This window comes from Sesamum indicum, linkage group LG1 (genome assembly GCF_026168435.1).
Source record: "Sesamum indicum cultivar Baizhima isolate 11 linkage group LG1, ASM2616843v1, whole genome shotgun sequence".
Classification (NCBI taxonomy): domain Eukaryota; kingdom Viridiplantae; phylum Streptophyta; class Magnoliopsida; order Lamiales; family Pedaliaceae; genus Sesamum; species Sesamum indicum.
This window is the reverse complement of record NC_142657.1, coordinates 5,058,965-5,131,053: the sequence shown is the minus strand read 5'-3', so window position 1 is coordinate 5,131,053 and position 72,089 is coordinate 5,058,965. Positions and strand designations below refer to the sequence as shown.

General features: G+C 36.2%; 2 protein-coding genes across 2 annotated transcripts; both read right to left on the bottom strand.

Moving 5' to 3' along the window:
* Positions 1 to 23,363: 23,363 nt before the first annotated feature.
* On the bottom strand, positions 23,364 to 26,380 carry LOC105157168 (expansin-A18). The gene is made up of 3 exons (XM_011073486.3): positions 26,150 to 26,380; positions 24,653 to 24,968; positions 23,364 to 23,814 (listed from the first exon to the last, which is right to left on the bottom strand). The coding sequence occupies exons 1-3, from the start codon at positions 26,316 to 26,318 to the stop codon at positions 23,502 to 23,504; spliced, it is 798 nt and encodes a 265-aa protein (XP_011071788.2). The 5' UTR covers positions 26,319 to 26,380; the 3' UTR covers positions 23,364 to 23,501.
* A 23,974-nt stretch (positions 26,381 to 50,354) lies between these two features.
* Positions 50,355 to 54,723, bottom strand: LOC105156796 (PGR5-like protein 1A, chloroplastic). Its single transcript, XM_011073013.3, has 11 exons — positions 54,375 to 54,723; positions 53,623 to 53,738; positions 53,312 to 53,408; positions 53,098 to 53,198; positions 52,765 to 52,821; positions 52,318 to 52,394; positions 52,159 to 52,210; positions 51,764 to 51,874; positions 51,579 to 51,676; positions 51,373 to 51,448; positions 50,355 to 50,557 (listed from the first exon to the last, which is right to left on the bottom strand). Exons 1-10 carry the CDS (start codon positions 54,565 to 54,567, stop codon positions 51,379 to 51,381), a joined length of 972 nt encoding a protein of 323 aa, XP_011071315.1. The 5' UTR covers positions 54,568 to 54,723; the 3' UTR covers positions 50,355 to 50,557; positions 51,373 to 51,378.
* Between the last annotated feature and the right edge of the window lie 17,366 nt (positions 54,724 to 72,089).

Sequence of the window (72,089 nt, the reverse complement as noted above, 5' to 3'; positions counted from 1 at the left end):
AACTCCTCAAGAGATTATGGTAGATAACGTAAAACTTAAATGCCCTAAAGGATGGAAGGAAATACAAGTAACATTTGACATCACTAAGAAAGAAAAACTTTTCCCTTGTGATGACTTATATCATCTGTAGATATGAAGGCATGTTGAAAATAGCAGGCCATGAAATTTTAGTTGCAGGGGTTGCAGAACGAGAAAACATGAGTATGACTTTGGGGTTAAGTTTCCTCGAAGATCATAAACGATGGGGAAGAAAAGGTAATGGAATGGAATTCAGTCTTGATGGTGTTACCATAAGGATTGAATGAAAAGTCCCTTTTCTATATACAAATCTGTTAGTATTTTGTATAATCACTATAAGACAGAATATTTTGCATCTTATATTGATTTAGGATCAGATATTTGCATAGCAAAACCTGGAGTTTTCCCTAAGGAAGCAAGGAAAACCTTACCCGTTATTGCAGGAAGGGATTTTTCACAAAAAAAATCCTGATACTCAATAGGGGAATACGAAAAGCCAAGATCATGATCGGAGGAGCATTTGGATCACCCTGGTTTAGGGTAAAAACACCTCCTATTTACTTCCATGATACAGATGTCGATATCTTGCTAGATAACAATTTCATTCAAACATTTTCAAGATATATGTAGGATAATCAGAAGAATCTGTTAATCTTTACTACTAATTGTGTAGTGAGATACAAGTGTTGCGAAGAGAAAAGACATTTAACAGGATAATGCCTATTAATTTTCGCAGCAAACTGAAAGAATAGGTATGGCCCGTGAATGCGATGGAAGGGTGAAATAAAAATTTTAAAAAAATGGTTCAAAGGGGTGTTCCCTTTGAAATTCCAAGGCGTTCGGTGTTTATCAAAAGTATAATAATAACCATATAAACATGCTAGACATGTGGCTAGAGGATGAAACAAAAAGTACAGAAACATAGTATGAAATTTTACCTTTTGTTTCATTAGAAAACTGCAACGTGCGTTGTTCCCTTTATGTTCTTCCATTCCGTTCACTTGAGAATTCAAACTAGAAACCTGTAAGTTCTCCACACCACAAAATTAAAAGCTCAAGTTCTAACAAAAATAACCAAGAAGAAAAACAACTCCAAACACAACACTATTGTTTAGCGCTTTTGAATTATTTTTTGTGTTCTAATTTGAATCGAATTCAAAATAGAACCAAAAGGAGAATATTTTTTAGAGAAAATGGAGAGAAAAATCAGTGGCTTTTGTGGTGGTTATCATGGATATGTGTGTAGTTTTGTATATCACATATAATTGAATTCAAAATTCAATAACTACTAAGTTTGCCTCCAAGACAACCTATACAACCATATCCATATAACCTCCAACCATGATAAAATAACTCCTCCATCATGTTCATCATGGTGAGGACCCTCAAATAGGCTTCGACTTCAAATATACACCGGGCTCGATTTAATCAAATTAAATCAAGCCCAACCAAAGTCCATTGATTCATTTGATCCAATTAAATAAATCTAAGCCCAAATACTAATTAATGGATCCCATCAATTAATTAAACCAAATCCAATAAATTAATGAAATTAATTTGAAGGTGTTAAGCCAAAAAATTAATTAATCTAATTAATTAATTCTTGAGCCATCAATCAAATGAATTGCTAAATAAATGATCCAATTATTTATATATTCTCCTTGAATTAATTTAATCCAATTAAATTAATTCATTTCTTCTTGAATTAATTTCAAATTAATTCCACCAATTCCATAGTGATTTGTGTGTGACTCCTTAGGTTCACCCTTAGCTAGACTTGGGCTTGTGTCCAACACAATGATTAACTAAATCCAATCTAATTAATTTATTTCCAATTAACCATTAATTGGAAATTCCCATCACCGTAGGTGGCTGTCTAGCAACGGTCCATGGCACTAGAGACTAGGTGAACGTTGGCGTGAGCATTTAGGCTCCCGAGTACTATACGGGTACGGTCCTTCCATCATCCATCTCTGATCTAAGTCTAGGGCATGGAATTGGGCGTCGGTTCCATCCTGGACTAGTTACTATGCTCGATAACTCAATATGTGTTTGCTCTATTGATTGACGTAGGAAACCATTCCCTACTCAACCAATGGTTGTGGCCACAAACTCTAAGAGCACCAACTATCTCAAAGCGCATAGGAGACTCGACTATCATATACTGACAGGTGACGGATTCTATCTTCGAACCCATCATCCTCACTACATATTCTGATTGCACTGAACAGGACTTATAATGACCACATTCAAGATACGGTCATCTTTCATCAAATCCAAGATACAACCATCACATGCATGCAACTGCCATGGTTCCTCAAGTCCAAGGACTAATCCCGTACTATTTGAGCCAGGAAGATCTAGTCATACCGGCCAAGCCTCCAAGGCTTCCATATGACGACTTTCCGCGAGTCAGTTCAGTTGACTTGACAACCTTGTCAAGCACCCACTAACATTGCATAGAAATCCAACGTTTGTCGCCGATGAAACACAACACTCATCCAATGAATGCAATTTTGGTGCAAGTCTCAATAGGACTCTCAATGCCCAGTCTCGAGGTCCTTAACTTGGAACATTTCAAACATAACCTTCATAAGTTGGTTTCATGGCCGTTAGTCAATGCGCAACCCAACTACATAGGTGTACAATTTGGTTTGTGGGCTTTGTTGTGATGTTAAGCCTATAACTATAATCTGTGAGCAGGACAAATACAATTGTTGCATAATGAATACTCACTTTATTCATAAATAATGTTACAATTACACCAAAATTGTCTGAGAGGATTACGTATAGGCCAATCCAATTGGCTTTTTGGTTATCTATTCTAACACAAACATGGTAATTTTGATGCCAAATTAACTCATCCAAAAATGCAGGATAAGAGAAATTTTGGTAGGGTTCTTGTCTTTCAAACAACAGGGACTCATTGATAGCGATAGCTTCTATAAGGAATCCGAGGAGGAAATTAGAAACCTTAAGATCGCTAGATATCAGCGAGGAAAGCGGGCTTTCTCTTGAGAATGTCAAAAGGCTCATCCAGAGGAACTTCAACGAAAACCCTCTGGCATGGTGGTATAGGAACAAGATCGAAGTTACTCTAAAGCTCAAGGAAGAATCTAAGTACAAGAACATTTGATACAAACCTATCGAGATGAACAAGGAAGAAAAGAAAGATGTGCAGATGATTATCAAAGAGCATATCAGTTCTGGACTCATCGAACCTGGAATCTCTACCTACAACAGCCTTGGTATTCTAGTAAGAAACCATGGTGAGATTAAGAGAGGTAAACTCAGGTTAGTATTAACTAACAAAGCATTAATAAGATATTAGAGTTTGATGGTTATTACATTCCTAGTAGAGAACACTTAATTCATTTCATTAAAAGAGCAAAAGTATTTTCTAAATTCGATTGTAAATATGGTTTTTATCAGATTAAGATGGAGAGTGTATCAAAAAATTTACTGTATTTTCCACACCACGGGGACAATATATCTGGAATGTACTTCCAATGGGTTTAGCTAATGCACCCCAGATATTCCAAAGAAAGATGGATAATCTTTTTAAAGATTATTTTGAATTCATGTTTGTCTATATTGACGACATATTGATTGTATCTAAAAATATGAAAGAACATATCAAACATCTTGAAATATTTTCTGATGCATGCCATAAAGAAGGTTTAGTACTTTCTGAGAAGAAAGCTGCTATTGTTGTCAATAAAATCGTTTCTGAAATTCTTATTGACGAAATAGGAATTGAGTTACAAGATCATATTGTGGAGAAAATCCTCAATTTTCCAAACGTGCTCAAGGACAAGAAGCATTTGCAGAGCTTCTTGGGAGTTGTTAAATTTGTAGGTATCTTCATTAAGGATCTTACATGATACAGGAAATATTTCCGACCACTTTTTAAAGAAATAGAAAGTTCAAAGTGGAAATAGGAAGAAATCCACACAAAAAGGATTCGTGAGCTGAAACAGGTATGAAGTAACCTGCCAAAGCTTGCTATAACACAAGACGGGGATGAATTGGTATTCTACACAAATGAAAATGATTATAGATAGGCAGCAGTGCTCGTGAAGAAGGCAACTATAGTGGAAGAACATTGTAGATATACAGGAGGGTTGTTCTCAGAACAACAAGCCAAAGTTTGGCACATCAATGAGAAAGAATTCTTGCGGTTTGAAAGGCTTTTAAGAAATGGCATTATTTTTTACTTGCTAAAGAATTTACTTTAAAGGTCGATAATACCAATGTTAGAGATTTATTAAAAAATACATTAGAATCAAAGATAGAGAAAGCTCGTATTATTAGATGACAAGCTGAATGCCAATATTTGTTATAATATTTTCGTTATAAAATCTCATGAAAATTTTCTTGCAGATTTCCTGACGAGAGATGGAGGCATCTAAAGCAAACTCAGTCATGTTGAGACTCAGGCACCTTCGGGAAAACCTCGAGGAGCTTGACAGGAAGTTTGGACAGCTAGCGGTGAATGCCCAAATTGCCGGACAAATTCAAAGAGCTGATCTTGACATAGTCCAGGTCGCAATAAGGAGTTCCTTATTAGCATCCACCTCGCATGGAACGACTTATGAGAACTAATTTGGAAGGCGTCAACTTCGAGGATGACTCAAGAGTTGACGGAGCATAACCCAAAACATGCCTTTAGAGTGCAGGGCTCTAGACCTGTAGCGTCAGATTCAAGTAAAGATTGCACAAGGCCATCACCAGACTCTGCTGAAACGACAACAATTGAGTCACAGGAAGCGCAAGCTCCTGTAGATTCAAGTCAACCCAGCACCTCCGGGATTAAGGAGGGAGAGATTGGCTTTAGGCCAATGACAGATACCTCTAAGGCTAATACTAACGAATTGATATCTTCTTCTTCTTGGTAGGAATATCAGCGCAAGTGGGAAAAATTAATTTCCCTTAAAGGAGTGAACCCAGGCAAGACATTATCGAAGCATCCGAAAAATATAACAGGATTTGGATGTTAGAAGGGTCGAAACCAGAAGATGTCTGAGAATGGTATGATTTTGGAGCTCTTGCTTTAATTCATACTATGTCACCAAGTTTTTCAAAGATTTCTAAACTGCTGGAGTGGATAAGTGGGGCAGTCTTTGATTCATGGCAAAATAACTCCTGCTTAAAGAGAGGTGTTGTTCTGGAGATAAAATTTTTATCAGTTGCTCCAGAAACAGTAGGAAAAAGGTCTCATCCAGCATTTCATTTCATGAAGTTGCAGAGCCAGATATGGTAGCTTCCAATAAAATTAAAACTGCCTCAGGAAAAGCTGCCCTGGTATTAGCCATCAAGGAAGATAAGATCCCTACCAAAAAAGCTTGAGGATTATGGGTCTGTCTGATTGAGATGGACAAAGTTAAGTATCCACTCAAAATTTTCTCCAACAAAGTGAATGGATCATTCTTATTACATTCCATAATAGGAAAAAGCATTAAGTTCGCAAAGAGCTTATTTAAAAAGAAAAGAATGTTAATTTGGGAGAATAAGCTGCCGACGATCGAAGTTACAAGGATGAAGACGTGCAACATGTTGCATGTTGGGCAATAGCATAATCATTTATGCCCTTGCTGTGAAAAATAGAAAAAGCCCCTGTTCGGGACAAAAATTCAGGTCACAAAAAATAAACCCGAACCAGACCAGGACAAGGGAAAAAGAAAAACTTTTACAAAAAGAAGTAAAAATTAAAAAATATAAAAAAAAGCAAGGATAAGACTGTCGACAGAAAACGACAAAGGCCAACAGTCAACAAAGTAGGAAAGCCAGCTGGAAATCACGTGACTGACAAGCCATTATGACCAACAGCTGGAAAGGACGAGGCAATGACGAACGCAGTGACGTAATTTGAAAGAGACAAGATGATAATGAATGCAATGACGTCATCACAAACAAGTTTGGAATCCAAATTTGAAGTCTGGTGATGCCTATAAATAAAGATGCGATGAAGCAGAAGGGGATCATCAGAAAACTTCTCCTACTCTTCAAAGCATTAGAAATCTGAGTCTTTTCAATCTCTTGTAGTATTTTAATTTTTCAGTTTATGGGGGTTTCTCCAAAGAGTCAAGTCCTCTAATATGAGAGGCTAAACAGTTGTCTCCTTCAATGTAGGAATAACAGCTATGTAATATTCTCTATATTTCTTCAATAAAAGTTAGGCTTCTGTTAACTTGTTTATCCAAATTCTATTAAGTCTCTGTATTGGAGTTCCTTTTACGCCCTAAGGTAGGAAATGAAATAGGGTTGTGTTGTTTGTTGCTGAACGAGCCAAGTGCCTGCGAACCATCTATTGCGGTAGTGTGGTTGGAGGAAGTCCGTAAAACTGAGGACTTGGAATATCTGGAAACAAAACGGTCAAAGCAAGATATGAATTTATGGAGTCTTAATTTATCTCGGAAGCATGTTGGGCCTATTTCTTAGCATAAAGGGTAGATTATCTAATAATGGCAAAAGGATTTGATTAAAGGACCAATACTGTTAAAATCTCGAAACTAGAGGACCATAAGTGTCGACCATGAGAAGCGTGGGACTAGAAGTGATAACGGCCTTATCAAAAAAGACAAAAAATGCAATTTTTCCTTTTATATATATAAATATATGTAGTAAATCTTGGCATAGATTATGAGAAGCCAATTGGATTGGTGGTTTGTGAACTATTCAAACAAGTTTTATTCAAGCAATATTGTCACAATAAATATGGTGAGTATTCATCTTTGGTTTATATGTCTGTTGTACTTACTAATTACGTTAAGCATCGCTTGAATGTCATAATAGATGCCCACAGACCAATTAGATAACCCATGTAGTAGGATTGAGCATTGGAAGGCGATTATGGAGCCAACTTCTGAGGGTTGGTCTCAAATGTTCCAAGTCGAAAACCTCAAGCTAGGGATTGAGAGTCCTATTAAGACTTGCACTGAGTATTGCATTCATTGAATAAGTATCGTGTTTCATCAATGACGAATGTTGGATGCCTATGCAATTTCAGTGGGTGAGTTTACTAGGTGGTCAACTGACTGAATGACTCGTGGGGATCGCTATATGGAAGCCTTGGGGACTTGGTTAGTATGATCTGAATTCCAGAATTCGATAGTACGGGAGTATAGTCCTCAAACTTAAGGAACTACGCCAGTCACGTGCACATGATGGTTGTATCTTAAATCTATGCAAGAGTTGATTGTGTCACAGACACGATCATTATAAACTTTGTCCAGTTTAGTCAGAATGTATAGCGAGAACGGTGAGTTTAAAAAATAAGATCCGTCCCTTGTCACTATGTGACAGCAGTATCTCCTATGCACTTAGTGACGCATCTATGCCGCAAAACATCTGTAGTTATAGTAGTTGATCGAATAAGAAATGATTTCCTATATCGAGCAATTAAGTGAAACGTGGTTGCAAGTATTAAAGCATAGATACTGAAAGAATCGGTATGGCTTGGGAATGCCATAGAAGCGTGAAATAAAAATTTAAAACCAGTTCAAAGGGGTGTTTCCTTTGAAATTTCCGGGCGTTTGGTATTTGTCAAAAAAATAATAATAACCATATAGACATGCTAGATATGTGGTTAGAGGATGAAACAAAAAGGTATAGAAATATAATATGAAACTTTCCCTTTTGTTTCTTTACAAAACTGCAACGTGCGTTGTTCCCTTTATGTTTTCCCGTTCCGTTCACTTGAGAATTCAAACTAAAATTTTTCTAAATTGTCCATACACAAAATGAAAAAGGTAAAGTTCATGTTCTATTGCTAGATAGAACAAAGAACAAGAAGAAAACAACTCCAAACACAATACTATTGTTTAGTGCTTCTGGAATGTTTTATATTCTAATTTGAATCAAATTTAAAATAGAACAAAAAGGAGAATATTTTTTAGAGAAAATGGAGAGAGTATTCGTGGCTTTTGTGGTGGTTATAATGGATATGTGTGTAGTTTTGTATATCACATACAATTGAATTCAAAATTCAATAACTACTAAGTTTGCCTCTAAGCAACCTATACAACCATATTCATATAACATCCAACCATGATGAAATAACTCATCAATCATGTTCATTATGGTGAGGAGTTTCAACTCCTTCTCAACTTGCTTCAACCACCCTCAAATGAGCTTGTACTTCAAATATGCACAGAACTCGATTTAATCAAATTTAATCAAGCCCAACCAAGTACAATGATTCATTTAATCCAATTAAATAAATTTAAGCCCAAATACTAATTAATTGATCCAATCAATTAATTAAGCCAAACCTAATAAATGTATCCAATTAATTTAAAGGTGTTAAGCCCAAAAATTAATTAATCTAATTAATTAATTCTTGAGCCATCCAACAAATAGATTGCTAAATAAATGATCCAATCATTTATATATATTCTCCCTGAATTAATTTAATTCATTTTTTCTTAAATTAATTTTAAATTAATTCCATCAATTCATAGTGATTTCTGTGTGACTCTTTAGGTTCACCCTCAGCTAGACTTGGGCTTATGTCCAACACAATGATTAATTAAATTAAATTTAATTAATTTATTTCCAATTAACCATTAATCAGAAATGTCCTTCACCGTGGGTGGCCGTCTAGTAACGGTCTATGGCACTAGAGACTAGGTGAATGTTGGCGTGAACATTTAGGGTCCCAAGTACCATACGGGTATGGTACTTCCATCATCCATCTCCTGATCTAAGTTTAGCGCATGAAATTGGGCGTCAGTTTCCATCCTGAACTAGATACTATGCTCGATAACTCGAGATGCGTTTGCTCTATTGATTGACGTAGGAAATCATTCCCTACTCAACCAATCGTTGTTGCCACAAACTCTAAGAGCACGGATTCTATCTTGGAACCCACCGTCTTCACAACATATTCCGATTGTACTAAACAAGACTTGTAATAACCACATCCAAGATACGGTCATCTTTCATCAAACCCAAGATACAACCATCACAGGCATGCAACTGCCATGGTTCCTCAAGTCCAAGGAATAATCCCATACTATCGGAGTCAGGAAGATCTAGTCATACCGACCAAGCCTCCAAGAATTTCATATGACGACTTACCACGAGTCAGTTCAGTCGGCTTGACAACCTTGTCAACCACCCACTAACATTTCATAGACGTCCAATGTCTATTGCTAATGAAACACGACACTCATTCAATGAATGCAATTTTAATGCAAGTCCCAATGGGACTCTTAATGCCCAGTCTCGAGGTCCTCGACTTGGATCATTTCAAACCTAACATTCAGAAGTTGGTTCATGGCCACCATCCAATATGCAACCCAACTACATAGGTTGTACAATTTGGTTTGTGGTCATTGTTGTGATATTAAGCCTATAAACATAATCATTGAGCAAAATAAATACAATTACGGGATAATGAATACTCACTTTATTTGTAAACAATGTTACAATTACACCAAGATTGTCAGAACAGAAAATGCCAATCCAATTGGATTTTTGATCACCTATTCTAATGGATACCTAGTCCGAGATGAGAATCGACACCAAATTCCATGCCCTAGACTAAGGCCGGCAGACGATAGATGGAAGAACTGTACCCATATAGAATTGGGAGCCTAAATGTTCAAACAAATATTCACTTAGTCTCTAGTGCTATGGACTATTGCTAGACGACCACCCATGGTAGTGGGCTTTTCTGGATCAATGGTTGTTCAAGAACGATTAATTATATTGGACTTAATTAATAGGTAGTGTTAGACACTAACTAAGTCTAGCTGAAAGGTGAATGTAAAGAGTCATACATAAATCACCATGGGAGGACAAGGAATTAATTTCGAAAGATGTAAATAATTGGATTATTTACACATGGGATGATCCATTGGATGGCTAGCCAAGATTAAATTACTTGAGTTAATTTAATTGGCTTGCTTCAATCAATAAATTGAATTTATTAATTAAAGAGAATTTATCTTAAAATTGGGTGTAATTTAGTTAGATTTTTATTAAATTATATTTAATTAAATTCATCGGACCTTAGATTTATTCTAATTAGATTAAAATAAAACTCAGTCCACCAAATTAAGGCTTACTAGAGTTGACTTCTATTAATGAAGGAGGGTTGGTCAAATTACACTTTTTAAAAGTGTAAATTTGACCATATTTAGAACTCTTTTTATATGGCATGATTTGATCATACTATATAGGAAGGGGGTTGCCTTATAGGTAGTGGAATGTTTCTAGACACATTTCCACCTTTCCATACAAAGCATATATATGTGTTATATCATCATTATTCATATGACAACACATAGTGAAAAGTATAGAAAACACACACTTCCCTCCAAGCATAGAATTTGGCCTTCTCTCTTTCTCTCCCTCTCAACCCTCTAATCCTCAAACTCTTTATGACCTAGGATCAAATGAAGAATTCTAGAGAATTTTTTGATGAAGAGAATATGCTAATTGATAGTATAGTTCTTTCGATTATTTATTCCAACCGATTTTGATTTTTTCTAGTAAAGAGATCAAAACCTTGTTGCCGTGGTGTGGTGTGGATCATCTCTAGATGACTCCTAAGTTGGAGTTTAGGGTGAACAAGGGGTCGAACATGCATCTTCGGTTGAACGAAAAACGACAGAGGTAATTCATTTAAATATTGTATCTCTTTTGTTCTTTGTCTATAACTTTGTATATTGGATCCATTGTTTTATTTTTAATCTAAATACTACATCAAATACCCAGAAACACCAAGGGTACACCCCTTGGTTGGTCGTAAAATAAATTTAATTATGCATGTTACCGCTTTATTTTTTCCACGCTTTTGCTCACGCGTTCCAAGGCAATCTGCTTTCCCTTCAAGTGGTATCATAAATCGATTCGATGTAGGGCTATAGATTGATATCTGTTCTTTATTTGATCAGCATGAAGAACATGTTTACTAGCTTTTAAAGCATGATTTTATTGCTTTATTTAGGTGATTATATGTTAGAATTAACTTGTTTAAATTTTGCAAATATTTTGGACATTAAGTGTATTTAGGAAAAGTGAATTTTCTGTAAAATACATGGATTTTATTTGAGTTTAATATACAGAACAAAAAAAAGGAGTTACTATAGCACATTGCCGGCTGGCACAGGCCAGCGCGTGCGCGAGCAAAAGTATGCACGCAGACTGGCCAGCCGATAGCTGTTTGTGCCTGCTGCGGGCTGATGGCCGAACGACTGGACCCTTTTTTTGCCTTTTTTTAGAAAATTGAATTTTTTGGATTCCTGCATATTTTATGAATAATTAATTCTGCTAATTTAATTTTTGATTAATTATTGAATTAAATTAAATTTTTTGTGAAATTAAATTGCTTAATTAATTTGTATATTTTGTGCATTGGATGCAGAGAGAGAGATGAAGTATATTTGTATGTTCAAATTTGTTAGTATTACACAAATGTAACTAGCATCTTATATTATTGTACTGCATCGCCTAATCCAACAGTTATATATAATAAATAGACAAAAGAATACGTTTGATGAAGGTTAGGATATTTTTAGTACACAAATATCGAGATATCACATCTGGTCCGTAATGAGCGAGATTCAAAATGGTGCAATCTTCAAGTAGACAATGTTATTTTAAATCAAACCGTCGGATATATTCAAACAGGTAGAATCTTATACGTGTTTAAGTTTGAAAGTAATCCGGCTCATAGATGATGAGATATCATAACCGGAACTAGAAATGTTCTATACATATTTTTGAACAGCTCTAAGTAACATTTGGAATGATCTAAATAATTTGTAAAGTGGAGTGCTTGGTGAATACAATTAGGAGTAGTTACTTACTAATATAATTAGGAATGATTTAGAATAATATAATCGCTCCAAGTTTTAAATTTCTCACCTATTTTTCAGAAGGCGCCATACTCAATTATGTTGAAGCTGGTCTTGGAACGGTGAAACTAAAATGCCTGTTGCAATATTTGAATTTTTCTCTTTTTTTACAGGAGGCGCCATATCTAATTTAATTGTGGAACGGGTATTGGAACGGTGGACTTCAAAAAAACTTATTGCAAGTTTCACAAAAATACCGTTCAGTTTTTATTTTTTTTTAATTGAAACCACTTGGGGGTGGAGGGAGCTTTTTGGAGTCCCCGATCCTTCTTTATTAAAAAAATGTGAGCAAATCTACAGTGGGGAGTGTTGACTCCCTATCATTTCTAACAAAGCTGTAAAATCAGGAGTACTACTCCCTTACAAATATTTGCCCAAAGCATAAACAAGAAGGACTACTCCCTTACATTAAATTGCAAAAGCATAAATTAGGAGTACTACTCCCTTACAAAAGTAATATTAGCTAAAGTGGTATACAAAGTTGGAGACGATAATCCAGTGTGTCAAAAAGTTTCTGCCACTACACTTGAATCATCGATTCCAGCTAGCATTTGTAGATCAGGCTATACAAGCAATCCAAAGATTGTCACCAAAAGTGATGCATCATCACCAGTTGTAATACAAAAATAGGGGAAAAGCTGACTGAATATTAGTCACATGAATCCTCAGCTTTCAAGTCAAAATGATGGAGCAAAACAAGTCAAAGTATGAGCAACAATGCAATATCAACGTGTGTACCAAATTGTGGCACAATCTAAGCATACTCAGAAGACAAAAAGAGATGAGAATGCACCATAGATAACAACCAAAAAATAGAAGCACACAATTAAGCTATAGAATAGGCAAATAACAATGCAGTAGCAAAAACAATAAAGCAGCCTACCCAGCATTCATGCGAAACTAAGGCAAGGTAACAAGTAAGCTACTCAATGGGGGTCAACAACAATTTTGAATCGAACGTGTGGGAGGCCACATGAGTCAAGGTTAACAATACCTTTCACTTTACCTGGGAGGTATTTCTTGGTAAGGATGCTAAGTTGTTGAGATGTACATGCTTGATTGGCTAGAAAGTCCGCCACTTTGTTTCCTTCTCTAAAGATGTGAGAGATTTTATATTCAATTTGCCTCAACAGGTTTTGAATGCTTTGAAGGGTGATCTGATGGTCCCATGCCCCTTGTCGTGGTGAGGAGATGAGCTTGATAATAACCATTGCATCCGTTTCGATCCAAATATTGTGAAATCCCTTTTCGATGCATATTTTCAGTCCTCTGTGTATAGCTCGAAGTTCAGCCTGGGTGTTAGAAGTAATGCCAAGAGGCTCTTGAAAGGCAAAGATAACTTGACCGAGATGATCTCTAAGGATTCCGCCCGCGGCGGAAATACCTGGGTTACCTTTAGACGCTCCATCTGTATTCAGTTTGTACCACCCTTCTTGAGGCTTTCTCCAATGGACAATAAAAGCTTTCTGCCATTTAGTCTTCGGCTGAAGAGGGATATTGATAGTGTTTACAGCGAAAAAATCCCCTTGCATGTGCTCCGATTTTAGCAACTCACTTTTAATGAGGTTGTGCAGGTACGCCAGTGTTTTGTGAATAATGGGGTTGACCTTGAATTCAACTCCCCTGTGCTTAGCATCATTCCGAAGCTTCCATATGTTCCAGAGAATCAAGATTGGGATAATATCTCTAATGTGTGGTTTATCATCTATTCTATTTTTCTAGGATTGGATGAGAATAGTGATGTCATTTGTTTGGGGGATATTAATTTGGAATTTAGCTGCGAAATAACCCCAAGCTTCCAACGATTTATTGTTATGTAAGAAGAGATGCGGTATGGTTTCTTCTGCTTCACAACAATAGCATTTGGAGGCCATTGTGATCCCCTTCTGCTTAAGCCTCTCATCGACAGGTACCCAGTTATGAATCAATCTCCAAATAAATACTGAGATGTTAGGGATAATCAGTTTGGACCAGAGAGTACGATAGAAGAGCTGAGGAGATTGATGGCTTCTAATTTCATTCCAAGCTGATTTAGTGGTAAACGTACCATTCTTGGACAGTTTCCAATGAAGACAGTCAGTTTGGCTGTCAGTAATAGGGACATTCATGATCAAATCGATTATGTGCTGTGGAACAGCTTGTTGGTGTTTGTTGGCGTCCCACGCAGAGTTGTTCCAAAACCAGTTAACAGGGACATGAAGATTGCAGTGAGTGCCCCAGATATTCGCTATTGTGCCTTCCGGTAGCCACCAGTCACGCCAGAAAGAGATAGTACCAGCCCCTAGGCTCCAGAAGATATTTGTTTGTGCTTCTGTTCGAATTTTTCCGAATCTTTTCCAGGTACTTGAATCAGTCATGAAGATTTTGGAGAGCGGTTGGAAAGTATCCTCCACAGTATTTACTTATGGAGAATTTAGACCATAGAGAATTGTTGAGTCTCAATCTCCACCACACTTTGTAAGAGAATGCTGTAGTCATCTCCCGAAGGTTCCTAGTTCCAAGTCCGCCTTCTTCGATAGGATAACAAATGTTTTGCCACTTTGTCCAGTGGATTTTTCTTTGTTCTGATATGCTACCCCAGAAATATTTAGCGAAAAGTTGTTCAAGTTTCTGTATGGTTCCCACCGGAGGGTTTAGAACTTGAAGGAGGTAGATCGGCATAGAAGAAAGCACGGTCTTGATGAGTTGAAGTCTACCCCCATAGGAGAGGCGGCAGTGTTCCCATCCCGCAATTTTGTTTTTGACTTTATCGATCAGATTTTCATAAAGAATTTTCTTCTTGTTTCCCTTGTATAGAGGGGCACCTAGGTATGTAATGGGAAGTGCCTTCCTAGAGAATCCGGTGATATGTTTGATTCAATGTGCCATGAGGTTAGCTTTTTTTCCAGGAATGAAGGCACTCTTAGCATGATTGATTTTTTGCCCGGAGGATTCCTCGAAGTTATGCAAGAATTGCATAAGCTTGGTCAAACTTTCTTCCTCACAATTCGTGAACAGGATGACATCATCTGCATATGAAAGATGTGATATCTTAACCTCACAATTAGTGTGATAGAACATACCCGGGTTCTCATTAAAGAGGAGATCGAGGCCTCTTGAGAGAGCTTCTGCTGCTAGAATAAAGAGAGCTGGGGAGAGTGGGTCCCCTTGTCTTAAACCTTGGGATGATTTGAAGAATCCTGTCGTTTCTCCATTGACAAGCACAGTAAACCAGCAGTTTTGGATGGCATGCTTGATAAGAGTGAGGAATCTATGAGGGAATCCTTTCTTCTGCAAGACTGTAAGGAGGAAATTCCAGTTAACTATGTCATACGCTTTAGACATGTCCAGTTTGATAACCAGGTTGCCTTTCTTATATCTAAGATCAAGCTGGTGAATCATCTCTTGAGCCAAAAGAATGTTGTCTCCAATAAGTCTTCCTGGAACGAAGCCGCTTTGAGAAGGGGAGATAAGGTCTGGAAGTGTGTTGTGAAGCTTGTTGTAAATGAGCTTGGATAGAATTTTATTGGTGATACTACACAAGGAGATGGGTTTAAAATCATTCCAGGTCTGAAGGGATTCGACTTTAGGGACAAGCATGATTGTTGTGGCTGTGAAGCTCTTGGGCATTGGGGTGCCATAAAAGAAGTCCTTGACTGCCTCAAAAATATCTATAGCAATGAAATCCCAGCAGGCTTGATAGAAAGCTGATGGAAAACCGTCCGGGCCTGCTACGCTGTCCTTATCTATGTTGAATACGGTATCTCTAATCTCTTCGTCTGTTGGTAGACTACCGATAATGCGAGTGCATTCTTCTGATACTTGGAGAAATTGAAATGGGAATTCTGGGGCATTGTTTCTAGCCGGATTACAAGAGAGTAGGTTTTTGAAATATGTAACTTCTGAATAGTAACTTCTTCATTCTCTTTCATGATTCTGTGGATTGTGGACTTTAGCCTTTTTTTCTTCACTAATGAATGGAAGTATTTTGTGTTCCTTTCCCCTGCCTCGAGCCACTTGCAGTTACTCTTTTGCTTCCAATATTCAGATTCTAATGTGAGTGCATGAACAAGAGCAGCATTACTTCTCTTGAGGTCGATGAGGTTGGCTTTGGAGGGGTCCATATCGAATCTTTTTTCTGCTTCAGTGGCATTTTGTTTTGCCTGTTCGACTGTTGTGAAGACGTTTTCAAAAGTATCCTTGTCCATAGATTGAATAAGCTCCTTAATTCTGTAGATTTTCTGTTGTAGCTTGTACATCCCGTATCCTTCTATTGGTAGGCACCATGATTGCTTAACTGTGTCTAAGAAGGTATGGTGTTTCAACCACATATTTTGAAATCTAAATGAAGAAGGCATTTCGTCCTCTACGTTAGCGGCATTGATGAGGAGTGGGTGATGATCTGATAGCCTTCTAGGAAGATGTAAAACTCTAGTGGTATTGAAACTTTCAGTCCACTCCTTGGAATAGAGAACCCTATCCAGTCGCCTCCAAAATTTATTGTTTGTCCAGGTAAATGGTTCCCCTTCAAAGCCAGCATCAATCAAGCCGGTGTTGTACATCATATCGTTAAAGTCGTCCATGGATCCAATTCTTCTCATATCTCCACCTTGGTTTTCATTCGGATGTAAGATAGCATTAAAGTCTCCTCCTACCAGCCATGGTACGTTCTGATGAGAAAGTCGTGTCAATTCATCCCAAAGAATTCTCCTCGGGGTTCTGTAACACTTGGCATAGATGAAAGTACAAAAGATGTCCTCTGGAGAGCTCCTGAGTTGACCTTAACATGCAAAAATTGTGTGTGATCCTGAATAATCTGGATGTCAACACCAAGCTTAGCAAAACACCAGATCTTATTGTTAGAGTTAGAAAACACAGAATGGAAGGCAAATTTGCGAGTAAAGTAAACGGCATCTAACTGTACAAAGGGTTCAAGCAGTATTAACATATCAGGTTTGTTTTCAAAAAGAAAATCTGAGAGAATTTTTTGTTTTTCCAGTTTACCTATACCTCTGACATTCCAAATGATGAGTTTAATCATTAAAATTGTAGAGAGGAGGAGGAGGCGGACCTTGTTTTGCGTCTTGTGAGTGGCTTAGGAGAGATGTTACCTTTGAATTTTTACCTTTACCTCCAGTTTTGGTGATTTTGCTAATATGGTGTTTCCTTCTACGGACTTGTTCCTTTTGTGCTTGTTTGAAGCTTTGGAGTCTGTAAAAATGACTTTTTGTTGTACTTCTTGCCCTTCTTGATTGTGGCCATCCATATCACTCCTGATCTCGAAGGTGTGGGTGATATTGATTGTTTCATTCCCTCGTTCCAATACATTAGCGTCAGCGGGATGTGTGACGTTCTGCATGCTTTCAAGTTTCTGCAAAGTGTCCTCCGTTTCTAGGTCCTCCAAGCTTTGGAATCGATTAAATATGGGAGTGTGCTCATCTTCTCCTTCACTATCTAAGGGAGTTGTCTGTACCTCGTAGAATGGCTGTTTTTTGGAATGCTCCATCCTGTTCCTTTGTCTGCTAGTTTCTCCATGAAGAATCTTTTTAGTTGATCCGGACGCCTGTGGTGTTAATTCCTTGGATTGGGGTTTTGGGATCTCAGTAATGTGTTCGTGTTGAGGTTATCAACTGATTTCATGCTGTTCACTTGAATTGTTGATAGCTTCCACATCATCGATGTTTATGGGATGCCTTTTGTTTTGGCTTGTTTTGTCAGCATCCCAATCTTTATCAAGTAGTTCAGCAATCAGAGGATCTTCATAAGTGAGGTCATTGGGGCTGGCCACCACAGTCTTACCCTCTAGGTTGTTCTCAGATGTGATAAGTGATTCAGGTACATGTACATGCGAAGTAGGAAATTCAACAGCATTAGCATTAATAGGAATATCATTAGAAGATAATTTCCTAGTTTTTTTGGTGTGTAGCTGATCACTATTTTGATTAATGTTCGAAGCTGCAGCAGAGTCATTAGCAATTAACACATTCTTTCCCTTTCTTTTGTTATTAATTATTTCTCTAAGATCCCTAATCTCCTCCGTTTGATTCGAAAATTTATCCGGGAGCATTGGTTCCAAATCAGCTCGACTTTTCTCATTATTAAGTTTAACGATGCAATTAGCAATGTCATGTCCAAGATGATTGCATGAGGAACAATAAGGTGGGCAGTTTTCATAGAGGATTTCTTGTCTATAGGTTTTTCCCTCAATATTCAGATAAACGACATGCACTTTAGGAGCTGTAAGATCTAGTTCGACACAAACACGAGCTAAGTCTGGCCTAGAGAGGTCCGCAGTTGGTTCATCCATTCTTAAAGGTTTACCAATTTTAGAAGCAAGGGTGAACAAAGCATTTTTTTCAAACAGATGGACAGGAAGTTCCGGTAATCTAATCCAAACCGGTGCAATAGCTGATTCAATTTTGGGACCAAAGTTAGGAGTCCATTTAAACACTCTCATATGAAAGCTATCAAATGTCCATTCACCTCTAAGCCAAATTCTAGCAAAATCTTCTTCATTAGCTACTCGAATCAAGACATGCTTAAGGTTAAGTCTATCTACAGTCACATTGCCTTTCAATCCAAGTCTAATAATTCTAATACGCAAAAAATTAAGATTCGGGAGGCTGTGGGAGAACTTACCGACCAACGTGAATTTCAACCTGGAAGCTAGATGAGCCGTTTCCTCAGAAGAATAGATAATACCTGGTTCGCCCTTGTAGCTAGAGTCGGATCCAATCGTGTGGATTTCATTATCTTGGAATGTTTTCTTTGCAGCTCGCGCTGGGTCGTGCTGAAAATGCGACGCCGATGGATTTTGAACAATCTTGGCGTAGGTGGTCCTAGGGGGTTGCTCTTTGACTGCAATTTGAGAAGAACTGGGGATGGAGAGTGTTGGAGCAGCAATTTGAGATTACGTCATATACAGCAATGAGCAAACAAGCTTCCAACAAGAGAGAGTTTCCGCCGAGACAGTTCAAAGCGGACCCATTTGGTGTATAGAGTGATGGGTATGAAACTGAAGGTAGAGAGAAGAGGTGGTGTTGGTTCGAAAAGTAGCAGAAAAGGTTGGAGACAAGTAATGGTTGTTCGAAGGTCAAACCGCCGGCGAAAGGAGGGTGGAAATTAGTGCAAGAGTGAGGAGATTTGAATGCTGGCCAAAGCAATCGTCACCGGTGCCGGGCGGCAGAGATCGGAGGTTGTAGGTTGAGCTAAGAGGGAAGGGAGGTGCTGCAGTCCATGGCGCGTGCGAGTGCGTGGGCCGCTGGCAAGGAACGCTGGCGGAGGAGGGGAGGTCGCCCGCCGCTAGCCTTGCCGGCGATAATGGCTGAGAACGACGATGCTGATGGGTGTGTGAAGTCGCACACAGTGGAGGTGAAACCTGCTGTCTCGCTCAAAGAAACTGAAAAAATCCCAAAAAAGAGGAGAAAAAGAGAGACCCAGATGGAATCGAGTCTCACGAAGACAGAGATGGATGTAGTTTCGCAGCTAATTCTACTCAGAAGCGAATTCACCAATGATTTCCAGCTTTTCCCGATAGTGGAAACCCTCTGCTTCTTTTCCCCACTTTCGTACCAGATCAACACTTATTTTGGAATAGTTTGGAATAGTTTGTGTAATTATATTATTTACATTCATAACCTTGCAAAACTATTTTATTTTTTAAAAATATATAATTATAGAATTTATAAACTTAAACTTTTCATTACAAATTGGAACGACAACTAAACACTAGACACTCAATCATGGTCATTTTCAGTCTCATGATCCTCAAATTTATCTTCTTCGTCTTCATCATTCGATTCATCATTTGCCGAGCGGGATGTATCTGCTCTCTATTAATGGGCCACAGAACGATCAACAATTAACTGTATACCATTTGGATCATGCAGGCTTTATGTTTGATTATCTGTAGCAACTTCTGGAATCGGTAAAGCTTTCTTTAGCTGATATGCAACTTCGGTCCATCAAGAGTCATCAATTATTCTTTGAGCCTTGCTTTTGCATACAGTCATCCAGTCAGTTTCTCTCTTTATGCTTGGGTACTCCGTGTAGTAGACTTGTATTGTTTGTTGCATCGGGACGAATGGTTCATCCTTTTAGTACGTCTTTTTGAAATTTATTTAATGAGGTAATAACGAGGGTGTATCTTCAAACCTCTTTTCGGATCGAAATGCCTCCATACCCAGTTTAACATTACGGGATTCTATTGCAAAATTGGAATATATTCGACTGAAATGCCTCCATGCCTCTACATCGGACATATGACATATGGATCCCTCATCCGTCTGATGGTTGGCATCCACATCATGTGCTCGGTGGTCACTTTCGAAGCATACAAGTCGAAGGTTAAGCACCAAGTACCTAAGAATGGCATATGGGTCTTCTTACGGCTAGCACTTCGCTTCCTGGTCGGTTTGTACCTAACTTCTCCACAAAACTTGAAGTAACCGTATCATTTTCGTCCTTCTAGTACAACACGTAGTCATTATTATATTCATCGATTTTCTTAACAGGTAAACCTAAGTCTCTTATCAATTTCTTCGTACTATAGTAACTGAGGGGCAGGGTGTGATCATGGAGCAATATATTATTAGCCAACTAGGACACCTGATCATAAGCTCGTTCGAAAAAATTATTCTCAGCCTTCATATTCACCAAACCAGCAACCGTTGCCAACTGAAATTGGGGGTAACCATTCCACAATTGCTGGTTGGCAGGATGCACCATATCCAAAAAACAATCTGACAATCCGCACATATAATCATTGGGCCCCCCGCGGTAATATGAACTCAGCCCGACATCAGTAGGAGAGGATTTTATACCATCATCAGGCACACCCTCGTGGTTATAAGAACCCAATCCATCTGTGCCGCATCACTTTAGCGCGTACTACCCTCCTTCTGAGCAGCTGGAGTTTGCTCCTCCTACATGGGGGGGGGGGGGTTGACGGCATCAAAGTACTCCTGCACCCTCTCTTCGCCAATTTACCTCATCCGGTGTTTTCAAAATTTTATTTTTACACTTCTAACGTGGACACTTAATCTTCTCATTGTTCATATAGGTTTGTTGATACTTCACCCATTCTAAAAATGTAGTGACACCATCCTCAGACTCTAGTATAGGACCTGCCCTCCTCGGTAGGTTCTCCTCATACTTTCATCTCCTTAATTATATTAATATGATAAGTCATACACATACATATACTTATGTATATGATTACAAACAGGCATTTTAATTGACAAAAGTAGAACAAATATAACCAATTAATAAGTACTGCATACATTTTAATTGACCAAAAAGAATTCAAATTATTACCTGATCAAAACAGTTTCATAGATCAACGAAAATTATAGAGAGATTGATGAAATTTACTATCAATTGTATAAAAATGCAAGAGAGAGTGTGAGAATAAATGAAATAGAATCAACATATATAAGAAAATTTGGAACAGGCATTAAAATGATATTTGAAACTCCACAAATAGTTGTTAGAATTTAGTCGTTAAACCATATTTAGGAACAGAATCTAGCACACGGTTTGAATGCAAAAATCCCCATTGTAATGTATTTGAAAATGGTCTTGTATACAACATTTTCTATCTATTAAACTCGTACCAAATTATAACTCACTTTGCAATGGTACTTAGAATACAAATTACATCGCACATATACCATACTTAAAAATGGGTATTGTAATACAAGCAATTCTAAGAACTAAAATCGTCTCAAATTGTACCTGATCCTTTTGGAACAATTTTTTCTGTTCTCCTTATTTCAACAACCATTAGACTCCAATTTGTAACGGTACTCATGTACCATTGGCGGGCCGTTCCAAAGGCTGAAAAAAAAGTGTTCCAAACTTTGTTATAATGTTTTACCATTTCGCTTTTGGCTCGGTAATAGAAATACAACTTGTAACACAATAATTAAAATGGTTATAATAACATACCAATTGTTCCAAAATTAAAGGATAGAATATAAGAGAAATATAACATCAGCGCCGTGGTTCCATTCCTCAATAGCTCCACTAACCATTCCTACTAAAAACAGGTTTTGGATCGGCCATTGTATTCAATCCAAATCTCGCGCTTTTTGTAATGTTAATTAAATATTTCGTGATTTATCTCATAACTTTCTTTTATGTTAAGGTAAATTAATAACATAATTTTTTATAGCATACTCAAAATTTGGAAGTTAAAAGTCAAGTTATTATGTTATTAATTGTTACAAAAATCATAATTTTGGCAGTCGGGTATAACATGGGGCACACACAATATACTTTTTAAAATTATCTCCATGCATAGCACGGAGCACACACTATTTAATATTCTGTTATATTTGTACTCCTATAATAAGTTATTTGTTAAGTTTTGTAAAATTCATCTTTTTTTCGTTTCAGAAACAATTTCTTAAAAGTAATGAGAGCATACTGTTATCTTAATGATTGAAGATTATGTTGTAAAGTAACATTATATAATAAAACGAGGTAATATTGATATGCAAATTTGCTATATAGGTAGTAGTATAAATTCATTATTTTATTAAAATAATTTATGTTACATCCGAAAATTAATTAGAAAAGTCAATCAAACTTAAAAATTAATCCAAATTTTAATTTTAATGGATTATATCTTTTGATTCTTATTTGGATGACTATAAATGTTTGTAAATTTTATTGATATTGATGCATTATAGTTTGGAGAAAAATTATTTCTGTATTATTGATCTCATTTTTTTAAAAAAAGTTCTGAACTAACTTCACATAATTTATAAATTTTATAAAATATAATTTTAGTTATAATTAAATTAGATCCGTACATAGCACGGAGCACACACTAGTATTTCTAAATAAAAACAAAAAACTAAAATATATAATAATAATTTTAACATGTATAATAGGGAAAATTATGCTCCTCTCCCATGAGGTTTGATGTAATCATACATAGACCTCCTATTATTTGAAAAATTACATCTAGCACCCTAAAATTTGCTTTCATATAACAAATTGGTCTCTTTATTAGTCAAAATTCACCAAATTTATTAATATAATAAATATATATATATATATATATTTACCCTTGATTGACTTAAGATTGGCTCACTGTAGGTTAAATAATTCTTCTTATAATCAAATTACCCTTATATGTCTTCATGTGTTAACGTATATGAGGAGGTATATTTCAACGTTATAAGGGTAGTTTAATTCGGAAAAAAATTTTTGACCTACAATAAATCAGTAATAAGTCAACCATGGGTAAATATCAATTTTTATTCAACTTTTATGTTAATATCACCAAATTCAATGAATTTTGGCTAAAGGGGAGACTTATTTGTTGGAGGAAAGCAAACCTCAAGGATGCTAAATGTAACTTTCCAAACCACAAGGGGTCTCCGTGTACCAAACCTCATAAAAGAGAGTGTAATTATCCCTATATATTAAACTGGAATTAATTGCAAGATATCCCATTTCTTTTAAGAAATTCACCAAACAAAAAAAAGATCGAGGTACAAAAACGTATATATCGAAGTGTGTGTCTTACATTACATGCAAGAAAACACATTGCATTAATTAGGACTAAATGATTTTCTCTTACAAGCTTATATGTATAATGATGATGATGATCAATACATATGATCATCAATGGAAGTTGACATTGGCAGTGTAAGTCATTCCCACTTGCCAATTAGCGGGCGCGACATTGTAGGCAATGATAGTCTCGTGGGAAGTGTACGATGTTATCTTGAAAGAGAGGGCCTGACCGCCGAGCGTAGCGAACGCCTGGTACGAAGCCCCCCAGTTGTGACTCATGCTTATCCACCCCGTTTTGCTCCCCTTCACCCACATGCTGGCGATGTCGCCACCGCCGGCCACGTTCATCGCGTAAACCAACAGCCAGTACCCGTTGCCCTGGAAGCTGAACCGGATGCCGCCTTGGCGCATGCATGGTACTCTATGTATACCAAAATGAGGGAGGATCAGAAGTTCTCATCTTTGGTTATGTTTTAGTTCTTAGTCTTTAAAGTCGATGGGAAATGTGAATTCTCAATTTTGAACAGATTTTCGTATGAAAAATAAAATATAATTTGATTAGTTGATTAAATTTATATTTGGTTTTATTACATTTCGCTATTCGAACTAAGATCATTTTTATACTTTTGCATCTATACTTTTTTTTGTGTCAATTTACCATCTCAACTTTATGAAACTTTGCACTTTGCCATTTATAACTATTTTTTCACCAAAGTTTAAATATCAAAATATAACAATGAGCATAGTTAGATGGCAAAATGTAATTTACCCTTTATATTTTATGCTGTTAAAGATGTCATATTAATATATATATATATATGTATATTATTTTAATGAAATCAAATCTTTTAATTTAATTGTATCATAAAATGCTAAAAAAAAAATCAAATTTTCATTTAATATTTTAAATATCAAGATCTTAATTATTAGGATAAATTATATTGACTTTCATTAAGGTGAGGTTTAAATGAACAAACATCCCCATCTTTTATAAAATTATAGATACACCTGCTTAGGGGGCGTTCGTGTATTTTGTACAAACTTTTGTCATTGTATAAGGAATGTACTTATAATTGCAACTACAAAATCTCATAAGTTAGATATAATTTTGCAAAAAAGAGGATGTCTGTATATTTAAACCTAAATCAAGGAATGTCAATGTAATTTCTCCTAATTAAGATAGCAAAAAATTAAACACATTTAATAATTTATTTTATTTTCTTGTCTTTTAACAAGGCAGAAATGGGGATATGAATTACCTGCGGAACATAACGGGTACAATGCCACCATTCCACTGCGCAATCTTCATGAAGGCGGGCTTAGCCATGTCGAAGTGGCTGCGCGGGGGATTGCACCAGCCGCCGTTGTTGGTGTCCTGCGACCAGTTGGGAGGGCAGAGATTGGTGGCCGTCACGGTGGCGATGGGAGACCCTTTGTAGCACCACTTTGAATTTATGCACCGGATCTGGAAGCACTGCCCACAACTGTAGCCATTGTTGAATAGCACTGTGCTCAAAGCCGCCGTGTCCGTCCCGTATCCGTTGGCAAACAAGTTCCCGTATCCGCATGCTCCACCTTTTTAATCAATATGTATATTTTTGAGATAGGATGATTTTAATTAAATGTTCATGACATTATAGTTGTTATATGCAATTTAAAGTGATATAATTAGCCCAACTTTACAGGTGTTTTTCCGAAATATTTTAGATGTATATTTTATTGGTTATTAAGTGATCAATATGAAAAAAAATATATATTATAAATTTAGGGATAGTTACATCCCCTCCCTTTAGATTTAATGTAATTACACATAAACTTGCTATGATTTGAAAAATCACATCTAACACCCCTGAGATTTGATTTTGTCTAACAAATAAGTCCTTACATTAGTCAAAATTCATAGATTTCCTGATATTAATAGAAAAATAAAAAAGAAAAATCTATATTAACCTCTAATTGTCATATTACTGACTTATGGCAGGTTAAATAAATTTTTTTTTATGATCAAATTACCCACATATATCTTCACACGTTAATACATATGAGAGGGTATATCTCCACCGTTATAAGGATAGTTTAGCCAAAAAAAAATTATTTGAGCTGCAATAAGTCTGTAATCAATCAATCGAGGGTAAATATAAATTTTTATTAGTTTTTTTTGTTAACATCAACAAATTCAGTGAATTTTGACTAACAGAGGGACTTATTTGTTAGACGAAAGCAAACCTCATGAATGCTAGATATAATTTTCCAAACCATAGGGATCGACGTGTAATTACACCAAACCTCAGTGAATGAAAATATAATTATCCCTAAATGTTATATTGGAAGAACACTGGAGAAATTGTACTTTTTGTTCCATGATTTAGGTTCTGTATACTTTTAGTTTCAATGCTTATATAATTCTAAGAAATAGTTCTATAACATGAAAAAAAATTCTTACTTTCAATTCTCCTACCAACTTCTATTAGGAAATTGACAACAAAAAGTATGTGGTTGTTTCCTTCCATTTTGAAAAGATAACGACACGTAACTTACATATGATTTTTCTGTCATTTTTCCAACTTAAATTAGCTTGAGAATTGAAAAATAACAAATCTCATAACTAATAGGATTGAATAGATATTGAATATAATTTTAGGGGATTGGACAAATATAATTTTCTCAATGAAAATCTATTAGGGTGTTGATAAAATGTAAAATATAGATAAAGAGTAGAAAGATAAACGTAAAATATAGTTTACAAGGTAACATACCCATAGTAGCAGAAGCCGTATCATCACCATAAAATGTGGCATAGGCATTTTGCCACGCAGTGGCACGAAAAGCCGGTGGGGCATATCCACCAGCCGCTGCTCTGGCGACGACCACCGCCAACACCAAGAAGAAGCTAAGGCAACATGAATGAAGCAAAGCTGCATCCATGATCGTCGACCTCTCGTTAGTTGCTAGCTACCTGGCTATTATTAGCTAACTAGGACTCGCTATGTGTGTGCAAATTGCAGTTCAAAAATTGACTTGGAAATGCGACATTTATATAGCTTTGATGAGTATGTGGAATAAGTAGTAATGTATCCTTCGTGACCTTCACGAACATGTTGCAATTCTAACAGGGTTGTCTTCTACCACGCATTTTAACACAAATCTTTGTTTAAGTCCTAAAATGTGTGGAAACGTGCGGGCAGGTATAGCTAAGTGTTTGGCCTTACTTTTTGATATAATCTAAGTAGTCATAGAGCTGGCAAAATGGGTGGTCGGATTGGGTCGGGTCGCACCCAAGAGTCGTAGAAATGGGTTCAATTGTTGATTGTATTAGATGGAATGGATTGGTTCAAGTTGGTGTATTAAAAAATATTACTTTTGCTTATATTTCTACTTTTTGTTTGTCAATAATATTCAATAAAAAAATAATAAATTTTATGTCGATTAGTATATTTCATATTTAATTTTTTAAAGTTATTCATAGAAAAATTGAATATTTAATTTAATAATGTTTCAACTAAGTAATGTAATTGTTGATTTGTACACAAGAATTAAACTCGCATGATTGAAAAAAAAAAGTATCATTTTATTAATTGCCCATATCCATTTAAGTTATATTTTTAATGATATAGGAATAATATAATTAGATAATATAGTAAATAAAATATAAAAATTCTAAAATATTAAATATGTGAAGTATTAATTTAATTATTTTTAAGTTATTCAAATTATTTGAAAACTCCAATATTAACTTTAAATATGTAATTTTCAAATAAATTAAAAACGATAAAGGTAAATAAGATTAGAGATATAATCATACTCCCCCTCTCCTGAGGGTTGGTATAATTACACATAAACCTCCAGTAGTTTGAAAAAATTCATTTAGTACCTTGATATTTGATTCTGTCTAATAAATAAGTTGCTATATTAGTTAAAATTCACCAAATTTATTGATATTAACAACAACTGAATAAAAATTTCATATTTACTCTTAATTGACATATTACTGATTTATTATAGGTGAAATAATTTTTTTTATAACCAAATTATCCTTATACATCTTTACACATTAATGTATGTGAGAAGATATATCTATACAATTTTAAGGGCAGTGTAGTTAAACTAAAATATTTGTGTCAGAACAGGTAACCAAAAAGCCAATTGGAATGGCCATTATGTAATCTGTTGTGATAATTTCGGTGTAATTGTAACATTATTTATGAATAGAGTGAGTATTCATTATTTGAAAATTGTATTTATTGTGCTAGCTAATTATGTTTATATGCTTAACATCACAACAAAGTCCACAAACCAAATTGTACAACTTATATAGTTGGGTTGCGCATTAGATGGTGGCCATGAAATCAACTTCTGATGGTTAGGATTGAAATGTTCGAAGTCGAGGACCTTGAGAATGGGCATCAAGAGTCCTATTGAGACTTGCACTAAAATACATTCATTAGATGGATGTTGTGTTTCATCGGCAACAGACGTTGGACATCTATGCTATTTTAATGGGTGGTTGATAAGGTTGTCAAACAGACTTAACTGGCTCGCGGAAAGTCGTCATATGGAAGCCTTGGAGGTTTGGTCAGTATGATTAGATCTTCCTGGCTCCGATTGCAAGAGATTAGTCCTTGAATTTGAGGAATCATGACAGATGTATGCATATGATAGTTATATCTTGAATTTGACGAAAGATGACCGTATCTTGGATGTGGTCATTACAAGTCTTGTTCGCAATCACAATATGTAGTAAGGACGGTAGGTTCGAAGATAAAATTCGTCACCTGTTAGTGTATGACAGTCGAGTCTCCTATGCGCCCTGAGATGGTTCCTACTTTTAGGGTTTGTGGCCACAGCGATTGGTTGAGTAGGGAATATTTCCTACGTCAATCAATAGAGCAAACGCATCTCAAGTTATTGAGCACAGTGACTAGTCCAAGATGGGAACCGACGCCCAATTCCATACCCTAGACTAAGATCGAAAGACGGATGATGGAAAGACCGTACTCGTATGGTACTCAGGAGCCTAAATGTTCACGTTAACATTCACCTAGTCTGTAGTGCCATGGACCGTTGCTATACAGCCACCCATGGTGACGGGAATTTATGATTAATAGTTAATTAAATATAAATGAATTAAATTAGATTTGATTAATCATTGTATTAGACACAAGCCCAAGTCTAGTTGAGGGTGAACCTAAAGAGTCACACAAATCACTATGAAATTGGTGGAATTAATTCGAAAAGAAACGAATTAATTTAATTAATTAAATTAATTCAGTGAGAATATATAAATTATTGGACCATTTATTTAATAATCCATTTGATGGGTGGCTCAAGAATTAATTAATCCAATTAATTTATTTTGGGCATAATTCCTTTAATAATTGGATTAAGTTATTAGATTTGACTTAATTAATTGATTGGATCAATTAATTAGTATTTGGGCTTAGGTTTATTTAAGTGGATTAAATGAACGCTTAGACTTAGTTTGGCTAAAATTGATTTAGTTAACTATTGTCCAATGGACTTTGTTTGGACTTGATTTAATTTGATTAAATCAAGCCCGGTGCATATTGAAGTCTAAGCCCTTATGAGGGAGGTTGGAGCAAGTTAAGAAGGAGTTGAAACTCCTCACCATGATTAACATGATGGAGGAGTTATTTCATTATGGTTGGAGGCTATATGCATGTGGTTGTTGTAGCACACCCTACTCGCTACATCTAATTATCACTATTTTATCCTTTCTTTAATTAAAACTCATTCTATAAGTAATTTTCTTTCAACTCGTAAAATAAATTATAATTTTATCAATATAATATATATCACAAAAGGTAATAGATACCTCCAAAAGTTTATATTAACCCTCACTAGATGACCTCATGTGCATAACCTAAAAAAATAATAGTACCACAACTTTAAACACCAACCCGATAAGAGACTAGAATATTTAACAACCTAATAGCCAAAACTCCGATTTCAGATGTCACGACTGACCCACCTAATAAAGACGATGGCATAGCTCAAAGTCCAATGTGATTAATCAGTTTGACCTATTCTCTAAAAAGTACGTGGCAAGGAATGAGCTGCCTACTCAATAAGTATACCTAATCAGTTTATATATATACACACAGGCAACGATTCACGTACATGCAGTCACATCGACTAACAGTCATTCGTCATATAGCAACATCAGATATAAGCAGTTATACATACTCACAACTGTAAATCAATCCACGACATAACATTTGATGTTATCGTTTATTAGCTAAGGGCCCTACTTACTCTAATTGGAGTACATCAATCAATGGTTTCACCGGCCATCATCATCTCATCGTCATATCATATACAACACAGGATACCCGTTGTATGTGATGTCTCCACACTCTTTTATTCCAGCTGTGTAGTAATATCAGCACAGGACATCACAACAAACATGATATCCCCACACGACCCCAATGTGTAGCTAACAGCACAAGATATTCCCCGCTGCCCGGAATAACCCGGTACCCTACGCGCCGTGGTACCTAGCTTAATTCATATATTTTTTCATATCATATTATCAATCACATCATCATCAATCATATTTTCATAAACCATTGACTATGTTCCAACTAGATAAGCATCATCTTTTATTTCAAGTTACAACGAAAATATTACTAGTTCATCATTATCTTCTCCATATTAATTACTTACTCAGTAATAGCTTCTCAATTCGATTTTATGCAACAATCCATTATACGATCACATAATCATACCACTCTCACATCCATTCATTACAAACACATATGACACATAGTAGAAATTCCACCGATATTAAAGTAATCCAACAAATAATCTACAACTACTTATACAAGAACCAATATATAAAATCCAGGTATATAAATATAAAGCCAAGTTCACGATCAAATATAAGAAACCAATATATATAATATACAATACCAAACATATCAATATATATAAATTCAATTAGCTATACTTACCTTAAATCCCAAAATATTTTGATTTCACGAGGGACTGCTCAACCCACTACTTTGTTGTCACGTCCCATAATAGAATATTATACGTATAATCAATATATTTATATAGAATATCATAAACTCTAAATAAAATATAATATAATGTTCGTACATTTTTCACCAATCTTTTAATATTCTATTTATATTAAAGTCCAAACTCCTGTTCCATTTTCTTTTAAATAACTACCTTTTTTAAACTTCTCAAACATATATTTAATTTATCAACCAATTCATAAGAATTCCTTTAATCAAACCCCTTATATATTTATAACTATCTTTTTCAATAACATCCTTAAATGAGATCATCATTAAAAATTCATCTTCCCTTCTTAATAACATAATATTTCTTAAATATAATTTTTCGAGACATTTCTATGAATTTTCTGTCAATTTATCGTTGCTATACAATTTAAGTAAATAATAATACATAGAATTACATATTTGGTTAATCATTCCGATGGAATTGTGTAAATTAACTATATTAATAATTAAATCTAACAAAATTTAATATTTTAATTAGCCAACTATATCATTTTTATATCAAATGTGATATTTACTTCGACACTAATTTAAATAGCCAAAATTATAAAATACTCTGGTTAAATAGTACATCGCTTGATATAAATAATATTTAATAAATGGACTAATTAAATAATATATTTATATAAATTATTATAATTTAAAATACAAATTTTTATACCTGTTCTTTCGTCGAGAGGAATGCAGTTTTCAAATGTTTATTGTTGTTGGTGTATATTTATATGTAAATGTGTGTGAAGGTTATGTATGTGCAATGAAAGAGAGGAGAGAGAAGTGAGGTGGGCCGCCACTCTCATCCACTCTCTCTCTCTCAACATTTTATTTATATATATATATATATATATGATAATATATGTTTATATATTATATTATTTTATATATTTAATTAAACTTTTCTCAAATATTCATTACGTCCTTCCTAATTTTCTTAATTAATATAATTTGCCCCCAAATATTATAACGAACTCCAATTTAATCCATTCAAGTTTTATTATATCCCAAATTCAATTTATAATTTATTTACTAATTAAATTTAAATTTCTAAGAATTACCAATTAGTCTCCCAATTATGTGAAAAATTCTACGGACATCACAGTTGTATAGGTTGCCTTGGAGACAAACTTAGAGCCCGTTTGGTTGTGTTTTTATTTTTATTTTTAGTTTCCAACAATTGAAAATGTGTAAAAATGCTTTATTGGTTTTTGTGAGAAAATTGAGAATATGTTTGGATTAGTTGTTTCCAAATATAGGTATATAGGTGTGAGAATGTTGAATATAGGTATATGTATTTTTGATATGACAGAAAGACAATTATGACAAGCCCATGTGACCTATATAAATTTAAAATTGAGAATTAAAATGGGAATGCATTCTCATTAAAAATGGCTTGACCAAATAAATTCCCACCTACCCAAATAGTGAAAAGTGGAAAAAATCTCATTGAAAACACAACCAAACAAGCTCTTAGTAATTATTAAATTTTGAATTCAATTGTATGTGATATACAAAACTACACACATATCCAATATAACCACCACCTAAGCCACATATTTGCTCTCATTTTTTTCTAAACAATATTCTCATTTTCGTTCTATATTGAATTAGATTCAAGTTAGAATATAAACAATCCAAAAGCACTAAACCATAGTATTGTGTTTGAAGTTGTTCTTCTTCTTGTTCTTTGTTGTATCTAGCAATAGAAAAAAAACTACATCTTTTCTATTTTGTGGTGTGAACAACTTAGAGGAGTTTGTATTTGAATTCTCAAGTGAACACAATGGGAGAACAAAAATGAAACAATGCACGTTGCAATTTTTCTAAAGAAACAAAAAGGTAAAGTTCATTATTTCTATACTTTTTGTTTCATCCTCTAGCCACATGTCTAGCATATTTATATGTTTATTATTATACTTTTGACAAACACCGAATGCCCGAGAATTTCAAAGGGAACACCCCTTTGATCGATTTTAAATTTGATATTTCATGCTTCCATCGCATTCCCGGACCATATCAATTCTTTCAGTGGTATCAGAGCCCGATTTGGTGTTGTGACTTTAGGATTAACATGTTATTGTGTGTTGAGAACATGTTTAATATATTTTTGGAAAGCATGTTTTATGACTTTGAAGTATGATTGTATGTTCAGAAAATATGTATTAATTTTGCTTTTAAATTATGGATATCTATGCATTTTTTGAAAATTGAATTTTCTGTAAATGCATGATTTTATTTCAGTTTTTTAATTGCATAAATTAAAAAAAATAAATAATGGAGCACTACAGCCGTTGCTGCCCTGTCGGCCGGTCACTGACCAGCAGGGCACGCGGGCAGGCATACATGCTGGCAGGGCGGCAACGTGCGGCATGCAGGTAGGGGAGCCCAACGCGCTCGCGCGCGGTCGGCAGTAGACGGTCGTCTATTGTTTCGAACGGTTGTGCCGTTTTTTTTTGAAAAATTGGATTTTTCTTAGTTGTGCAATTTCTCTAAAATTATTAATTTTGGCTAATTTTAATTGTAGTTAAATTATATTTTTCTAAAATTAAATTGTGTCATAAATTAATTTAGAAATAGTTTCTAAACAAAAAAAAAAATTGTACGTTAGATGTATGGTTGATATCCATTTTTAATTGCTTTATTAGTTTGTTATTTTCTGCATTTAGTTATGTTTTTAGTATTTAATATTGGAAATCTATTGTTAAATACATGGACCGTATTTATTTATTTAATATATTCATATTTGATAAAAATATGTTAATTATTATTTATTGGATAACAATGGGGATGATCACAAACCCATTGACCGAATGTATGGTTTATTTTTATGTTTGATGAGGCCTGCTGTGACACTCCAAAGATTATCATACATAATTTTAGGATTAATTGGCCAAATCCTTATGAAACTTAATTAATTAATAAATAAATTATAGGTCACAATTGGAATGTAATTTGAATGGATTAAATTGGAATTCGTTATAATATTTGGGGCAACTTATATTAATTGAGAAATTTAGGAAGGACGTATTAGATATTTTGAGAAAAGTCTAATTAAATAAATAAAAATAATAATATTATATATGTTAGTAAATAATATATATATAAAAGGTGGAGAGAGAGAGTTGAGAGTGGGAGGTGGGGCCACCAACCCAAACCGCCTCACTCTCTTTCCTTTTTCTTGCACAAATAATACACACATACACAACACACACAAAACACACACCAAATTATAAATTGCAATTCCTCTCTCGACGGAAGGAAACTGACGTACGAAAATTGCAATTTCAATTTATATTAATTTACATAATTATATTATTTAATTAGTTCGTTTATTAAATATTAATTATATTAAGTAATGTACTATTTAATCGTAATATTTTACGAATTTGACTATTTAAATTAGTATCGAATTGAATATCACATCGGATATATGTTAAAGTTAGAGCGCAAGGAAGCAGTAAGCTTGGACGAAGGAAGAATGGAAATTCATGGTGAGATATCTTTGATAAACCAGAAAAGATACAGAATTGAATTGATAAGCAGTTGTACAGAGTCTGTATATAAAAGTAAAGGATAACAGATTAAACTGCCCAGAACAAGAAAATAAAGAAGAAGAAAGAAAGAAGAAAGTAGCCAACGGATAAGTAAAAGCGCATTTGATGAAATGCGCTTTTATAAGTAAATACGAGACTAAAAAATACAAAAGGGCCACAGTTCATCATCTTCAATTCTTCAGCATATTGCAACCTTCCTCCATTACTCTACAACATTGGCCTTCTTCTAAGTCTTCAGAATGAAAGTTAACAGCCTCCCTGCAAATTGGACTTGCATCAAATGTGATCAAGCCCAATTTGGAGACCAGAAATAGGAATGAATTACTGGGAAGCGATTTGGTGAACAAGTCTGCAAGTTGCTGCTTTGAGCTAACATATGTAGGTAAAATAAGGCCTTCCTTGTACTTGTCTCTTACCACATGACAATCAATCTCAACGTGTTTTGTTCTCTCATGAAACACGGGATTTTCTATGATGTGAATAGCTGTTTTGTTATCACAGTAAAAGGCCACTGGAGTCTGAACATTGATTCCCAAATCCTTAAGCACATTATTAATCCAGGTAATTTCACATACGGTAGATGCCATACTTCTGTACTCTGCTTCTGCAGATGACCTGGATACTGTGTTTTGCTTTTTAGTCTTCCAGGATACAGGACTAGCTCCCAACATTATGCAATATCCAGTTGTAGATCTTCTTGTAAGTTGACATGATGCCCAATCTGCATCAGAGTAAGCTCTCAGTTTGAAGTCATTATTAACAGGGAAAAACAAACCTGAAGAATGAGTGCCTCTGAGATATCTGATCAGGCACATAGCTGCATTCCAGTGTTGTTTGCAAGGGTGCTGGATGTGTTGACTAAGCTGTTGTGTTGCATAGCTGATCTCAGGTCTTGTGAAACCAAGGTATAGAAGTCTTCCCACAAGCCTTCTATACCTTGAAGGATCCTGTAATGCTCCTTCAGATTTTGTCACAAACTTGAAGTTAGCAGGAAAAGGAGTAGATACAGTTTTTCCTGTTTCAAGGCCTATGTCTTTGATAATGTCTAAAACATACTTATTTTGTGTCACTACTATGCCTTGTTCAGATCTAGCTAACTCCAACCCCAAGAAATACTTAGCTTCACCTAAGTCCTTTATGGTGAACAACTCATTTAAATATAGCTTAACTTCTTGTATAGAGTTCATAGTGGCAGCAGTAACCAAGATATCATCAACATACACTAGTAAAGCTACAAAATCAATACCAATGCCCTTTGTAAAGAGACAATAATCATATTTGGATTGAATGAATCCTAAAGCCTTGATCTTTTCAGTGAATTCTTCATTCCACTCTCTTGAAGCTTGCTTTAAACCATAAAGAGACTTCTTAAGTCTACATACTTTTCCTTCAGGCACATGATACCCTTCAGGGGGTTGCATGTAAATGTCTTCATTCAAGTTTCCATGAAGGAATGCATTATTGACATCTAGGTGGTGTAATAACCAACCTTTTGCAGCTGCTATAGCTAAAAGAAGTCTTACTGTAACTGTTTTGGCTACAGGGGCAAAACAATCAGTTTAGTCAATTCCTTCAATTTGATTAAAACCCTTTGCTACTAACCTGGCTTTGTGTCTCTCAATGGATCCATCAGGTTTCAGTTTAATTTTGTATACCCATCTGCATCCTATGGGTAATTTTCCTTCAGGTAGTGAAGCAATTTCCCATTTATTGTTCTTTTCTAATGCATTGATCTCTTGCCTCATAGCAACTCTCCACTCTTCCTGTTTTTGTGCCTCACTGTATGTTTTAGGTTCTTGTATCAAATTTAGATTTTCAACAAAACAGCTGTAATTGGAGTTAATTTTAATGTCAGTAGGCAATGTCATTCCTGTAACTTTATTACAAACAAAATCATTCATCCACATTGGTTTGTTTGAAGGTCTGGTGGATCTTCTAAGTTGTATAGGGGAATCAGTAACAATATGTGGCTCACCATCCCTTTTAACATCAGTTTCTTGATCATTAAAAATCACTGCAGGTAGGGGGCAAGGTACACTGTCCTGTTCTTCCTTATGAAAAGGAAAATTCTGTTCATGAAAGATGATATCTCTTGTAACAAATACTTCATTAGTATTAAGATTCATAACTTTACATCCCTTTCTTCCTTGAGCATATCCTAGGAGAACACATTTAACAGCTCTTGGCTCAAATTTTCTTTTAAAAGGGTTGATATTAGTAGCAAAACAAAGACACCCAAAAATCCTAAGGTGTTTATAATTTGGTATTTTCTTATGCAGTAATTCATAGGGTGTCTTCCATTTCAGCATTTGAGCAGGCATCCTATTTATTAGATATGCTGCTGTTAATAGTGATTCAACCCAAAATTTTTCTGGTAATTTAGCAAAAAATAGAAGAGATCTAGCAACCTGTAACAGATGTTGGTGTTTCATTTCCATAATGCCATTCTGTTGTGGACTGTAGGTGCATGTTCTTTGGTGTATTATACCTCTATTTTCAAAAATGTTTTGGCATTCTTGATTAGTGAATTCAGTCTCATTGTTAGTCCTTATCCTTTTATCCTTTGAATGAAACTGAGTATCAACCGTTTTACAGAAATATTCAACTTTCTGTGGCGCTTGTGACTTGTGATGCATCATATATATCCATGTAGCCCTACTATAGTCATCAACTATAGTAAGCATATAGTTGCAGTTGCTAATGGAGTATTGCCTATATGGCCCTCAAACATCTACATGAATGAGATCAAATACCTTTTGAGATTGAGATTCACTAAGATGAAAGGGGAGCTAATGCTGTTTGGCCAAAGGAAAGGTTTGACAATCTTTAATGCATTGTATATTCTATTTACAACAAGGCAAATGTAACATAACATCTTGACTAGCATGTCCTAGTCTATTGTGCCAGAGTTTCCCATTATCTACAACCTGTCTTTCAGCCTTTTCTTTATTCTGAGATACTGCATAACTCTGGAGAATGCCTATGTGTTCAGTCTTTTCCTCAGTCTTGTGTCTTTGGTCAAGAAGGTATAGCTTTCCTCTTTGTCTACCTATTGCAATGACCTTCCTAGTCACAAGGTCCTGCACAAGACATTGCTCTTTAAGGAATATAACACTTAAATAGCCTGAAGCACACAGTTTACTAACAGATAAGAGGTTGTAGTTAAAAACAGGAACATACCAAACATCTTCAAGTATAATATGCTGAGATATGTCAATGTTACCAGCATGTTCAACTTCACAGGAGGAACCATTAGGTAATTTGATAAAACTCTTATTTTTCAATGGTTGTAAAGATTTAAAAAGACTTCGATTTATGCACATATGTGTTGAAGCACCACTATCTATAATCCAAGAGCAATTATCAATGTCATTGAAATTATTGAGGGAGAATGAATTACCTGCAAAATCTTCATAATCCACCAGGTTTGAAAGGTCTTGGCGTAGTTCTTGATTCTGAAGTGCTTTCTTGAGCTCTTTTCTGAAGATCTCAGATATGCTATTTTCATCAAGAACAGTATGACAACTCCTTTCTCCCTTTCCTTCTTGCATATTCAAGGCTCTGTTTATGGGTTGCTTGCCATTTTTCTTTCTCTGTTCGATTAGATCCTTATACCAATCTGCGAATCCCTTTAATTCGAAACAATTATCCTTGATATGACCATTTTTTTTGCAGTATTCACAGTACATTTGTCTCTTATCAGCAAAAGATTTTCTTTTCATGAATCCCTGTTTTCTTGAGTCTTGAGTTTGTACTGTCATAATTTCTTCTCTATCGAAACCATGGACTCCAGAATTAAGCTGTCTTTGATTTTCAATTCTAGCAATCATGGAATAGGCCTTACCAATAGAGGGTAAAGGATCCATCGAGAGTATCTGATTGCGCACATGATCATAGGCATCACTGAGACCTACCAAGAACTGTATCAACTGTGTTGAAATAATCTTTTCTGCTATTTTCTTTCCAGCTCCACAACTGCAAGAAGGTATTGGATCTAGAGCTGCAAGTTCATCCCCCAGCCTCTTTAAGTTGGTGTAGTAGACAGTTACTGAATTGTTGTTTTGTGAAATGGACCCTATTTCTCTCTGAATTTGATAGAGTAGGGGACCATTACTTTCTCCAAATCTAGACTCAAGTTCGAGCCATGGATCTCTTGCAGATGTAGTGTATAAAAATGCCTCGACAATATTTTTTGATATGGAATTCAGAATCCATGTAATCACCATACAATCTGTCTTTTGCCATTGCTCAATCTCAGCCTTATCCTGAGCAGGTTTTGGACAAGTACCATCAATGAAACCAATCTTTTGTCTATCCCCCAGTACAAATATCATAGATCTTGCCCAAGAAAGATAATTGCTGCCGTCTGAGGGGGCGGATACCAATCCTAAAGTTGAATTTTCTGCACTCTGAAGCTTCAACATATCTATTAGCTACTGTGTCTTTGAATCTTCCATCTTGACTGTTTCAGTCTTCTTGTCAGTCATGATGTCGTGAAGTTTTGGTGAAGAGACAAATATGTGGGATCTTTACCTCTCTGGTACCATGTTAAAGTTAGAGCGTAGGGAAGCAATAAGCTTGGACGAAGGAAGAATGGAAATTCATGGTGAGATATCTTTGATAAACCAGAAAAGATACAGAATTGAATTGATAAGCAGTTGTACAGAGTCTGTATATAAAAGTAAAGGATAACAGATTAAACTGCCAAGAACAAGAAAATAAAGAAGAAGAAAGAAAGAAGAAAGTAGCCAACGGATAAGTAAAAGTGCATTTGATGAAATGCGCTTTTATAAGTAAACACGAGACTAAAAAATACAAAAGGGCCACAGTTCATCATCTTCAATTCTTCAGCATACTGCAACCTTCCTCCATTAGTCTGCAACATTGGCCTTCTTCTAAGTCTTCAGATTGAAAGTTAACAAAAATGATATCGTTGGTTAATTAAATTATTAGATTTGTTATATTACTATAGTTAATTTATATAATTCCATCGGAATTATTAACCAAATACGCAATTCTACGTGTTGTGGTTTAATTAAATTATATAGTAACGAGGGATTGACGGAAAATTCATAAAAATATTTTAGAAATTATTTTTAAAAAAAATATTATGTTATTAAAGAGAAAAAATGAAGTTTTTAATAATAATCTAATTTAGGAATGTTATTTAAAACGATAGTTATAAACATATAAAGGGTTTGGTTAAATGAATCCCTACGAATTAAATGATAAACTATAAGTATTTTTATGAAGTCTAGAGTTTCTAGTTATTAAGAAGAACTAGAACGAACATTTATATTTCGATAGAAATGAAATATTAAAACATTATTAAAAATTGTGCGAATAATATTTAATATTCTATTTAAAAATTATGATATTCTCGATATAAGAAATGAAATATTAAAGGATCTTTAAAAATAGTGCGAATAATATGTAATACTCTATATAAAAGAAATTACGATATTTTTTATATATTAATCGTATGTGGTATAACTCATTATAGGATACGGGTATAAGGTGAAAGGACTGATAATTATCGATTGGATAGATAAAAGCATTGCAAGGTCGAGATAAGTAAATAATTAGTATTATCTATATATGTTTCCTTTATTTGTGGTATTACTGTTATATAAATTTGTGATTCATGTTGAAGCTGGTTTATCTGAAATACATAAGTGGTGAATAATTTAATTTGATTGAGGATATTGTGTACGTGAAATGAGAAAAATACGTTGAAATATTTTATTTGTTTTATGATGTATTGTGGGTTTCTGAAAATGATAATGTATCGATATATGGTTTTATGTTACTAGTTGCTTACAAGAATGGTGATATGTGGAAATGAGGAAGTGGTGGAAATTCAATATAATTGTGATGTGAATACCCCTTGATGTTGCTGAAAAGTCTGTAAGGCGAAATGAAACGAAAAGAGCTATGTTGCGATATGAGAAAGAAATAAAATAAAAAGAGTTTTGATGCGATATGAAAAAGATGTGATATGAAAAGGGCTATGATATGGAATAAAAGAGATATGATGCGAAATGAGATTGATGAGCCGGCTGTCAAGGGGATTCACTTGAACTTATATAACAGTGAGATTAAGTTGACGGGAAAAACAAGATATCACTTTCTGATAAGCAAATTAGGAAAAAAGGAGTTTTAGTTGATTGTTTGATTGCGAGTTAGCTGTGTGGTGTAATAAAGCTGATTATATTGGGATTAATGACTATATTCTATGTATTACTTATCTTGTTTGGGGCTATATTTGATATACATATGTAGATAGGGATGATTATTTGCTTATTAAGTGGCAAGCTCATTCCTCTGCTGATATTTTTTTTCAGGAATAGATTTTGAGATGTCTACTTGTCGAAGACTAGGTCCAAATGCTATATTCTGTTAGGTCGGGCCAGTACGCAGTTTTCTCCTCATTGTTGGTTAGAATACAAATCACATTTTGTTTGTATAAAGAGAACGTAAAAGCGTGGGGATTACTTGTGATGAATCACCTTCTAGTGTTTGATATGTATATATATATATACAATGTTGTGGGTTGATTATGCTTGTTATGACGTTAGGATTACGTGTGCATATCAATTAGATGATTATGTGCATATTTATATATATAGATACAGGGGTTACCTTAAGTATGACGCTTAGGGAAGATATAGCCCTAGTAGCGGTAGAGGGTGCTACACCTGTATGCATCTTTGTTTTAATTCCTTCTTTCGTTTTTAACCTTGGAATAATAATGCTTGCTTTCTCCATCCTTTTGTACTCCCCCCAACTTCTGATTGGGGTTTCCATTTTCAGTTGTAATGAGTGTAGTTAGGAATGTGAGGTTTTATTTATTTTAAATAAATGTATGCTTTCAAGGAGATGAAGACCTAGGCCTGTTAGACGGAGCTCACGACGGAAGAAGAACAAAGAGGAATGCCCATTAGAATTATAATGGGTTACTATTATGTAATAGTTAGGCCACACCCTAGATTGACCATAGACTCACTAGGGGCTCAGCGAGTCACTTAGGATTGGGCTTATGATCATCCAACAGGGGGGGTGCTAGGCTTGTTTTTGCATGTGGTAAATATTTTATTTTTTTAACGTATGATGTGTTTGGAATGCATTCATACTCAATCATTACAAGTTTGTCATGCCAAAATGTTATAATGATGAGGTCTCGGTCACAACAAATTTGAAATCTCACTTAGATGGTCCAAGTAAATATTAGGCCCAAAATGAAATTAAATCAAATGGTTTTATAATTCCAAGCCTTCTATCCACGATACTGTAGTGTGGATGCTACTTCTACCCTTTTGTGGTCTCACAAGTCGTGGCACATTTAGGATAGAAGAAAGCTACATTATTATTGTGAACAAATGGAATATGTTCCTATTTCCCTGTCTCACTAGTCGTGGGGGGCGACAGTTGAGATATTCATTTGTTTGATGGGTTGGGCCTAACACTGAGTAGTCGGATTCGCTTGGAATCCTCTAGGTCACATGAAGAGGCGAGGCAAAATATCTTGGGGATCTCATTGGATAAAAATGGTAATGGTTACCTCCCACAAAACTTTTTTTCTTGTGAATCGTAAAAGCGAGACATGGAGAATTGTGTTTGTGGATCTCAAGCCTAGTAGGAAATAGTTTTTCGGAGACCCCACTTGAGAGTGGTAGGCTTTTGAAGAAATATTGGCAGCGGTCAATGACTAAAGACCAAGTCTTAACTTGTTTTTAATGTTACAATCAATTTGCTAATTTCTGCTTTACACTTTGAATGTAGATGTCTAAGAATCCATTAACCATGATTTTGGCTTTGAAATCTAAGGATTGTCCTCGATTTTGGGAACCAGACTTACATTCTAGATAAGTCTCTTCCTAGGACCTTATCAGAGGGTTCCATATCTAAAGAACGTGTGACGTTTGAAAGGTGGCAAGAGAACAATCCGAAGGTCCGCAGCATCGTACTGGCGTCGATGACAAATGATATCTAGAAACAATACGATAGGCATGATGATGCCGCGTCATAATGCTTCGCATGAAAGATGTTTATGCGGTTCCGGATAGGCATATTAGATATGCCGCAACAGAAGCATTTTCCGGCACCAAGATGCCTCTGTGCAAGAGTATGGAATGAAGATGCTTTCCCTCATGGAAAAGCTCGAGGATCTTCAAGCTAGGCTATGTACATTGACGTGATCCTCCAGTCACTTTTTTCCTCTTACGACACGTTTGTCGTAAATTACAACATGAATAGGATTGAGAAGACCATACACGAGTTGATTAACATGTTGGTCTAATACGAGGCAACGACCAAAAACTCTGCACCGTCGGTGTTGGTTGGTGAGGCTTCAACCTCTAAAACGAAAGGCAAGGGGGCCAAATACTGGAAGAGGAAAAAGGGTAAGGAAAAAGCCGCTGTAAGCGCTTCAACGCTCCTGTTGCCCTGGTGGGAATGGGTAAAGGTAAAGAGAAGGTGGGTTCCAAGTAAATAAGGGCAAGTGATGTCTGTATGCATTGTCGGGAAAAGGGTCATTGGAAGGGAGCACCCCAAGCTCCTCTCCAGTACAGGTTTATTTGTTGTTAAGGTTAATATGATAATTAACTCTGCTTCTTCGGTATTGGATACCGGCTATGGAGCTCACATTTAAATGATTGCAGGTGTTGGAAAGAAACAGAAAGCTAAATAGAGACGAGGTGGTCCTGAAGCTTCGCGATGGAAAGGCTATTGTTGCTGAAGTTGTAGGGATAGTCCACTTAGTTATTAGTGATCAAGTTAGGATAGAATTGAAAGATTGCTATTATGTACCTAGCATGATTAAGAATATCATTTTCATTTCATTGTTGGACAATGTTGGTTTTGAGTTTATGATCAATAAAAATTATTTTTATTCAATGAAGAATGGTTCTTCACATCTACTAGGCAAACTCATAATGGTCTTTATATTCTCGAATAACATAATTTTGTCATGGCTGCTCAAAATAAACCTAAAATGGAAAATCAAGAAAACGGACAAATCTAGCATGTCAGGCAAGGTCACATCTCTCAAGATAGAATTAAAAGGTTGGTAGACTCAAAAAGTCTAGAGATAGATAATTTGGATCACCTGCCAGTCTATGAGTCTTGTCTGAAAGGGAATATGACCAAGAAGCCTTTTGCAGGATAAAGTACGCTTGCCAGTGGTATGTTGGATTTGATCCATTCAGACGTCTGTGGGCCACTGAATACACAAGCCAGAGGTGGATTTTCCTACTTCATAACCTTTATCGATGATCACTCACGGTATGGTTATGTTTACCTAATGAGGTACAAGTCTGAGGTCTTTGGAAGGTTTAAAGAGTTCAGACATGAAGTCGAAAACCAAATTGGTTGAAAAATTAAAACCCTCCGATCGGACCAAGATGGTGAGTATTTAAGTGGGGAATTACTAGATTACCGAAAAGAGAATGGAATTCTCTCTCAGTGGACTCCTCCTGGAACCACAACGTAATGGGGTCTCTAAAAGGAGGAATCGAACCTTGTTGGACATGGTTCGGTCCATGATGAGTTTTATCGAACTGCCCTTATCTTTCTGGGCATATGCTCTTGAGACGGCGGCCAAGTTATTGAACATGACGCCTTCTAAGACCGTGGCCCAAATGCCATATCAGATATGGCACGGCAAGCCTGCGTCCTACAAGAGACTAGTGGGGGACAAACTGGACTCTTGGTCTAGTTTGTGTAGGTTCATGGGTTATCCTAAGGAAACTATGGGGCATTATTTCTATGATCTCTCCAAACAAAAGGATTTTGTCTCCCAAAATGCAGTGTTCTTGAAAAAAGGTTTTTCACATATACCCAACTTGAGGAATTGCTCCTTGAGGAATCTAGTAGGGCAACACCTCAAATGGATGTAGTGACATCCTCTGTTCCTATAGTTCCCACTAAAGATATTCATGCCCTCCGAAGGTCGACCGGATTGTCCCAACAGCTTGAGAGGTATGGATTTCTGGGTTTGACAGGTCAATTGAATAATGATCCAAAGATCTGTGGAGAAGCAATGTCGGACATCGATTCAAAAAAATGAGTTGAGGCCATGAAATCCGAGATGGACTCTATAAGTTCAAATAAGGTTTAGACCTTGGTAAACCCACCCAAGGGTGTTAAACCTGTTGGGTGTAAATGGGTCTACAAGCGTAAGTTTTGAGCTGATAGGGAGATTTCTACCTTAAGACCAGGATTGTGGTGAAAGGGTATACTTAACGATCTGGGGTCGATTTTGAGGAAACCTATTCGCCCGTAACCATTGCCAAGTCCATTCGGATTATGCTTGCCAGAGCTACATGGTATGACCATGAAATATGGCAGATAGATGTGAAAATGGCTTTCCTTAATGATTTCGTTGAGGAAGACATCTATATGGATCAGCCGGAGGGTTTCACATCTGTTAGAGAAGAGCAGAAGATCTGTCATCTCCAAGGGTTCATCTATGGTCTCAAACAAGCTTTCCAGAGCTGGAATATCCATTTTGATGAGGGCATACGGGTTTATAATTTCATCAAGAATGACTTTGACCCTTGTGTATACAAGAAGGTCAGTGGGAGCTCAGTTGCGTTTCTAGTGCTTTACATGGACAACATCTTGCTCATTGGAAATGATGTCAAGATGTTAGGTGACACTAATGCATGGTTGTCCACACAATTCTCCATGAAGGATTTAGGTAAGGCTTCCTACATCCTAGGCATCAAGATTATCCGCGATAGATCTAAAAGGATGTTAGGAATGACTCAAACCTCGTACGTTGAGAAAGTTTTGAAGAGATTCAAGATGAAAAACTCCAAATGAGGATTCCTTCTTATGAGGCATGGGGTTAAGTTGTCCAAGAAGCAGTCTCCCAAGATTGATGAGGAACTTAGAAAAATATTTGACATATCCTATATTTCAGTCGCAGGTAGCATACAGTATGTTGTGCAGTGCACAAGGCCAAATGTCTTTTTTGCTTTGAGTGTAACAAGAATATATCAGGTATGTGCTGATGAGGCTCACTGGACTGCAATCAAGACCATACTTAAGTACCTGAGAAGGATTAAAGATATGTTCTTGATTTACGGTGGTGGAGAGTTAATTCTAAAAGGTTACAATGACGCTAGCTTCCAATCTAATGAGGATGATGCCAAGTCTCAATCAGGATTTGTATTCAGGCTAAATGGTGGTGTAGTGGCTTGAAAAAGTTCCAAGCAGGATGGCACAACAGATTCCACCACTAAAGCTGAGTATAAAGCGGCTTCTCAAGCAGCTAAGGAGGCGGTTTGGATGAAAAACTATATCCAAGATTTGGGTGTAGTGCTTATCATTGCCGAGCCGGTGGTTATCTTATGTGATAACAACGGGGCTATAGCGCAAGTGAAGGAACCGAGATCTCATCACAGATCTAGAAACATTCTTAGACGCTACCATTTGCTTAGAGAGATGGTGGGAAGAGGTGACGTTCGGATGGACTGAGTCACATCAGCAGAAAATATAACAGATCCATTAACCAATCCGGTGTCATAGATTGCTCATGCTCAGTATCTTGGAAAGATGGGTTTGAGGATAATGAGTGATTGACTTTAGTGTCAAGTGGGAGTTTGTTAGAATAGGTGACCAAAATGCCAATTGATGGCCGTTGTGTAACCTGTTCTAACAATTTTGGTGTAATAGTAAAATTGTTTATGAATAAAGTGAGTATTCATTATTCGACAATTTTATTTGTTGTGCTCACTGATTATGTTTATATGCTTAACATCAAAACAAAGCCCATAAACCAAATTGTACAACTTATGTAGTTGGGCTACGCATTATATGGTGACCATGAAACTAACTTTTGATGGTTAGGTTTGAAGCATTCCAAATCAAGGACCTCAAGAATGGGCATCGAGAGTCCTATTGAGACTTGCGCTAAAATTGCATTTTATTGGATGAGTGTCGTGTTTCATCGGCGACGGACATTGGACGTCTATGCAATTTTAGTGGGTGGTTGACAAGGTTGTCAAGCCGACTTAACTGACTCGCGGGAAGTCATCATATGAAAGTCTTGGAGGCTTTGTCGGTATGATTAGATCTTTCGGTTCCGATAGAATGGGATTAGTCCTTGGACTTGAGAACCATGGCAGTTGCATGCATATGATGGTTGTATCTTGGATTTGGTCATTACAAGTCTTGTTCAATGCAATCAGAATATGGAGTGAGGATGGTAGGTTTCAAGATAGAATCTGCCACCTGTCAGTATATGACAGTCGAGTCTCCTATGCGCTCTAAGATGGTTCATGCTCTTAGAGTCTGTGGCGACAGCGATTGATTGAGTAGGGATTGGTTTCCTACGTTAATCAATAGAGCAAACGCATCTCGAGTTATTGAGCATAATATCTAGTCCAAGATGGGAACTTACGCCCAATTTCATGCCCTAGACTTAGATCGAAGACGGATGATGGAAGGACCGTACCCGTATAAGACTCGAGAACCTAAATGTTCACGCCAACATTCACCTAGTCTCTAGTGTCATGGACCGTTAGCGACCCATAGTGACGGAAATTTTTTATTAATGGTTAATTAAAAATAAATTAATTAAATTGAATTTAATTAATCATTGTGTTGGACACAAGCCCAAGTCTAGTTGAGGGTGAACCTAAAGAGTAACACAAAAATTACTATGGAATTAATAGAATTAATTTAGAATTAATTTGAGAAGAAACAAATTAATTTAATTGGATTAAATTAATTCAGTGAGAAAATATAAATTATTGGACCATTTATTTAATAATCCATTTGATGGATGGCTCAAGAATGAATTATTTGGATTAATTAATTTTCGGGTTTAACACCTTTAAATTAATTGGATTAATTTATTAGGTTTGGCTTAATTAATTGATTGGAATTAATTAGTGTTTGGGCTTACATTTATTTAATTGGATTAAGTGAATCATTGGATTTAGTTGGGCTAAAATTAATTTAATTAATTATTATCTAATAGACTTTGTTTGGAGTTAATTTAATTTGATTAAATCAAACCCGATACATACTTGCAGTCGAAGCCCGGTGCATACTTGAACTCCAAGCCCATTTGAGGGAGGTTCGAGCAAGTTAAGAAGGAGTTGAAACTCCTCATCATGATGAACATGATGGAGGAGTTACTTCATCATGGTTGGAGGTTATATACATGTGATTGTATAGGGTGCCTTGGACGCAAACTTAGTAGTTGTTGAATTTTGAATTCAATTTTATGTGATATACAAAACTACACACATATCCAACATAACCACCACCTAAGCCACAAATTTGCTCTCAGTTTTCTCAAACAAATATTCTCCTTTTTGTTCTATGTTGAATTGGATTCAAGATTATAACATAAAACAATCCAAAAGCACTAAACCATAGTGTTGTAGTTGGAGTTATTTTTCTTCTTATTCTTTGTTCAATCTAGCAATAGAAAAGGAATTATATCTTTTCTATTTTGTGGTGTGGACAACTTAGAGGAATTCTAGTTTGAATTCTCAAGTGAACAAAATGGGAGAACATAAAGGGAACAATGCACGTTGTAGTTTTTCTAAAAAATAAAAAGATAAAGTTTCATCTTATGTTTCTATACTTTTTGTTTCATCATTTAGCCACATGTCTAGCATGTTTATATGTTTATTATTATTTTTTTGACAAACACCGACACCCGGGAATTTTAAAGGGAACATCCCTTTGAACCGGTTATAAATTTTTTATTTCGTGCTTCCATCGCATTCCCGGGCTATACCGATTCTTTCAGTTTGACCTGCAATAAGTCAATAAAAAGTTAATTGAGAGTAAATATTAATTTTCATTCGATTGTTTTTTATTAACATGAACAAATTCAGTGAATTTGGCCTAACAGAATAACTTATTTATTAGACGGAAGCAAGCCTCAAGAGTGCTAGATATAATTTTTCAAATCGTAGGAGGTCTACATGTAATTACAGCATACCTCATGAAAGCGGAATGTAATTATTCCTTAAGATAATAATACAAGGGTAAAATAGTAAAAATGAAGTTAGATTTATTTACAAAAAAGTCAAAGCAACTGGAAGCACCCCCAAGGTGCTTCGAGCTTTTAGCCTAAATGCTTTTCTTAGTAATTTGAGAAACAGTAGCTAGCATCCCAAATACCTCAAAAATGCATTTTTAGAGTCGGAGCTAAAAAGCATTTTTTTTTAAAGCTCTTGTAGACACTCTTTAAATGATATAAAAAATTACATTTAATTAACACTCGAAATACAAATTTGACCTACTAAATCATAGGCCAAGAGTGCACTATAATCGTGATGGAAATAGGCATCCTCAATTACCTTATAGTCAGGGGTGGGTGACGGATCGGGATTTTTAGGTTCAGGTTTTTCTGGTCGAATACCAAACAATTCAAATACAGTAAAACTCTATAAATTAATACTCTATAAATTAATAAACTCTCTAAAATAATAAAATCTTCCAGTCCCGACTTGGGCCTTTGTAAAAAATCATTAAATTCGATAAGATAATAAGATAATAATTTTTCAAAAAATTCCTTTATAAATATTAGGTCCCATTAAAACTCTAAATTAATAATTCATAAATATTATAATTATAAATATTATGGTAATTTGCTCAATTATGAAGTCTGTAATGCTTTACGCATTGGACCATTCATGGATGATTTTGCGATGCTTTTAGATGAGAAGATATGGTTGGGTGTTATGAATTATTTAATTTTCATATTGAGATTTATATAGTATATGTTTCATTCATCATAACCTAAATATATTAAATTGGCTATAATAGTTATTTAAGTGCAACGAATTAATGTAAATACGTATGTTTAGGTAATTTCAATTAATTGATACATGCATCTATAAATATAATAGTTAATTGTATAAAATGAATTGATATTATACATGAATATATTTAATTAATTACAAAAAATTGATTGATGCATGAATATAATTAACGAAATATATATGAATTCATTTATTTTCAGTACATATGTACTTTTTGTTGAATTTAAAAAGTCTCTCTTTTAATTAATAAAATATTAATTTATCGATAAATTAATATCTCTCTAAATTAATAAAATTTCATGGTTCCAATGTTATTAATTTATAGAGGGTTTACTGTAGTGTAAAAAGGAACCAATCCCGAACCCCATTAAATTGAGTATCCAACTAATCGGGTACTTGTCGGTTCGATTACCCAATTAGTCGAGTTTAGGTAATTTTTTTTAAAAAATAATTATTTATTTTTTCATTAAAAAATAAAGTCCAATCAAATATATTGAACAAAAAACACTACACTAAATTTGAAAGTAAAACATTTAAATGTCAAAACAAATATATATATACAATATGTATATATAAAGAACTCAAAAATAAATAGATAACTACCATATATATATAAATAAACAACTCAGAAATGTCAAAACACTATAATATATTTATTTATATATATAAAGAACCACAGCTTTTGGTCCACAAGTGCTCAAAAATCGACATTCCCACACCCACCATAAGGGGTCAACTCTCCCTCTTTGTTCTCCATTTCTCGTTTCTCACTTCTCCTTCTTTATTCTACATTCAAGTTTTCAATTCTCCATTTTTTATGTTCTCAGTTTTCTAAATTTGATTTCAATACAAAAGCAATATATATATATATATATATATATATATATTTAAGACTTAGTGTTACTCGGAAACAAGGTGGCCGAGATGGCGATGACGAGCGCCGCCGCTGACAATAAACGGCAAGAATGATGAAAGAAAATATTTTCTCTCTCTAGAGTAAAAAAAAGGGATGAAACTTGAAGTGAAATGTAAAAAAGAGGAGAGAAGAAAACTGTTAGGTTAATTCGGTAGCTGCCTAGACGGCAGAGTTGAGCTGAAGAGTACATAATTTACTTTTTTTTTTTTTTTTCTTTATCGGGTACCCAATCGGGTATTTAGGTAGCATTATCATACCTGATATGCGACCCCATATTGCTTAATTGGTTTTCGAATAAAAGCAAAACCTGACTAATTACCCAAAATGCCCGATTTGTTAGATCCGAATCCAATTGTGTCGGGTCGGGACACAAAAACCCGATCCAAATGCCATCCCTTCTTATAATACGCTAAATGGAGGTACCGACCTAATCATCAATTTTATTATAAATAAATAAATAAATCGCCATCTAACGACCACAAACGTGTCTTAATCAAACAAGTAGAATAATACGTAAATTGTTTCTTTTTCAAGTTATTTTTTAATGATTATACTTTTTCAAGTTAATAATTAATGATTATATTTCTTTATAATATCAATAATAATTCAATTAAGTAAGAACGATTAGTAATCAATTGACTTAAGCTGAACCACCTCTCTTCAGACAAACATGTAATAGATATATATACGTATCAACACAACTCATGATACAGTTCCCTCCAAGCATACAAACATTCATGCAGTGCCAACATCATCTCGGCACTGAAATTCTTTCCTTAAATCCTTACATCTACAGTAACTATACCTTCTTCATCCACATTCAATGGGTGCTGCCGTATGTCGAATTTTTTACCACAAAATCCTGCAGCCCGACAAGTCAAATAAAACAGATTACTTGATATGCATATATAAAGAATTTACAGCTTTAAGGTTGTTTCATGCATGGTTCATATACAGTCGATAATTTTGCAGATATCTGTTCTAGATTGTCTTAAAATCCTAACGTGTAGCGATGGTCATGACTGCTTGATATGGCATGGATGCAGCACCAACACGATCGATGGTCAGATACCGCAAGTGTTATGATTTTTTCATAAGTTAAAGGGTTAAATAAAATAAATAAAAATAAATCATAAAATTGATTGATAATATAGTATGCCCTCGTATAATGTCTGTAGATTATATTAACATACGTTGAAAATATAATAACTAGTACGAGAATCTTTCTCATTATAATGTCAAATATAAACTACAAAAAACTGAATTATTCCCTACATTTTATAAATGACTAAAGCTCACAAACCATGATAAATCATACTATCTACCATGATCAAACAAAACCAATGCAGAAACGTAACTTATGAAGTTAATCAATATTTATCATAAGTTTAACTATGACAAACATTTGCAATGGTTTTTAACAGATGTTTTGGCCTTGCAGGTAGAAACGAGTAGCCATTGTGCAGTTGCTTCTATATATCATTTGCCAATTATATACATTTGTATGTATATATGTCTGTGTATAATAAACGTGTACTCGATATGTATGTTCAAACCATGTTGTGTCCTAAAATATTTAAAAATTGCATGTCGCGCTGTCTGTTTTGTGTCCTGCTTCTGTCCTCGTGTCCATGTTCATGCATGACGAATGTAAATGCAGAGGTGAGAATATGGTACCTGAACTCATGCCTCGCTTCCTTCAGGCAATGTAATCAATCGGCTCTTAGAATCATACACCATCTGAGTCTCACAACTGAAAACAATGTTGTAATAGTAACAATTATGAAAACAATGTTCTAATAGTAACAATTATGAAAACAATGAAACAGTTGCTGAAATGCCAACAAAAGATTTCCGAAAATTCCTCTTACTACCAAACTTACTTTGAGCATTTTACTGTATTGACAGAACCCCCACTAGATACTGACAATATGGTGCCAAAGAACGAAGTGTTTTCCGTGCCACAGTTTGGACATGGGCCCTGAAACATTGAATTTCATCGACTCAACATAAAGATCATGTAATAGAAATTTTGTTTCCTGATCAAATTTTCGCGGGACAGCCTTACCACTAATATCAGAGAATCTTTAACGATGATGTTTGTAATCGTGAAAGATAACCACAGTATGAAGGGCAACGCTGCAAACCATGTGAAGATGAAACTGAATGGCTCTGGAAGCTGAAAAGACAATATATATGATTAGACTAGACTGCAAGCGCTAAACTTCAGATTTATCAGATAAACAAACTTCACTTTGATCACTCCAGTTCAGACAATGCAACTCGGCACACGAAATGTTAGAAAACGCCTTGCGGCTGCATTGGAGTGCAATACTTATGCTGGAGTGTGAGCGGGACTTCTATGAGTACCCAAAAGGTACTTGGGGAAATTGGATTATACGACGAAAAAAGTAGTAAAATATTATTATGATTAAAAACCCAGAAAATATATTTTTGAATTACCTCTAAGAGATAGGTGATCTCAAATCCAGTCAAATCATCGAGAAAGAAGAACCTAAAAGAGATAAGATGGAGTTTAATTTGTTAGCTAGAGTATAAATTGTCGTCTCACCTCAAAGAACATTAACGCTTCATGTAACTACTAAAAAGCACGTCACTTACAATCCTAACGCAACAACTGCAGCTGGAACATTCAGAAGAAACATCTTGAGGTAGTCGACAGAAAGGTCACTATAAACCTGCAATATAAAAATATAAATGAGCTCGAGATGGAGAACACGCAAATGCTAAATCAGTGTCATTATAATTGCACCAACTATGTGAAAAGGACATTAATAAAAATTTAAACTCAAATGCTTGAAAAAGAATTATTCGACTGAAGTTGTAAAAATTTACAAAGTTATATTTCTAAAGTGAAGACAAATGACAAGAACCACATGGTACAAAGAGCTTTTGATAAAGTCTACTTGTAGTAGGTAAGAAACATCCTTAATATGGCTTCTAAACAATGGTGTTAACTTCCCTGGGCTTGGAAGGGTTGGAGCAACATAGATTTTTTAGAAATAGTACTCAGGCATAAATATGTAAAAATAAGGTAAAGCCGCTAACCTTTCTAGTACGGAGACTGCATCGAGGACCCTCGACCACTATCTCGCTCCCATCAGCCTACAAGATGCTAAAGGTTGGAGATTAAAGAATGTGTAGAAGCCCGAAACATAAGACTACTATAATGTAATAAAATAAGTTTGTAAATACAGAGACAGTTTTGAAAGTAGCAAAGCCAAACTAAATGCACATAAGTGACAGCATGATGATAATTGGTTTTATGTTCTTAGTAACAACTGAGATCTGCTATAATTACTTTTATCTGTCTTAAGTATTATTTTTTTTCCTTAAAATGTTGATAGCAAATATCAGAACTACTTTAAACTATCAAAGTACCTTAAGTTTTTGTTTCAGTTCATCAAACTCTTCATCGGACAAAATTGGATTCCCAGATACATAAGCCATTGAAGCTTCCAGAAACCTCTGTTCATCAGCACCTGAGTTGCAATGAAGAAGTCAAAGGAAAAGCAAATTCATCACTTGATACCCAAGTTCTGGCCAAAATCTAGATATGTAAAATCATAAGTTAACAGATTGAGGCTTTTATTACTTAGCATAACAACGCTGCTTCCCTCCCACATTAGTTCTTCCTTGAGATTATCAAACTCTTCATTTGACATGATAGACTTTCCTTCATAATAGAATGCCTGTAAGATAAAGCAACAGTAACGAACATATTAGATTATATGAAACAACAGACAACAGTTATCCATTAAGAAAGTGAAGACGACCTGTTTTAAGATTGTACAGACAGGAGCTCCAGGATAAATAAAAATATATCATTTTGTAAAAAACAATAAGGTACCTGTCTTGTAATCAAAAGAAACAATCAAAGGGATAATGGAGACTCTGTGTTATAACCTGAAGTGCTTGAAGAAAGTCTTGTTCCATCTCCCCCAAAGACTTCTTCTGCTTTTTATCTAGGCTGCAATACGGCAAGACATTGCTGTCAACAACTTCATCTTCTTGTACCTGACCTGAATTGAACAAGGGCTTCAAAACAAAGCAGCAAACATAGAGATTCCTGAACATAACTTCATTTCTGAGTACTCAAATTAGATATCTTTCTGTACCCAGTTGGTACTCAGACAAGATACTTTATGCATACGTGCGGCTGTCAAACTGTTGATCCAATCATTTTTCACAGTGGGATTGGGGAACTGGATAAGTCTTAACTCAGGGAACTCGAAGAATTGAACTTCACAAGTTTAGTTGCCATTCGCCATGTCTGCTAACAAGTTCAAACGATTTCGTGGAACAATTAATTCTCATAGTACTCTGTTTATTTTCTTTCCTGCAGGCCCTATTGAACACTAATCAAAAGCTATATATGCTGGTGACTTGACACATAAACCCCAGGAAAATAAACATCAGAACATCTCTAAATTAAACTGGTCCTGTTCAGGCGCCGGAATGGCTATCGAATAATGCAATTTTCTCTAACTCAACTATGTTTGAGTCACCTATATCATACTTGTAATGAACTACAGTTACATATAATATAGAAATCCTACGAGAGAACAAAACAACCTCGGCTAAGTCACTAGAGCACCAATCAAAGCAGAGAAATCAATTTTGGATCATCATCATTTGTTTCAGACCCGAAACCTAACCTGGCTGATCAGTGGTGGCCTTAGGAGAAACAACCACCAGTCTGCGTCGAAACGACAACTTCCCAGCACCAAAGTGAGTTGAGAGAACTCCAGAAGCCGCAGATGGTAGGGAAGAGATAGAAATGAAGGGCTTTTTAAGCTGGGCTGTTAAGAAACTCGATCTTGCTAGCGTCAACCAAGCTTTGGTGGCCATTTCCGGCGCGGCGGCGGCGGCGGCGGAAGTGGAAGAAGAGTAGTGGAGTCTGGGATTCTGGAAAATGGGCGCATTTGAGAATCTGCACAGGCGGGGAATTTCATGGGTATGGTGGAAAGAACGGACAGCTCAAAGATAAGGCTAAGTGACGAATCTGTGGAGGGAAATTTGAGAAGGGTTCTTGAGTTTTGTCTTATTTCGAAGATAAAATCTTGTCAGTTAACGTTCGTTTTCTAATCCATCTTCCTCGGATGTTGCTAACTCGCCGTGTGGTACTCCTGGTTTGTGATTGTCCCTGTTGGTGATGCACGTGGTTTGACCGTTTGTTCATGTGTTGGTCACGTGGATCTTTGGCTCGAACCACAGGGGGACCACCAAATGTTTCAAGATAATATACTTTTTTATATATGCTAATTACTTTGAATAGTAGTATTCAACAAATCTATATATAATAAAATAGAATTATTGAAACTATCCACCTCAGCATTATATATATAAATGTGGATAGTTTTGTTGATTTTGCAATTAGAGGAGAAAGACAACAAGTATGCCATCAGAGAAGATGAGCCTTTCATTGCTGCAGGAAAAATGTATATTTCTGTTACAGAGGAATGAAGAAGACAATCCAGCTATATATACAATGCTTAGCCAACTAACTGCCACGTAACTAATTAACTAAAAGTAGGTAAAGACATGGACCAATAGAAATACATATAAATGACGCAGCTGACATGTCATGAATAAGCAACAAAAGATAAAGAAATCGTGCTTCCAAAATGCGAATTTCATCCAGCATCAAGAAGCTCAACACTGTCATTCTCAACGTCTGCTGCAAGACTCTGTTGCTGTTGCTGCTGTTGAAGATGTTGTACTCCAACAGCCCCCCCACAAGTGGGACGGGGATCGAACGAGACCAGTCCCAACTTGGAAATCAACAAAAGGAACACCTTTAAAGGCAGAGGCTTGGTAAAAGCATCAGCTAACTGCAGTGAACTAGGGACATAGGATGGGAAGATGAAGCCTTCCTTGTAGGCATCTCGCACCAAATGACAATCCAGCTCAATGTGTTTCGTACGCTCGTGAAACACGGGATTAGCCAATATATGAATCGCAGCCTTATTGTCGCAAAATACATCAATAGGAAGAGATAAAGAAATACCAAAATCAGAGAGGATATAAGACATCCAACGAAGTTCACAGACAGTTGAAGCTAAGCTACGATACTCCGATTCTGCAGTTGATCGAGATACCGTGGACTGTTTTTTTGTTTTCCAAGACACAAGGGCATCACCAAGGAAGATGCACTAGCCCGTGAGTGAACGTCTGGAGTCCAAACAAGACGCCCAATCAGCGTCACAAAATGCACGGAGAGCAAAGGAATTCTGTGCTGGAAAGTAGAGCCCCTTAGAAGGGCAACCCTTCAAATAACGAACCACATGTAAAGCCGCCTTCCAGTGTGAATCACAAGGTTGATTCAAGAATTGACTGAGCTGCTGTACGGAGTGAGAAATGTCAGGGCGAGTAAAGCCCAAGTACAATAACCTGCCAACAAGACGTCTATAAGAATCTGGGCGAGAGAGTGGTGCATCACCAGCAGCTGTTAACTTTAAACCGGGAGGGAACGGACTGGAAGCAGTCTTCGCCTGAAGCATTCCGGTGTCCTGAATTATATCCATCGTATACTTAGTTTGTGCAATGTAAAGACCGGAAGAACTACGAGCGATCTCGAGCCCAAGGAAATATCTGGCATCGCTTATATCCTTGATAGTAAACAACCGATGAAGATAAGCCTTAACCTGCATAATATCATCAAGAGAAGGACCGGTCAACAAGATGTCGTCAACGTATACCAAGAGAGCCATAGGACCTGAAGGAGACGACTTAATAAACAAGCAATGGTCATGCACTGACTGGACAAAACCAAAAGCAGTAAGCTTGATAGTGAATTCGACGTTCCACTGACGAGAAGCTTGCTTGAGGCCGTATAAGGAACGTTGTAATTTGCAAACCAAATTAGGCTCAACTGAGTAACCTTCAGGGGGCACCATATAAATCTCCTCTTCTAGATATCCATGGAGAAATGCGTTGTTTATGTCCAGTTGTTGGAGTGGCCAAGCACGTGCAGCAGCAATGGCAAGAAAAAGACGCACCGTAACAGTTTTTGCCACAGGGGAGAAGCTTTCTGTGTAGTCTACGCCCTCAATCTGGTTGAATCCTTTTGCCACCAAGCGCGCCTTGTACCTTTCCACCGATCCATCAGCGTGAAGCTTCGTCTTGAACACCCATTTACAGCCAATCGCGCGTTTTCCCGGTGGCAGAGGAGACAACCTCCAAGTATGATTAGCCTCCAAAGCTTGTATCTCCGTATGCATAGCATCCCTCCACTCTTTATGCTGAACAGCTTCTGAGAAAGATCGAGGCTCCTGCAAGACAGACAACGAGGCAACAAACGATATATATGCAGGAGTGTTAGGATGCAAAGAGGTTGGATGTTGAGCAGAACAAACGAAGTCCCTTAACCAAGCAGGACGTTGGGTGGTTCTAGTGGATCGCCTAAGAGGAAGTGATGACGAGTGAGGAGTGTCTAAGTGTGAGGAAGGTGGAGATGAAGAAGCTGGAACATCAGGCTCACTTAAGATAGGAATATTAGTGTCAGAAGAACATGGGACAAGAGGTAGAGGACACGCAGATGATGAAGAATCAGAGGCATCTGCAGAAAAAGGGAATATATGTTCGTGAAATTGAACATCCCTAGATACAATGACTCGATTATTGTCTAAGTCAAAGAGCTTATACCCCTTCTGTGTCATACTGTAACCCAACAAAACACATTTGACAGCCCTGGGTTGAAACTTTGTCTTATGAGGATCTAAGTTAGTGGCGTAACACAAACTCCCAAAGGCACGAAGATGTAGATAGGTAGCTGGGGTACCAGTGAGTTGTTCAAAAGGCGTTTTCCAGTTGAGAATTTTGGTTGGGGTTCTGTTAATCAGGTAAGTGGCAGTGAGTATGGAACCCCCCCAGAATTTAAGAGGCATGGAAGCTTGAAATAGCAGGGCCCTAGCAACATCTAAGAGTTGTCTATGTTTACGCTCAATTCTGCCATTTTGCTGTGGGGTGTAAGTGCACGAGGTTTGGTGGATTATGCCCAATTCATGGCATAGAAGTTGGCAATCTTTATTTAAAAACTCTGATCCGTTGTCTGTTCTTATCATCTTAATATTTCTGGAATATTGAGTCTTTATCATGGAAAAAAATGACTTAAGAATGGGAGTGACTTGAGACTTGTGCTGAAGGAGATAAGTCCACAAGGATCGTGTATGGTCATCTAAGATGGTTAATATGTAGCTGCAATTAGAGATGGTATATGTGGTGTAAGGACCCCAAATGTCAAGGTGTAGTAGATCAAAAGATTCTTTGGAATGCTTGTCACTGGAATGAAAAACAAGTCTGGTTTGTTTAGCTCTATGGCAGACATCACAGGGATCATTCGAATTAATAAAAAATGGAGAGATTTCTGGAATGTGTTTCATTACTGCTAAAGGTATGTGCCCCATTCTATGATGCCATGTTTGAATATTACATTGAGATTCTTTTGAATGAACAAAGGCATTACAGTGTATAGAAGTGGACAGAGGTTTGTGTGAGATAGATTGTCTAACTACATAGAGATTTCTGATTAGAGTTCCTTCAAGTAAGCATCTCCTATTGACTTGGTTCTGCAAGAAGCAAGATGTTTCAGTAAACTGGAAATTAAAGGAGTTGCTACGACACATTTGACTCACGGATAGCAAATTAACTGAGAAAGATGGGATGAACAAAACTTGAGTGAGAGTGATGTGCTCATTTAAAACCACAGTACCCACATATGTAGCAGATTTGTTGGATCCATCAGGTAAATGGATATATTTAGGATGCAAAGGTGTAGTGTATGAATGGAAGAGTTTAAGGTTTGCACATATATGGTTAGTAGCCCCGGTGTCTATAATCCAGCAATCTAAATCAATCTCAGAAGTTCCAGAAATGTTACCTGCAAATTCGACCTCTTCATGACAAACGAAATTGGAAAAATCCGTAATAGGATCAGTGGTCAAATTGCCCTTCTTCATCAGTTTGATCAAGCCTGCCATCAACTCTGTCATCTGTTTAGTAGTGCCATCGTCTGCAGACTCTGGCTTATCATTTATCGATGTAGTTGCTGCAACAAAAGGTCTGTTGTTTCCTCCCTTTTTCTTCTTATCATTCAAGTTTCTATACCAATCAGGCACACCAAATAACTGAAAACAAGTATCCTGTGAATGTCCAAGCTTGTGGCAATGTGAGCAGACCATATTTCGCTTGTCTACATAGGACTTCTTTCGATTCTGGAACCTCTCCCCTCCATCTTTCCTTCCTTCCTTTGTCTGAAGTTGATATGCCATGTGTCTAGGAACCTCTCCAGTTTCAGATTGAATTTGTCTCTGGTTTTCTACTGCGAACACCATGGAAAATGCACGTTCCAGGTCCGGCAAAGGATCATGCATCAAAAGTTGACTCTTTTCGTTGTCAAAACTCTCATGGAGCCCCATGAGAAATTGCATCAGCTGAACATTCTCATTTCTCTCTTCAATTGCCTTATTCACTCCGCAATTGCAGCCACCACAAGTACATTTCGGATTAGGAGATAGACACAGCAACTCATTCCAAATTTTCTTCAACTTAGTAATGTATGCGGTTAAAGACAAATCACGTTGAGATATAGAAGATATCTCTCTCTGGAGCTTATAGATCATCGGACCATTACTTCTCCCATACCTATTTTGTATCTCAAGCCAAAGCTCACGAGACGAGGAAACGTACATGAATGATTCAACAATATCTCTAGATATGGAATTCCATATCCAAGACGTCACCATCAAGTCTACTCGACGCCATTGTTCAAAGATTGTTGAATTTGCTACTGGCCTGGGAAAGGTGCCGTCGATAAATCCGAGCTTCATCTTTGTTCCCAGCGCCACATAGACAAAACGGCTCCAAGGTAAAAAATTGGTTCCATCCAAAGGAGATGACGACAGTGACAAACTCGAGTTTTCTGCAGGGTGTATATAAAGTGTATCTCGTTCCAATTGCTCTGCAGCAACTCCGCTGCTCGAGCTCAAGTCAGCCATAGCTCAATCGTCTGGCGTAGGCACAGTGATCAGAATCTGCTCCCAGAGACCTTCATACAGAAGGCTCTGATACCATGTTGATTTTGCAATTAGAGGAGAAAGACAACAAGTATGCCATCAGAGAAGATGAGCCTTTCATTGCTTCTCTGAGCCTTTCATTGCTGCAGGAAAAATGTATATTTCTGTTACAGAGGAATGAAGAAGACAATCCAGCTATATATACAATGCTTAGCCAACTAACTGCCACGTAACTAATTAACTAAAAGTAGGTAAAGACATGGACCAATAGAAATACATATAAATGACGCAGCTGACATGTCATGAATAAGCAACAAAAGATAAAGAAATCGTGCTTCCAAAATGCGAATTTCATCCAGCATCAAGAAGCTCAACATTGTCATTCTCAACGTCTGCTGCAAGACTCTGTTGCTGTTGCTGCTGTTGAAGATGTTGTACTCCAACAAGTTTCAATTGAATTTTATTCTGTCAAATAAAATTTAATAATTTAAAAAAAAAGTGTATTGGTATTCATTCAAAAGAATAAAATTAATATTATTTGCTTACTTAATTTTCTAAGTAAATTAAAATATATTTTATCCAATATATATGTATTTATCTTATAGATAATAGTCAATAGTTTACTCATGAAGGAATTGCATCTTTTTAAAAAAAATAATTAAAATATAACTAAAAGTACATTTCTTTTAAATATAAAAATTAGTAAATAATAAATTGAATTAAAATTAAATTAATTAATAAGTACAAAAATACAAAAGTATACTGAATGCTAAAATGAATTTAGATTAATATGATAATGATAGAAAATAAAAATAAAATATTAAAAGATATGGAAATAAGTTTGAATTTTATATTATATTCGTAACCAATTAATCTGAACAAATTTGTAAATCTTTTTGATAAAATTGGAAGAGACACGGGAATATTTTAAAAAAGTTAATAACTTAGTTATATTTTATTATCATATAGAGATAATATTTTATATGTAGCGATAATATTTGATAGTTAAGCGATAAAAGATAAGTGATTCAATTTAAGTGATATAGTATAAAAGATAAGTCACTATTATATATCAAATTTTAACTACTTTGTCATTTGAATTTGTTAAATATTTGGTTGGGTTAGTGGACGCGTGACCTGATATGCATTTATATTTGAGATAGAGTTTGAGTCTCCGAAACACATATTAAAGTTTGTAGTCTTCCAATTATGTATTGGGATATGAACTCCTCTTTGGAATAGGGTCGTGTACACCTATGAATAGGGTACATGGTTGTGATAAAAGACACAACACAGAAACACAAATGTGATGCAATGAGTTGATTACAATACTATCTCCAAATTCTCTCTCTCTACTTTTTGTCTTTATGTTCTTAATTGGAGCATCACCATAGATTTCTCGAATTTGAGGGGTATAAATGAGTGTGTTACTCTGGTGGTAATTCACTAAAGCTGAAAGGATTGAGTGGATTGGCCCAGGAACGCAGGAAAGAAAGTGGTAACATAAAACGCATATAATAATAAAAATTAAAGCGTAAAACAACGAGTCCAAGGGGTGTACTATTGGAGTTTCAAGGGGTTCGATGTAGAATAAATATGAAATAATTACATAAAAGGGGTTGAGGTAACAAAATAAAGAAACAGGAAAAAGGAATCAAGGGATGAAATTTTTATCTTTGTTAGAATCCAACTACTTTAAACGTTCACGTGATGCTCCAAATGCAGGAATCCTCTAATTCGTCCACACCACACCAGTACTAGAATTTCAATGCTTTCTTTGCTAGAAAAAAAAAAAGAGAAAAGAACTCACGAATTGGAGAGAGAGAGAGAGAGAGAGAGAGACTAGGGAAGGAAATTTTTTTTGTATTGTATTGTTTTGTAATAATATTATTTTCAATAATATCATAAACAATAATATACATATATATGCCTTGTATAGATGTACAAAAATGTGTCTAGGTACTTTTATCCGTCCACAAGATAAGTCTTCTTAATTCCAAATCAAGAAGATGACTAAATTTGTACTTTTTAAAATTGCAATTTGCTAGCGAATAATTTCCTTCCATAAAATTTTCCAATGTGCTCAATTAGGGATGTGTTGAATTTTATGACTAAAAATACAAGGCTCAATGAATTTTTATTTAAATCCAATTTCAATAAAACTCCACCAAATTCAGCCCAATATGTATTTAATCTAATTAAATACATAAGCTCATTGTCTTCATTAATTAAGAAGGTCCAACTTATTAGATAATAAGAACAATATAAATTTAATCTCATTAATTTATCCTTGGACCTTCCATCCAATAGATCTCTCATTTACAAGTAATCCAATTATTTACGAAATTAATTCTAAATTAATTCCTTGTCCTTTTGGTGATTTATGTGTGACTCTTTAAGTTCACCTTTCAGCTAGACATGAGCTTGTCTAACACTATTATTAATTAAATCAAATTTAATTAATAATTCTTGATTAACCCTTAATCAAGAAAGCCCGTCATTATAGGCCATCTAGCAACGGTCTATGGCACTAGAGACTAGGTGAATGTTTGTGTGAATTTTTAGGCTCTCGAGTCCATATAGGTATGGTCCTTCCTGAAAGCACTGCAAAAATGCGAGTCGATAGACCCGGGAACGCCAAGCGGAAGCGGTAATATAAATTATGTAAATTAAAATGAAAATGCAATAAAACCGCGATTCCAAGGGGTGTACCCTTAGAGTTCCCGGGCATTCGATGTAGTTAATAAAATAAACAATAATAAAATTAACGGGGCTAATGGTTGAATGACAAACTAGGGGTACAAAAATTGTAAATCAAAATTACCTCTTTGATTTATTTCGCACCTCATTCGTTTGATTCGTCACCCAAACTTCAATGTAGAAACCCTCTAAAGTTGCGTCCACACGACACTGGAATTGGGATCCCTCAATTCTCTTTGCTAGAAGAAATTAGGGAGAAAAAATGCATATCAAGTATGTATAGAAAAGGGGCGGCCAAATGGAGTGTATTAGTGGAGGAAATTAATTTTCTTGCTTTGTTATGTATTCATTAGTTATTCCAAATAACTAATATACATATATATACCTTGTATGTATGCATTAAAATATGTCCATGTTCATTTAACCATCCATAAGGCATTAACCATCTTAGGCCTCTTGGACGGAACTCACGACGGAAGAAGAACAAAGAGGAAGGGCCATTATAATGATAATGGGTTACTATTTTATAATAGTTAGACCACACCCTAGATTGACTATAAACTCACTGGGGGCTCAGTGGGTCGCTTAGGATTGGGCTTGTGATCATCCAAAAGGAGTGTGCTAGGCTTATTTTTTGCATGTGGTATGTGTTTTAATTTTTGACGTATGATATGTTTGGAGTGCATTTATACTCAATCATTGAAACTTTGTCATGCAAAATGTTATAATGATAAGGTCTCTGTCACAACTAACTTGAACTCTCACTTGGATGGTTCAAGTAAATATTAGGCCCAAAATAGAATTAAATCAAATGGTTTGATAATTCCAAGCCTTCTATCCACGATAATGTAGTGTGGATGCTATTTATACCCCTTTGTGGTCTCACGAGTCGTGGCACATTTGGGATAGAAGAAAGCTACAGTATTATTGTGAACAAATGGAATATGCTCATGTTTCCCTGTCTCATGAGTGATGGGGGCGATAGTTGAGATATCCATTTGGTTGATGGATTGGGCCTAACGCTAAGTAATGTGATTCGCTTGGAGTCTTCGGGATCACGTGAAAAGGCGAGGCAAAATATCTTGAGGATCTCATTGGCTGATAATGGTAATGGTTAGCTCCCACAAAACATTTTCCTAGTGAATCATAAAAGCGGGAAATGAAAAATTATGTTTGTGGATCCCAAGCCCACTAGGAAATGGTTTCCCGAAACCCCACTTGAGATTGGTGGGCTTTTGGAGAAATAATGGGAGCGGTTAATGACTAAAAACCAAGTCTTAACTTGTATTTAATGTTACAATCAATTTGCTAATTTCTGCTTTACGTTTTCAATGTAGATGTCTGAAAATCCATGAACCATGATTTTGGAGACAAACAAGTTTAATAGAATGAACTACAATGATTGACTTAGAAATCTAAGGATTGTCCTCGATTTTGAGAACCAGACTTTACATTCTGTATAAGTCTCTTCCTAGGACTTTGCCGGAGGGGTCTGCATCTGAAGAGCGTGTGACGTTTGAAAGGTGGCACGAGGACAACCAGAAGGTCCGCAACATCGTACTAGCATCGATGCCAAATGATATCCAGAAATAGTACAATAGGCTCGATGATGTTGCATCGATAATGCTCCGCATGAAAGAGGTTTATGCGGTTCTGGATAGGCATATTAGATTTGCCGCCACAAAAGTATTTTTCAGCACCAAGATGACTGAGGAATCCTCTGTGCAAGAGCATGGGATCAAGATGCTTTCCCTCGTGGAAAAGCTTGAGGATCTTCAAGCTGGGCTTGATAATGACACGTACATTGACATGATCCTCTAGTCATTTCCTCCCTCTTACGACCCATTTGTCGTAAACTACAACATGCATGGGCTTGAGAAGACCATAAACGAGTTGATTAACATGTTGGTCCAATACGAGGCAACGACCAAAAAGTTTGCCTCATCGGTGTTGGTCGGGGAGGCTTCGACCTCTAAAGTGAAAGGCAATGTGGGGATGGGCAAAGGTAAAGGGAAGGTGGGTTCCAAGTCAATAAGGGCAAATGATGACTGTATGCATTGCCGAAAAAAATACCAATGGAAGAGGGAGTGCCCCTTAACAAAATTCCTTCTTTTCACACCCCGCCCGCAATCGATCGACTTAAAATATAAACCCATCTCTGGCTCCACTGCTGATAACTTGACAACAGCCTGTCCTTCCGCTTTCTCTCGCTGCTCTTCCTCTGTCAGCTCTCTCATTGAGGTTAACATGTTAACTAACTCTACTTCTTGGATATTGGATACTGGCTGTGGAGCTCACATCTGTAATGATTTGCAGCTGCTGGAAAGAAGCAGAAAGCTAAGCAAAGACGAGGTGGTCCTGAAACTTGGCGATGGCAAGGCTGTTGCTGCTGAAGCTGTAGGGATAGTTCGCTTAGCTATTAGTGATCAAGTTATGATAGAATTGAAAGATTGCTATTATATACCTAGCATGATCAAGAATATCATTTTCATTTCATTGTTGGAAAATGTTGGTTTTCAATTTATGATCAATAAAACTTGTTTTTATTTGAAGAAGAATGGTTCTTCACATCTTCTAGGCAAACTTCATAATGGTCTTTATATTCTCCAACAGCATGATTTCGTCATGACTGCTCAAAACAAATGTAAAATAGAAAATCAAGAAAACCCACAGATCTGGTATGCAAGGCTAGGTCACATCTCCCAAGATAGGATTAAAAGGTTGGTAGACTCAAAACGTCTAGAGATAGATGATTTGGATCACCTACCAGCCTGCGAGTCTTGTCCAAAAGGGAAGATGACCAAGAAGCCTTTTGTAGGACAAAGTACGCTTGCCAGTGGTCTGTTGGATTTGATCAATTCAGACGTCTATGGGCCACTAAATACAGAAGTCAGAGGTGGATTTTTTCCTACTTCATAACTTTTACCGATGATCTCTCATGGTATGGTATGTTTACCTAATAAGGTACAAGTCTGAGGCCTTTGGAAGGTTTAAAAGTTCAGACTTCAAGTTGAAAATCAAACTGATCGCAAAATTAAAACCCTTCGGTCGGACCGAGGTGGTGAGTATTTAAGTGTGGAATTCTTAGATTACCTAAAAGAGAACGGAAGTATCTCTCAATGGAATCTTCCTGGAGCGCCACAATTTTATGGTGTTTCTGAAAGGAGGAATCGAACCTTGTTGGATATGGTTCGGTCCATGATGAGTTTTACGAACTTCCCTTATCCATCTGGGGATATGATCTTGAGATTGCAACCAAGTTGTTGAACCTGGCACCTTCTAAGAACGTGGCCCAAACGCCATATCATATATGGCACGACAAGCCTACGTCCTACAAATACTTGAGAGTGTGGGGTAGCCCTGCATACATCAAGATACTAGTGGGAGACAAATTGGACTCAAGGTCTAGTTTGTGCAGGTTTGGGCTTCAATCCAATAAGCAAGGGTGGTCGTAGGTCAGCTGACAAGTGTTTAGCCCTATTCAACAAATATTTGTTTTAATAAACCGCCTGCTCGATTCTTGAAGAAAGCTCTTCGAGCTTTCCTCGTATAATAATGCAAATATGTGGGTATTGGGACTGCTTTGCTCCTTCTCTGATAGAAACTTCCTCTTATTCGATCTTATTGGCTTAGCTTGGAGAGTTAGTTGATGCTGATTTGGTAGTTCAAAGAAGCGATTCTCAACAGCTTCAACAGTCGAGATTATCAGGCATGAAAATAAGATGAAGGTGGTGGGATGAAGCAGTCTTTAGAAACCATGGGCAAAGGCATCTTAAAGCTAGTAGTTCCGGGTGTGATGAAACGAACAGAAAAGAAAGATAAAGAATAATAAGAAAAAAGATAGAATTGAACAACCGTACGGCCATCAGTTTTTGTGCAGGCTCGATTGGATGGCATGGGTAGAGCTATCTTGCCTTCCTCCACACAGTACGACATGCTCTCGTCACCCCTAGTGGCACGGTATATTTTCGTTGATCTGTTCTTACAATACAGATGAATGTCTCTTTCTCCCTTGAAATGCAATCTTTTGTCTTTTAATTTCTAAAAAGCCAAAATTGAAAAATCAAAGAAAATAATATACTTTTATAAAGTATAATAATTTAAAATAAATTAGTAAAGGGGCGGATGTAGCCAAGTGGATCAAGGCAGTGGATTGTGAATCCACCATGCACGGGTTCAATTCCCGTCGTTCGTCCATTTCTAAAAAAAGAAAAGGATTTTTTAATATCCAATGAACTTGGAACTATGGTAGCTTACTTATGCACCTGGGGCTTTATGCTTATCTAGTGACTCTATAAAGGTTAAAAAAGAGATAGCAAGGAGGGACCTTCAAGTCTGTTTTATGTTCATTGTAATTAGCCGTGTTCAACCCTCGTGCCCTTCCATTGCTGGATGCTTCGTTAGGCGACATAACGGTGTGAGTCATAATTATTATGGAGAACCCGCATGGCCTAATGATGTTTTATATATTTTTCCAGTAGTAATTCTAGGTACTATTGCATATAATATAGGCTTAGGCAGGAACGGGCTATTGGCAAGGGAAGGAAGTGTCTTTCCTGACTCCTAGCCAGTTTTCCATTAGCCCAAAAGCGTTAGGGGAACTGGCATAGCTGAGGTGAAGGTGTTTCTCTCCCAAAGAGGGGAGCTAAATCGAAGGAGAGAGTGATCCTCAGGTGAAGAGCACAAAAGATTGACAGAAGTTGTGATCGAAGCAAGGCTGTTATGCACGCTGAGGTCTATCTTGTAGAGGTACTCAAATTGGATCAGTGATTGATTTCTAAGTTTCGTCGTAAACCTAATTGGGTACTGCCAATTACGTAAATCAATAATTCCAACCACACTCAAAGTTAGGGCATTTCAGCTCTCCATAGACATGGAAATATAGACTTTTTCTTCTATATATGATATGTGGTACGATTTTTCTTAAAAAGTCTTAGCAAGACAGCATCTTATAATACATAAATAGTATCTATATAATAGAAAGAAATAGCAATATATAAACGAATAACTTTTTGAATCTGTATCTTCAAGTGACTCAATAGGATAGATTAAATGATTTTCTACTTTTTGTGATAAAATCTCTTGAAGTTGTAGCTCTTTAAGGTAGCTGCCCCAAGGCTTTACCTTAAATTTAGCTTTTGATGACCCGAGGGAAATAAAAATCCGCCGAAAGGGGCGGCGAGAGCTTATCCACAGAAGAAGCTCGAAGCTAACATCTTGAGGAGTCAAGGGGCGAGCTTGCCAGTATGCACTGCTTGAATTCACGGTGGATGGCTTCCCAAACCTAAGAGTGTGGTGAACGAACAATCACTGGCAATAAAGTATTGAATTCACAATGGATCAGTAACTAAAAGAACTCATCTACGACAAGAGCAACTGCTTAACTCAGTTGAAAGCAGTCCCGTAGCGGTCCCTTGATAAGGAAAGTTTAACACCATTCTCGTTTTACTTTATGGTCGAGCGACTTTCTCTTCGATGCACCGGGAGTTCTTTCGGATGGGCAGCGACCTTCTGGGAGCTGGCTTTTGATATGTGCTAATCAACCTTCTGATGAAAGCATTGAAGAGGAACTAACTGGAACATGGGTGGAATATAGATGAAAATGAGTCTTATCTATACCATAGTCACCTATTTCATAGAAGAGTTTTACCCGCCCTCAAATTCTTTTGCACGGATATCCTCTACTCCGTATGGCCCCAAGCAATAGACAATGAAGAAGCTTCCCTTTCTCCTATGAGCTAGCACATCAGTCTTAGTAGGACGATTGCTCTTAGAGTATTTCTTAACAATGTCTTTGTAATTTGATCCAATAGCGTTCCGTTAGATAGGATAGAGTCGATAAATACTAATAACTCTCGGATAGAGTATTAGAATGGAAAGATCCATTAAATAATGAACGAAGCTTTGATACCTTCTTTCACTCTAAGCCCGATCACACGTAAGAAAATACGCCTTGGGAAAGCTCTGCCTGACAGGAAGAAGTTCTTCCACTCACCTAACACAGGACCAATTGGAAAAAGGAAGTGAAGGGCTAAAAAATTTTAGAGGGGAACCCATTCCCTCGATGCCTTGCACAGCCGTCTTAAGGACGGAATCCTTTTGAACAACCCATTATACTCCGGAAGGAAGGTAGATAAATTCCTGGATGATGAACAAGATGTATTGCAGCAACAATAGTAAGTCACTTTGGAACGACCCGGGATCGAGGGTTCGCCGAGCCTTCTCTACTGTACTCCCTAATCGCACCACCTGGGAAACCAAGCGAAAGAAGACAAGATCAAATTGGAAAGCACTGTCTCGTGCTCGTCTCCTTGAATGGACACAAAAAACTGCTTTCTAACAAAAATAAAGCTAAATATGAATAGGAGAAATGGGTGTAGGATTGGTAAGCTTTGTCGGAAAGAAGCTACTCAGCTTCGGTTTGCTTTCTAATAAGGAAAATACATCTCATGCCATGGTTATTGTGAATGAAGCAAAAGCTCATAAGTGCCTAGACGTTTATGGAGATTCCATTTTAGTTATCAATCAACTTAATGGTACGTAAATGTAACTCGTTGCTCAAACAACTACTCAGAGTTCCTAAAACTCCTTGTAAGGCTTGTTGGAAAACCCGTTGTCAGACTTGATTAATCGCCCTTTGCTGTTCAACTGAATCGTTTCAGTTTTGTAATTTTATAATTGTTCCAAAGTCTTATAAGTTGAATTAATCAAACTCAAATACTTTTGTTTTCACACTGAAGGGCTCTTAACAAAATTTATGTTATAAAAAAATAAGAATGCAAAAAAAAACAGGATTTTTCCTTTTTTGGATGGATAAAAAAGATCGAGAAAGGTCATGCATATATTTTTTCAAAAATGATCAGCGCTTTCATTTATGCTATGCCCTGCATCCTGTTCCTGTGTGTTTATTGAGCTTTCTTCACTTCAGTGCATGCTCTTTGCTTCGCTTTATAGAAGAGAGAGACCCTTTGAGAGTGAAAAGCAAGGGCAAGCAATCCTTTCATGAATATTTGTGAACAATGTGATATCATTTGGAAATGAGTAGTTCAGAAAGAATCAATATTTTGATCGTCCCCAGTACTTGGGATCCTATAGATGAAGACATGGTCTCAAGCAAATCGCAAAGCGGTCAGCAATAGGGGAGGTGCTACTATCTATAAGGTTTGGTTCTTCCTTCTACTGCACTCCTCCTCAATACCCCCGAGTGGGCTTTCAGCGCCTCGTATCTTCAATTGAGTATTTGCCATATGTCCCCAAAGCTTCATTGATTCAAGTACTTTATGGAAAGTAGGAGGTTGGGAAAAGGGGCATCGACCACCTTCAAAACTATAAAGGTGACTGAGGCAAAGACTCTCCTCCCTGTAGTAGCAGAACATAGATTCAGTATAAAGTATTTTCGGAAAATAAAGGTCAAAAGTCCCGGTAGAGTCAGCAGCATCGGGAGGCGGAGGTGAACAAGAAGGACTCTCTCGCGCCTCTCTATCTTTCTATACACAAAAATTCCCCGGTGGAATAGTCATTCCCTCCAACTACTACTTGTTGTTCGTGCTCTTTTGCTTATCCTTATCTCGATCAGCCGAAAACAAAGCTCTTATTTTCTATTGAGTAATAGTTCGAGTAAGTCTTGAATGAGCCCCTCGAAAACTTGATGCAAATAAAAAATATCACAATGTGATAAAAGAATCAATTAAAATTACAAAAGATCCTCTAATTCCAATTAAGAATTCGCTGGGGCCTTTAGGTACAACCTTTCTAATTGAGAATGTTTATTAATTTTACCATTTAATAACTCATAATCAGATCTTGGTAAATAACTATTTCATGGAACTATTATCGAGATTCTGTGGACCATATTTCCTAGTATCATCCTGATGTTCATTACTATACTATCATTTGCTCTCTTATATTCAATGGACGAGGTAGTAGTAGATCAGCCATTACTATCAAAGCTATTGGACATCAATGGTATTGGGAGCTTCTATGGCTTGCATAAGGTTAAAACACTTTACTAAACCAAGCTTTCAGAGATTTATGTTATGATTGACACTCGATATAACGCTTCTTCGAGGCTTAACAAGGGCTGCAAGCTTGATCCCAAAAAGTTCCACTCAACTTGAGACGTTTCCCCCCTTCTTCTCCAACTTCAACTATAGAGGCTTATCCTAGGACTTCCAAGGGAAAACCCCATGGCTTATAGGACACTCCTAATTCAATGGCTAGCCGGGACAATATGCCCTCTTAGAGATGAAAGAAAACAAACGACAAAAAGACCTGTTGATTCTATTCTACTCCTAAAAAAATTTAGATCTATCCATTTTTTTTTATAAAAAGAAATGTAAATAATCCAAAGAATTCGATATCCTCTTTGGATGCCTTGCTAAGTACCTTGCCAGCTTAATCGTTTTGGTAGATTTCTCCTCGGTCGTCTCGATCGATTACTTTTGGTTAATTAGGTAGGTGTCCATAGTAGCAGAACCCATTCTTTGGTCCATACTACGAAACAAGCAAAATATGACCTTTCTTTCACTAGATAGTAAAACGGCTAAGTACCGTAAGGACGCGCGCTTGTCCAATTTTTCTGGGATGGCTTCATCAATAAGATCTGTCACCGGAAAGGTTTTTACATAGGGAACCTTTTAAGTAAGTAAGCCTGCATAAATCAAATAGGCATCCTGAAATCATGCTAAAGCAAGAGGCTGGCTAAGGTAATGAAATTCAACACTGGACATGGTACGAAAGTGATCGTAGAGAAAGAGAGCAGGATAGTAATTCTAGGCATTCTCTTAGCCCATTTGGAAGGATCTGATCTCATAATTATCCATGACTGTTTATGTCTCTAGCATGACCACTTGATGAAATTGGAGGGAAATGGAGTAAATGCTCGATACTACTGGAAGGATTCCTTTTTGGAGAATAGGTACTGTAATTGGTATTCTTGTGATCTATTTAATAGGTATTTTCTTTTACTGTTCATATTCAGGTTTAGGTTCATCCCTGTAGTAATCGGATGAATTGAGTTGTAGACATGAAAGCGTAGGAACTCAACGGGATTCCCTTCTTTGTTTGTCTGATTCGATGGGAAAGGGCCCGTTGGGTTCTTAAGAATCAGAGTCTTTTTTTCAGCTAAATGACAAGGTGGATTTCTTTTTCTACTGTTCCAAAAAACTCCATTCTATTCTTTCTGATGATGCTTTTGAAAAATGAACTTCATTGATTGATTCAGAACACCTCTTCCTTGATCTTGATAGTATCTATGAGTACTTTCCAAGTTAGAACAAAGGATGAATCAATCAATTTCCTGGATTATATATATTTCTGCAGATTATATATATTTCTGCAGATTATATATTGTACATATATTTTATATACTCTTACCCTATTTATTTTAGTATCTCAGAAAAATGTAAATTTTTTATAAGTTCTATTTTTTATTTGTCCACTACTTTATTGTACGTAATAAACCGAAAAAAGGTTTTGATACATCTAAAAAATCGAAACCAAGACTAGTAAATTTTTACGAACAGGATAAAAAATTATTACTCTTTCGACACAAGAAAAGGAATTTTCTAGACCTATTCTTGTGTCGAAGACTAGGAAAACAAATAATGCCCCCTACAATTATTTGTTCCCCGCATTTATAATTCGTTCTATTACTCG

Bases quoted from the DNA above. Each gene is read 5' to 3' on its own strand.
- LOC105157168 (XM_011073486.3), bottom strand. From the start codon at position 26,318: ATGGATGCAGCTTTGCTTCATTCATGTTGCCTTAGCTTCTTCTTGGTG. The intron at 24,969-26,149 runs GTATGTTACCTT...TTGATTAAAAAG, and splicing joins TACGGCTTCTGCTACTATGG to GTGGAGCATGCGGATACGGG. The intron at 23,815-24,652 runs GTAATTCATATC...TGGTATACATAG, and splicing joins GTACCCGTTATGTTCCGCAG to AGTACCATGCATGCGCCAAG.
- LOC105156796 (XM_011073013.3), bottom strand. From the start codon at position 54,567: ATGGCCACCAAAGCTTGGTTGACGCTAGCAAGATCGAGTTTCTTAACA. The intron at 53,739-54,374 runs GTTAGGTTTCGG...TGTTCAATTCAG, and splicing joins GGCCACCACTGATCAGCCAG to GTCAGGTACAAGAAGATGAA. The intron at 51,875-52,158 runs GTAATTCAAAAA...TTGTCTTTTCAG, and splicing joins AGATCACCTATCTCTTAGAG to CTTCCAGAGCCATTCAGTTT.